Source organism: Lampris incognitus, chromosome 21 (assembly GCF_029633865.1).
Source record: "Lampris incognitus isolate fLamInc1 chromosome 21, fLamInc1.hap2, whole genome shotgun sequence".
Lineage (NCBI taxonomy): Eukaryota > Metazoa > Chordata > Actinopteri > Lampriformes > Lampridae > Lampris > Lampris incognitus.
In genome coordinates, this window is record NC_079231.1 from 27,670,312 (window position 1) to 27,731,940 (window position 61,629).

The window sequence follows — 61,629 nt, forward strand, 5'->3', positions numbered from 1 at the left end:
GAAAGGTTGACACAAAGTCCTCTAGGTGGCCAGGGTGTAAACGTGTGCGAACAGGTCACGGGGCGGCCTGAGGCTGGGCAGGCCAAGGTGGGGAGGGAGAAGGCAGGGGAAGCTGAGGCCCAGGAATGTCTGGGGCCCGTGTAGGAGCTGCATGAAGCCCCGGGGCGTCTCGCCATGCTGAGGGAATGGCTAAGGTTGTGTCACCAGCTGTGTGTGGCGGAGCTGACACCTTCCGTAGACGACTGGAGTGCCACCGAGTGCCATCGCTGAGGAGGTAAGTGACTGGGCCCAGCTGACGGGTGACTTGGAGAGGAGAGGACCAGTATGAAGCCATTTTATTGTCCCTGTGGGGCCTGCGGACCCTGACCCAGTCTGACACATTGATGTCTGGCACCCTGGTTCGTTTTGACTGGTCAAACCGTTGCTTCATCCGCATCTGCTGACGAGTGACTGAGGCTCTGACCCCAGAGGGAGGTGCCTGGGGTGTGGAGGGGCGGAGCCTGCCAAGGGGCATGCACAGTTCCCGGCCTAGCATGAGAGAGGCTGGGGAGACGCCTGTGGTCGAGTGCTGTGTGGCCCGATGGTGCAGCAGAGTGTGACGGATGGCCTGCGTGAAAGAGCACCCTTGGGCCATGTGTGCTCTGAGGCCGTTCTTCAGTGACTGGTGAAAACGTTCAACGCCGCCATTGGCCTGGGGGTGGTAGTACACAGTGTGTATATGACGGATGCCCTTGCTTTCGAGATAAGCAATGAACTCAGCAGAGACCAGCTGAGGGCCGTTGTCAGTGGTGATGGTCTTTGGGAGGCCCCAGCGAGAGAAAAGAGAGTCCAGGAAGTCGGTGCAAACAAACACTGAATAAACTCGTGAAACTTAATGCATCTGTTTCAGCTGCCCAATTAGCACACCTATGCCTTCTTCCAGGGAGTGTTTTCCAGTGCTCCCCAATGCAGTGGTCATGTGAGCTCCACTTCCGACACTGCCACCCCCAAAACCGCAGTGTGGTTTTGAGTCGTCTCAGTATCCTCTTCTAGTTGAGGTAAAGGCACAATGCGGGCAACTGGACAGAGACGTGTGTCTTCACTCTGACTTCCACAGTTCGGACACATCTGTTTAACCCTTGATGCACTTGTCCAACAGGCCAAAGAGAGTGAGGCAGTCAAGGATCCATTATCACGACCTGTCCACACTGAAGGTTAGTGGTGTCCTTCTGCCACTTAGGTCAAGGTTGCAGGTTTGGTAGATGTCAGATAAAACTTGCCCAGAGATGATCAGCCAGAGTTTCACTATGGCGCCATCTCCTCCTCCAAATCATGTTGATGTTGGCATACATCGCTTCAGGAAGGGTATTGTCTCGCCGCCCAATAAGCAGGATATTCGGAGTGACAGGATCAGAATCAGCCACGTTGGAGGATATGTATCCCAACAGCTTGGGGTTCAAGATTGCTTTTATCTCCACCAGTACAGTGTGGAGTACTGGCTCATGGATGGACTGACTTCCCAGAACCACACGAAGAGCATCCTTTACTGATCTTATTTCCTTTTCGCAAGTGCCACCAAACTGTGGGGCACTGGGGTATTGAAACGGAAGAAAATTCATTGATCCTGCTGTTGTTGCTGGAAATCAAGAGCAATGTTAGAGAAGGAATTATTACAATTGAAGTTAGTACCCTGGTCACAAAGGGTTTCAGAGGGATGTCCTCTTCTGGAGAGGAAACACTGGATAGCCACGAGGAAAGCATCGGTATCCAAATTCTCGATTAGGTCAAGATGTATGCTGCATGTGGTGAAACACTTGAAAAGGATACCCCAGATGGTGAAGGGTCTAAAACAATCGTGGACAAGTGCCCACATTGATTTTTCAATGCAGTTCTGGATCTCTGAATAGTGATGGTTGCTGGCATGACGTTGCAAGGCATAGATTGCACAGGAAGGTCAGCAAGTGGTCCCAAATGGCAGAACCTGCCATTCATATACCGATGGTTCCTCAGCCTGCTTCATGTTTCTCCAGAAAAACCTAAGCAGTGGTTTTTCAGCAGATAAGAGACACACCAGGTGGAACACTGCTTTTATGTCTCCAGTGTTTACAACCCACTGTTGCCTGAAGCGGAGGAGACCACCAAGCAAGGACAGCACACAAGTGGGTCCAGGTAAGAGGTGGTCATTCAGGGCTTGACCTTGGTGCTGGTATGAGCAGTTGAATACAAGTCCATGTTTACCACTTTGCTAACCAACAATATGATGGGGAAGAAACTAAGATTCAGAGCTGAGATGTTTAGAGCCTGGGTCCAATTTGCTAACATAGCCGGTTTTAACTAGCTTGTGAATCTCCTCATTATGGACCTCTACTAGGTTGTGGATCATGGACAACTGGCATTCTGTGCTGCGGAGCAGTGTAAGGATGTGGTATATTGACTACCTGTTCATATTATACTTACCTGCAGTACCACCCCACACCCTAAGGAGGTACAGTTGACTCCTAAGGTTATCAAGTTGATGAGTTGAGACATACAGAGTAAGTAGTGATAACTGAAATGACAACATGTGAATCTGTACGCTGTTCCGTGAGACTGAATAAAATCAGTAAACCCGAATCTGGTGAAACTGCATCTTTTCATAAAGAACACGTTATCACAAAGAGCAAATTATTTGGTGGCATACATGGTGGGGAAATTGGGATGCTGTAGCAGTGGCGTTGCATACCACAGTCCTCCTTGCACATCAACTCTGTCTGGGAGTCAAGAAGCTGGAAAGCATACTGAGCTTGCTTTGACCGGATGGCTTCTTTCTCATTCAGATGAGGGAAGGTGTTCACTTGCCAAAGCTTAGCAAAACTCCTCATCAGCTCAGTTGGATCTGAGGAAGAAGAAGAAGCTTTGAAGAGACATTGCTGGCCTGTGGCAGGGGAAAATAGGCCAGTAGGGCCCTGTACAGCCTATCCCAGGAAAGTGAAGATTGCGAGTGGGGCTCCCAGGGAACCAGTGCAAAGAGACTGGGATGGAACACTCAGGTGTGGATGATCAGAACCAATAAGAACCAGGGGCTGAACAGTATAAAGTGAAGGCAACGGTGAACCACCAAGGTATGGGTAATGCTGCTGTAACATTTGAAGAGAGCAGGAATGCTCCATAATGTTCAAATCTTCGACAGTAAATGCATTTAGCACCTGATATCTGGATGACGACTCACCAGCCAAGAGTCAAGAGCCAAGATCTAGAGTTTCAGGCTGTGCTGTCAGTCCAAGGAGTTCTGGTCCACGCAGAATAATTGACCGCGCTGGAGTGTCATCTAAAATGGCGTAGGTTTCCAGCTGCTGATCTCCATTTATGTAGAATGACTGAAATGACCTTCAAGATGACACAAGGGAACCGGTGAGGGTGGTTTAGGAATAGAACTGGGCATGATGCACTAACCATCAAGCAGACCCTCTCTGCTGTGAGAATAGTCCCATGAATAACACTCAGGTGATTTCCTTTACACACACTGCAGGATTTTTTTTAAGTGTGCAGGCATCAGGTGAATGGATCCGACAGTGCTTCCAACAGCGCTTAATCTCAGAAATCCACTGCTTTTTCTGAGAACCAGAGAGCTTGGTGAACTGTATGCAGCTATTGAGGAAATGGTCTTTCTTATTGCAGAATGGACAATATGGGAGGACATTTGATTTGGCCTTTTTAGGTATGCGAGGTGAGGACATGTTCCCAGCATTATCCGTTTCACATTCATTAGTGAGATACATGGTGACTGGGGGTTTTGATTTACCTCTGACAACCTCCGACCTCTCCCTTTCACCAGAAGTGTGGAGAGTTGCTCAACTGGCAATATGTCGGGCATTTGCTTTAGTTTGCAGGCATAGAGAAAAGTCCTGCAGCGTATAGGTTTGTCCACCTCCATCTTGTAGAATGCCTTAATGTAAGCATTGCTCAACAAAGGAATCACAATAGCTTGATGGCAACTTGACAATCTATCAACATGTGAGCCACACTTTAATTCATTGCCATTTTCCCCTTCCAACGATTTCAGCAGTCCAACCAAAGCTTGCTCAGACTGAGAAAATTCCTCAAAGGCATCGACATCTACACTGCTCAAAAAAATAAAGGGAACACCTAAAAACACAATATAGACCTCGATGAAGGAAATATTTCAGCTGAAAATCTTTATTTATTAGACAGAGGAATGTGTTTAGAGCAAAATAACCTAAGAATGATCAATGGAAATCAAAATCATTAGCCCATTAAGATCTGGATTCAGAATCATACTCAAAATCAAAGTGGAAAATGAGAACATAGGCTGATCCAACTTCTGTGGAAATTCTTCAAGACGATTCAAAATGAGGCTCAGTAGTGTGTGTGGCCTCCACCTGCCTGTATGCACTCCCTACAACGTCTGGGCATGCTCCTGATGAGACGACGGATGGTCTCCTGAGGGATCTCCTCCCAGACTTGGATCAGGGCATCGGTCAACTCCTGGACAGTCTGTGGTGCGACATCGCGTTGGCGGATGGTACGAGACATGATGTCCCAGAGGTGCTCGATTGGATTCAGGTCTGGGGAACGTGCAGGCCAGTCCATAGCATCGATGCCCTCGACATACAGGAACTGCTGACACACTCTGGCCACATGAGGACGAGCATTGTCATGCATGAGCAGGAACCCAGGGCCCACTGCACCAGCATATGGTCTGACAATGGGTCTGAGGATCTCATCCCGGTACCTAATGGCAGTCATGGTACCTCTGGCTAGCACGTAGAGGTCTGTGTGGCCCTCCAAGGATATGCCTCCCCAGACCATCACTGACCCACCGCCAAACCGGTCATGCTGGAGGATGTTGCAGGCAGCAGAACGTTCTCCACAGCGTCTCCAGACTCTCTCACTTCTGTCACATGTGTTCAGTGTGAACCTGCTCTCATCTGTGAAGAGCACAGGGCGCCAATGGCGAATCTGCCAACCAAGATGTTCTCTGGCAAAGGTCAATCGGGCTGCACGGTGTTGGGCTGTGAGCACAGGCCCCAATTGTGGACGTCGGGCCCTCATACCATCCTCATGCATTCTGTTTCTCACTGTTTGAGCAGAAACCTGCACATTAGTGGCCTGTTGAAGGTCGTTTTGTAGGGCTCCGGCAGTGCTCCTCCTGTTCCTCCTTGCACAAAGGACCAGATAGCGGTCCTGCTGTGGGGTTGTTGTCCTCCTGCGGCCCCCTCCACGTCTCCTGGTGTACTGGCCTGTCTCCTGGTACCTCCTCCATGCTCTGGACACTGTGCTGGGAGACACATCAAATCTTCTTGCCACAGCACGCATTGATGTGCCATCCTGGATGAGCTGCACTACCTGAGCAACTTCTGTAGGTTGCAGATACCGCCTCATGCCACCTCTAGTGGTGAGGGCACTAGCAAAATGAAAAACTAACCAAAGATCGGCCAGAAAAGATGAGGACAGGCAAATGGTCTTTGGCCACCACCTGCAAATCCATTCCTTTTATAGGGGTTGTCTTGCAAATTGTCTAATTTCCACCTGGTGGAAATTAGACAATTTACCAACAGGTGAAATTGATTCACAAATCAGTGTTGCTTCCTAACTGGACAGGTTGATATCTCAAAAGTGTGATTGACTTGGAGCTACATTGCATTGCTTATGTGTTCCCTTTATTTTTTTGAGCAGTGTATTTTAACACCAGGGGCAGCTAGGATATGACTGATTTCACTTTGTATTACCTGATGTGGCTGCTCATCTTGCGTCCAGCGCTGTCAAAGCTAAAGTGTAAGGATGAGTGTCAGTCACATATGACCATGCAAGTTTGTAAGCACTGGGATACTTAAGATGGCTGAGCAGGATCTGGTACTTGTATTGTTTTGACAGATGAACTTGACTACCAACAAGAGTATCCAGAGCACTCGAGGAGAAGGAAAACACTGCTTCAAAATAAAGCAGTTGGGGTTTAGGCAAGCCTTAATAGGAAACCAGCAGTTCTGTGAGATTTGGCTGAGAGGGCAACAGCTGCACTGGATTGGCCTTTGAGCGACGTGTGGCAGCTGTGATGACACAAGAGACCGTTGACCTTGGTTGACTGCCTGTCATTGTATTAAGGTAGGAACTGATTGGGTTAATGATGGCCCATAAGTTGTTGCTGTGGCAGAAGGATGCCCTGTGGGTTGAAGTTGGTATGAAGAAGCAGCTAATGATGCCTGAGATGGCCGAAAGCTGAGATGAGGAGCATGGAATGACAATGACTGAAGAGAAGAATTAGGTGGGCGTGGCTGAGCAAGGTCAGGTACCTGTGACTCCAGTGGCACTAGAAGTAACTTACTAAATCCCTACTCACTGATTAGTTTTCCAAGACAGGGTCACATGGTGCAGCTGCCATTTCAGATGAAGCAAAATGAAAATGATCAAGAGGTCATTGAGCTACTCCACCCACAGCACCACTCAAGAGAAGGCACAAAGGTAAAGGATGTGCGAAGTGCGATACCACCTGCTGTGTCTTGAGAAGGAGTAGGTCTGTAGGCATTTTTAGTATGTAAAAGGCTGGAAACTAATTTGTCCTCTTTAAGCTCTCTTTGCCCGTCTGAGCCTCCAGGCTCTAGAAATTTGATTAGTTAAGAGCACCTAATCACGTCTGGCCTCACGTGCTTGGTGATCTAGTTTCCTGTAGGACTTCTCAGCTTCCATTTCCTCTTCCTGTTGTTTCCAGATTTCTTACATCCCTTCAATTTGTTTCTCCTCCAACAGCTATGCAAACTGAACAGTTTTCTCCTCTGTCAGCAAGACCAAAGAAATGGTGATGGACTTCAGGAGACAGCAGGGGAAAGGATACGACCCACTAAAGATCAATGGGGAACCTGTGGAGAGGGTCTCCAGCTTTAGATACCTCGGCGTACACATCTCTGAGGACCTCACCTGGACTCTTCACACTCAGCACACTCTAAAGAAGTCCAGAGGCTCTACTTCCTCCGAAGGCCGAGGAAATTCAAGGTTTCACCCTCCATCCTGAAGACATTCTATTCCTCAGCTGTGGAGAGTGTCCTAACAGGTTGCATCACCGCCTGGTACGGAAACTGTTCTGCCCATGACCAAGTTGACTTGCAGAGAGTGGTGAACGCACCACCAAAACATACCTCCCCATCCTGCAGGACACTTACACCAGAAGGGTGAGGATGAGAGCCAAGAAGATCATGAGTGACACTTCTCACCCTAACAACGGACTGTTCAGGCTACTGGGGTCTGGCAGATGCCTCTGTAGTCTTAGGGCCAAAACAGAGAGACTAAAGAGAAGCTTCTATTCAGGCCATAAGAACTCTCAACATATACAACCTTTCACATACTTGGGATGGCTAGGTTTTTATTTATTGTTTATTTTGACTTAAAAAAATAGGGAAAAAAATGCACTGATCTTTTGTCTTTTATGTAGGTCTATGTCTTTTCACATAATGACAGACGGAGTACCCCTCTTCATTTCACTGCATGTTTTACTTTGTATTTCTGTGCCCGTGACAAATAAAGTACTTGAACTTGAACAAAGCTGACTGGAGGGGTCATGAGCTTCTCTACTAGCTTTAGAGGAAGCTCTGCTACCCTTCAAACAAGTGGTGTGGGTCCGGTGTCCAGAGCAAGTGGAATGAGAATGGCTGGATGAGCCACTTCCCTGGTTCTGTACAGCCTGGCGAGAAGTATGCTGTCCATGTTGAACACACACCAGTGAGGTGATGTAGTCTGCAATAAGCTGGAGGACACCTGTCTCACTCACCCCTCCTGTTTCCTGATGGCATTATTTTCGGCCTTGCTCCCAACTGTTCAGTTTGCGTAGCTGCCTGAACTCTAGACTTTTGGTGAGTCAGCCATGGACACACCAGGTTCAGGCATAGTGGCTTGGTCAAAGTTGTCCATGCTCATATCATTTAAGTCTCAATTGACCTTTCGCAAAGCCCGCCCCCTTAGTTACGGTTGCTATGCCCGTCAAGCATTTCAGAACTATCCAGGAAGTAGCCGGAAAACACCAAAACATGAAGTAAGAAATCAGCGCATTGTGTGGCTAAAAGTAACAGTAATAATACATTAGCTGTATTAGCTATCAATAGTAGCTAGTAGCAAGCTTAGCTTGGAGCAGACAGGTATTTTTGTTGATTTTGGATGGATTAAGCTGGCCATGGGGTCTGCTATACTGCCAAATCTATTGCCGACATTGCGCTTCTTGCGTTCTGTGTTTCGGGAAGGGAAAGAGAATTACACCCCCTCCAAACTTTTCACATATCTAGTATCCGGTCTGCAGATCCCATAGGCACACCGGTTCAGCATTTTGCTGTGTGTTTGAAAGCTTGACAGACAGTTGCTAAGGTAGGATTGGACAAGCACCGTTCTGGGGCGGTACTTTGCGAAAGGTCAATTGCTCCTGCGCGAAGGACCATTTGTTTTACAGAATTTGGACTTGACTGACATTAGAACAGAAGGAGAAGCAATCAGCAGGTTCTGTTTGACAACATTTAATCTGGCATTTCAGTCAGAGTAAGCTGCAGTTGAATGGCGTCATTTCTACAATCAACTTAAATTCTATCACATTATCTTCACATCAGTCAGTACAACAATACATCCCTCTTAAATCATAATAATGCCAGAATTGACTGGCGAGATTGGATGTGAGACTTGAAAATGACAAAGGTAACATGACCTGGAATAGCAGATGAAAAGGAATAAACTAATCAATACACTCAAGTACAAAGGAAACCTGCTCAACTGAAGCGCAAACGGTGAACGAACTCAGGAAACTTAATGCACCCGTGCCAGCTTCCAGGGCGCCTGCTCCCCAATCCAGCAGTCATGTGACCTCCACTTCCAACAATAACAATTGACAGGAATGATGAAAAACACCGAAAGACCCAAGTTGAAGAAAATCAATTTTCCTTTAATTGAAATCCTTTAACTACGATATGACAAATATCTGGTGAAGAGAGAAAAAACATAAATTCAACACTTTGTTATTCAAAAACAGTCCACGATGTTTCATCCACTTTATTTGATCCGACAAGTTGTGGATCCACTGCTCAGGCAGTTTAAACATCTCGTAGGATTGTTCTTATCCCTCCCTCCCTCTTCACGAGGTCAGTGGAAGCTCGGTTTCCCTGATTCCTAGAGAATCCTGCTGAAACAAAGTAAAATATTTTGCCCAACTTCTTTTTACCAAACTAACCGTACCACTTTCCCAATAACTCCGACAATCTTCCCCATAAAAGACACACAGTTCAAGAAATACACCATTCTGCAAACAAAGCAAGGATTTCTTTTAAAAAAGCCCAGACAACATTTGTGGCTTCTTCCCATTATCAAAAGTCAAGTGTTTGTTAAGGCATCGTGGTCATTAGGCGGTCAAGTAAGCACGTGTAAAAAGCAACAGATGTAAGAACAGTCAGAGGGACACAGACGCAGAGACAGAAATCACTTCTCGTGCCAGTTCCTGCACGCACATTAAAGTGCAATCTAATGATCAAGCAAGACAGCTTTGAAAAAGCAAACAAACAGTAAACTCACTGTCATCTCATACCCTGGCATTCAGGTGCAGTAAAGCACGGAGGAAAAACAACATTCTGATTCCATGTCTGATATGTTTCAGTCACCTTTTTTCAAGGTACAACTGCAATCAGGAAATCTGGTATTTGGATTATTCCTTCCAAACAAATGTACTCTTCCACCAGCAGAAGTTAACTTTAAATGACACATTCAGTTCACAGAAACTGTACTTTACTTCTACTGGATCTCAATGTTTAAATAAAAACCCAGGAAGAAAGGATTCCTGGTCCGAGTACTGGTCCCACCAATACTGACATCATGGCCTAATCCTCTGAACATACACTTTTTTCTAAAATCCTCTAATTTTCAAATCTTTCATCATCATCAGGTATAAATCCTTTTAAGACAAACTTGAGGTTCACAACAACAATCTTAATGGCAAATGAGGAGCATTTAGATCCTCACAGTGGGTCCATATATATATATAATTTAAAACTATCAAGAGGTTAGGCTTTGGGGTCAAAGTTTAGTCTGAAGGTTCAAAGGTCTTCATTGTCACTGCTGTCCCAGGAGGCGTGGCCAATAACTCTTTGTGGGAGGAGCTTGCATATCTGTCAGGAATCATTCTTCTCTCCTGCCTCCTGGCTGATCACATGATGGTATCCCCGACTGGTGACGGATTGTTTTTGCCGCCAGAGCAGGGTGAGGAGGAGGAGGAGGAGGAGGCAGAGGAGGCAGCCGCACACCGCAAGAACAACAATCACTTCTGAAGAGAGAAAGAGACCCAAGCATGGATAAATGGAAAGACAGAAATGCAAGTATGAGAAGAGGGGTAGAGGGTGGGTAGAGGATGGGTAAAGGAGGGGTAGAGGATGGGTAAAGGAGGGGTAGAGGATGGGTAAAGGAGGGGTAGAGGAGAGGTAAAGAAGGGGTAGAGGATGGGTAAAGGAGGGGTAGAGGAGAGGTAAAGAAGGGGTAGAGGATGGGTAAAGAAGGGGTAAAGAAGGGGTACAGGATGGGTAAAGAAGGGGTAGAGGAGAGGTAGAGGATGGGTAAAGGAGGGGTAGAGGAGAGGTAAAGAAGGGGTACAGGATGGGTAAAGAAGGGGTAGAGGAGAGGTAGAGGATGGGCAAAGGAGTGGGGAGATGATAGAAATGAAAGAAGGGAGAGGGTTTAGCACTTACTAAAACCTTATGTGTGTGTGTGTGTGTGTGTGTGTGTGTGTGTGTGTGTGTGTGTCCCACCTTTGTCATCACTATCCGAGGACACCTGGCACTCTCGTTCCCGGTCTTCCGGTATAGAGGCTTGTGTGAGTCTAACGAAGTCGTGCAAGGCGCAGTCAGCAGCACAGCCCGGTAGCGTCAGTGGGTACGGCGCCACTTTGCTGTCATTTCGGTAGAACATGGATACTGACGCAGAGCTGGGGAGACGGGGAGTTGGAAGGGGGGAAGAGAAAGAGGTTGAAAGATAAGGAGAGTGAAAAGCAGGGTAAGAGGAAGGGAAAAGAAATATACGTAACGATAGAAAAAGTGATGGAGAGAGAGGAAGAGGTCAGTGAGGGCGGGAGGAGAAAGGCAGGAGAAAAGGTGATGAGCACCTGTCACATGATGTTGTGTGTTTAAAAAAGGTCACACTTTTCAGATGTCCGTCTTCCAAATGCTGACAGGGAAAGGCTCGTTATGTGGCCAAGTTGTGTTCGTGTCAGTTCTTCTTACCCGTTGTCATCTCTGTACAGCTCAAATATCTGGCAAGAGGCGTAAGGCGGCTGTCTTCCATTGAACACATTCAGGCTGGCCTGAAGAGCTGCTACTGTGGTATCATGCTGCGCAACACAACACCAAAGACAACACTCAGCAACTGCCGACACACAAACACAAACACTTCAGTTAACGCTTGCAGGTGTAGATGATTTATTCTTGTATCATTTCCGTCTTACCGCAGACAGCATCATCAGCTTCAGTCGCTTTTTTGGGTCTGGGACGGCCATCTTGGAAAGGTTCTTCACTATTTCACCCAACAGCAGACCTGAGTTGGGGGGGGGGGGGGTCAGGGGAAGAGCTGGGCTTATTGTCACACAAGTAGGGTGCATACTGCTCCTGACTCAAAAGCCAGAGACCAGTCCTGCAGAAGTGGAATATTAATATGCATGACCTCCTTGTCCCCATGTTTCCACAACCACGGCCATCAAACATTCGAACGACCACGGCCGTCATCTTGACCGATGTGGGTTTTCAAAGTTTAACAAGTTGTGAAAAAAAGAAAGATACAGACCCGCCACCCCCTGAATGCTCCTAAAATCGCACAGATTTACATTAAAATTAGCTTCAGATGATCAGGTCTACCTGACACCACCACGAGCCGTCAACATGACCGTCTGTAATGTGTGCATGATGGTGTGCGTCATGTCAGTATTTATGAGGTGTGTTGGTCGCATCATTTCCTTCATGAAGTTCGTTGCTCTGTCCTAGAAACACAGTAGCGCCCTCCAGTGCAGACAAATAGTCCAAACTTGATGTGTGATTATTGCAACATGTCTGGTTACAGACGCCGTTACAGACGCACCATGACTACCATCAAGGCGCTGCAGTATATTTACAGGCGTTGGACAGCGGCCATTTTAACTTGTTTAAAAATAGTATTAAAGTTGTTAAATGTAAATGTTGGTGTCAGTTAGTTTAATAACAGATATACTGACATATATAATGCATTAATATCGCAACTGGGTATTTATCTTGACACAATCTTCTTCTTCTTCCGCCTCATTTCCCGTTTCCCAGGGGTCACCACAGCGGGTCTGATAGTCTCCATCGGTACCCTGTGAGGGCACCGCACAGCATCGATGGCGGTCTTGTCAACCCAGATGATGATTTGGCAGAGTTTTTTGTCGGTTGCCCTTCCTGACACAACCACTAACCTTATGACGGGGGCACAGGTAAGGTCCTGCAGAGTTTAAAAGCCGGCGGTCATTTTGACTGCCCATGGTCGTTTTAGGTAGGAGTGAAATCCCGGTCGTTCAGGTGGCCATGAGTCCCTTCAGAATGTGAACATGAATGTTTTGGTGCGCACACATACACGCAACCAACACTCATGGTAACCAGACCACAGAACGGCAGGTTTTCAACAGAACACTCTCCAGCTTCCTGATAGGTTGCTGCTAGACTGCATTGTCCGGATGGAGGTGGGAGGGAACACCGCTGCACGTCATCAAATGCTCACAGCGGAATCACGGCTTATGTTGCTAGCTAGCGTTGTTTAGTGCTCGCTTTATAGTTATTTAGCTGTGTGTTGTGTTCCTTACAATCCACATTGACACAGAGTTGCGTCTAAGCAGCGAGGCCGCAGGCTTGGGGGGAGTCCTGGATGAGCAAACGCATGCGAGGGCCGAAGGCTCGAGCTGCATTTAATGTCAATCTACTGTTTCCCACTGTTCCTAACCTGAACTAGCCACTACGCGAGCCCCTACCCGTCATAAGATTGGTCGATTCCGCTGTGAGCATTTGATGACGTGCAGCGGAGTTCCCTCCCACCTCCCTCTGGATGATGTATTCTAGCACCAACCTTCCTGATACCAGTCACATGTCAGTTGACTTCCTGCTTCTTGATACCAGTCACATGTCAGTTGACTTCCTGCTTCTTGATACCAGTCACATGTCAGTTGACTTCCTGCTTCTTGATACCAGTCACATGTCAGTTGACTTCCTGCTTCTTGATACCAGTCACATGTCAGTTGACTTCCTGCTTCTTGATACCAGTCACATGTCAGTTTACTTCTTGCTTTCTGATACCAGTCACATGTCAGTTTACTTCTTGCTTTCTGATACCAGTCACGTCAGTTGACTTCCTGATACCAATCACATGTCAGTTGACTTCCTGCTTCTGCATACCAGTCACGTCAGTTGACTTCCTGCTTCTTGATACCAGTCACATGTCAGTTGACTTCCTGCTTCTTGATACCAGTCACATGTCAGTTGACTTCCTGCTTCTCGATACCAGTCACATGTCAGTTGACTTCCTGCTTCTCGATACCAGTCACATGTCAGTTGACTTCCTGCTTCTCGATACCAGTCACATGTCAGTTGACTTCCTGCTTCTTGATACCAGTCACATGTCAGTTTACTTCTTGCTTTCTGATACCAGTCACGTCAGTTGACTTCCTGATACCAATCACATGTCAGTTGACTTCCTGCTTCTGCATACCAGTCACGTCAGTTGACTTCCTGCTTCTTGATACCAGTCACATGTCAGTTGACTTCCTGCTTCATGATACCAGTCACGTGTCAGTTGACTTCCTGATACCAGTCACATGTCAGTTGACTTCCTGCTTCCTGATACCAGCCACGTGTCAGTTGACTTCCTGACATGTGACTGGTATTTTCTGACACGCTTGCTTTTTTAAGGAACGCTGCTGTCTGGTGAAAACACATCTGCAAACTTGATCATTTACTTTTCATTCCACAAACCAAACGTGCGTACACTCTCGCTGGGTTTGTGAACACGTCACCGTCCTAAACAAATGAAACGTCTGTGAAAATGTAACGCTTGCTTACAAAATGGTGAAATAATAAAGAGTTTCTTTCCACTTCCTGTAATGGTAGCTCCTTCGCAGGTAGGCGGTGTTCACCTGACAATGACGGTATTCCCCACGGCGAGATGGAAACAACGTGGCGTAAAACAGGGAAGGAAGGCTTTGGAAAGTTTAATGGCAGTCTTGCTGACGACAAAACGGAGAAAAGGAAGTGAAACCAGCAAAAACCAAGACAAAAACACACACCCACCTCCTTGCAGCCTGCTTTTCTCTTGCTGTTTGTACACTCCAAAGATTACCTTAAAAAAACAAAAAAAACACACACACACATTAATGTTAAATAAGAAGGCACATCGTACCATGACCATGCTGGGAGAATTACTGCTCGCTCAAATCTGGTCCCTGTTAAAAGTGTTTTGGACACCATCCCTGTAGAAACCTGAACAAATTAAAATGTGTCCGGTCTCATGACAAACCAGCAAATACTAGAAACCCATGTGACCTACATTTGGAGCAGTACATCTTTGTCATAATGACACAAATTGTTACCAATTACCGAGAAAAGTTACTACAACTGACCACTGTGTCCACTTCCTGTTGAGTAGAAGGCAGCCTTTTTTAAATTAATTAATTTATTCTTAATTAATTTTTATTAATCAATTTTTAATTGAATTAATGAAAAAATATTTACCTCAATCGAAGACACAACTAGGCCTTTATTTGAGACAGGCTATTATCAGAGACACACCACTATTTCTGCGTTGTCCTTGCTCAGTCGTATATTCCATGATATTTTTGTACCATAATGCTTGATTTCTAATTCGGACAAGCAACAGACAAGCAGCAGTTTGGTCCTTTTGTGACCTTTTCTAGGACACAACAAATAACATTTCATTACTCATTACTTCCTTCTTCTAACAGCTACTATTTCAGTTTTCATCGTTCTACAGTCAGATTGATAAGTTAGAATTGTAATTATTTAAGTTGTTGTTGTTGTTGTTGTTCGTAATTGATACACTTTACAAGAACTTACAGAGTACCTGCAGTCAAAATCTTGACTTCCACAGCTTGCACGGTGTATTTCTTTTTCTTTTTTAAATTTATTTCTGATTTTTCTCCCAATTTAGTGGTCAATCGATCCCTTTTTTAAATTCAAACACCCACCCTCGTACTGCATGTGTTCGCCAACTGCATCTCTCCAGCCGGCAGTCTCGAAGGAGACGCCTCACCACTTTCTTGACAAGGCGACTCCAGGCCGAACCACCGCTTTTTCCCCACACACACCCAGAGACGCATTCATGTGACGAACACAAGCCGACTCCGCCCCCCTCCCGAAGACAGCGTTGCCAATTATTGCTGCTTCATCAAGTCCGGCCATAGTCGGATCTGACAAGACGGAGGCGCGAACCCCGGTCCCCAGTGGGCAACTGCATCGACACAAACCCGATGCTTAGACCGCTACACCACCGCGGAGTCACACGGTGTATTTCTGCAGTAATTTAGGTCAATATATGTGAAGTGTTACTTTGTAATGAATTTAGACTTCTGATTCCAAGTGAACATCAAAAAGTCTCACAGGTGTCTTTACTTCCGCCGTGTCGACGTCAGGGCCTACAGAACAATAACGTTCCCAACCGGACTTTTGCAGAATCTGTCCAACACCCATACAAAATGCTGGGCGGGTTGGAAGAGAGGATAAGCCAATATCACTTTGATGTTGGCTGGGTTGTGCAGTGCTTGCACTGCAGCCTCACAGCAAGAAGGTCCTGGGTTCGATTCCTGCCTGGGGTGGGGTTGGCACTAGTGGAGTTGCGTGTTCTCCCCAGGCCTGTCGGTGTGCAGCAGCTGTCTGTGTGTACTGTGCGTGTTCTCCCCGTGCTCAGGTGGGTCATCTCTCCACTAGGGTCCTCTCTATGGGGAGTCAGCGTGTTCTCCCTACGCTCACATGGCTTTCCTCCAGCATCAAAAAGAACCCTGGTGAAAAAAAACAACAAAAACGCTTTCCTGTCCTGGTCCTGACCACGACATGGATGTTTCCTGGAACCGGGTGCTGAAGGAAAAGGTACCGCACTGCTCCTGGCTGCCCCTGGAGGCAGGACAGCAGGATGGGGAAAAAAGCCTCTTATTTCACCTGTATAAGTCAATCCTTGTGTATACATCTGAAGGTTGTGGTGTTGTAGTGTTGTTATTCTGTGTTAAGTACACAGAGAGCCAGGGCGTCCGGGTAGCATAGCAGTCTACCATTGCCTACTAACACGGGGAATCGCCGATTTGAGTCCATGTGTTACCTCTGACAGAGCCTTTGCCATGGCTGCCCCTGATCTCTGGAACAATCCACCAGTACACACAACATCTGCCCAGACCCCAGAGACTTTTACATCTTTGTTGAATATCTACCTCTTCTCGCTGGCATTCAGTTCAAGTTGAGCTTGACACTGTGATTTTATTGTGCAAATATACTTTTACTCTTATGTTTTATTGTTTATATTTTGTATTCTTTATTTTATTCTTTTTTACATATTTATTTATATTCTCCACCAAACTAACCACCAAACTCCTCTCCCTTGGCCTCAACCCCTCCCTCTGTAACTAGACCCTTGACTTCCTGACCAACAGACCTCAGTCTGTTAGGTTAGGTGACCACTCCTCCTCCACCCTGACCCTCAGCACAGGTGCCCCTCAAGGCTGTGTTCTGAGCCCCCTCCTTTTCTCCCTTTTTACTCACGACTGCCTGCCAACTCACCCTTCAAATGTTAAAGTTAAGTTTGCAGATGACACCACAGTCATTGGCCGTATCACCAACAATGACGAGACGGCCTACAGGGAAGAGATTCAGCACCTCACATCATGGTGTACTACCAATAATCTTGTCTTCAACGAGCAGAAGACAAAGGAGAAGATTGTGGACTTCAGGAGGTCTACAAGCTGCAGCGACTCCCCCATACACATCAATGGGGTGGAAGTGGAGCGTGTTTCCAGCTTTAAATTCCTTGGAGTCCACATCAGCGAGGACCTTTCCTGGACATTAAACACCCAGGCCCTTGTGAAAAAGGCCCAACAAAGCCTGCATTTCCTGAGGAGGCAGAGGGGCGCCTGTCTATCCCCCAAAACTCTCACCAACTTCTACCATAGAGAGCATCCTGACCAGCAGCATCTCAGTGTGGTACAGCAACTGCACCTCAGTAGACCAGAAAGCTCTGCAGCAGGTTGTCAAGGCGGCCCAGCATATCACCGGTACCCAGCTCCCAGCCATAAAAGACATTTATCACAAACGCTGCCTTGGAAGGGGTCTGAGCATCAGCAGAGATCCCACCCACCCCAACCATGGACTGTTCTCCCCCCTGCGCTCTGGGAGGCGCTACAGGAGCCTCAGAGCCCACACTACCAGGCTCAAAAGCAGCTTCTTTCCACAAGCTGTTGCTCACCTGAACCTGGCTACCCACTGAATGTCTGTAGATATTTTTAAATATTTTGCACTCTTGCTCTTTTTTAAAAAAAATACATTTATTTCTGATTTTTCCCTTTTTTCTCCCGATTTACTGGCCAATCGATCCCTATTTTAATTCAAACACGCACCCTCGTACTGCATGCGTTCGCCAACTGCATCTCTCCGGCCGGCAGTCTCAAAGGAGACGCCTCCCCACTTTCGTGACAAGGCGACTCCAGGCCGAACCACTGTTTTTTCTGACACACACAGAGACGCATTCACGTGACGAACACAAGCCGACTCCGGCCCCTCCTGAAGACAGCGTTGCCAATGACTGCTGCTTCATCAAGTCCGGCCATAGTCGGATCTGACAAGACCGGGGTGCGAACCCCGGTCCCCAGTGGGCAACTGCAGCTCTTTTTTAACTTATTGTTGCCTTTTGGTCTTCATGTGTGTATATCTTATACTGTGTTTGCTGTGTTTGTCTGTGTCTGTCTTGCACTGTTTGGGAATCGCGTGATCCTCCCCACGCTACGTCCCCCTGGTGAAACTCCTTACTGTCAGGTTAAAAGAAGCGGCTCCATGTGTATGGGAGGAGGCATGTGGTAGTCTGCAGCCCTCCCCAGATTGGCAGAGAGGGTGGAGCAATGACCAGCACCACTCAGAAGAGTGAGGTAACTGGCCAAGTACAATTGGGGGGAAAAAGGGGGAAAAAATCCCCCCCCCAAAAAAGTACAGAGAGCCACGTAACCAGAGTTAAAGTCCATGAATGTGCAAACCTACATGGCCAATAAACATGATTTTGATTCTGAGAATATATCAGAGATATATTATAAATATAACTATTTAAATATAAATGTTAGCAGGCTACTTACATACATGCCTGATACCTCCTTTTACCAGAAATATCTGAAATCCAATGCTTAAAACACATCGACAAATACTGACGAGTTCGCCCTGAGAAATATTGAGAGATTAATCAAGGAAACCTTGTAAATGTCAGACCAACCACCCCGCAGGAGAACAAGGCAGATCATAACAGGTTCCGTTAATTTTAGAATGGACATTCGTGTTATGATATTTGAACAAACCATCCATCAACAGGGAAATAAAAACTTTCTGTCTATGAGACCGGTCTTTTGAGAGCCCCAGCCAGCTCACAGTGGGGTCTGTGAGCATGACTCGCCGACCGGTTGTCAGTTTGGAGAGGTTCTCAAGTCTGAAAACATTGGAGTGAATTTTCGATTTGCCATAAATTTTCGTAAATCTGCCAATATTCGAAATCTACACAGTTGATTTCTCACCTCAAAAATTCTCAGATGTGAATGTAATGATGAATGAGCATACGAAAACTGCAAAAAATACAAAACCTACACAGCTGATTTCTCGCCTCATCTTGCTGGGTAAGCGGAGTCGTATACAATACAGTGACGTCATGACGTGGCTGTCTAGCCAGCTCTAGCCCGTGAAAAAGCAAACCGGTTCTTAGAAGGTCTGCAAGTTGAACCAACTGCAAACCGGCGCTAGTACCAGCCAAGAGCTAGAACTAGTTTTGCGTTGGTGGAATGGGGGTATGAGAGGTTGACACTGGTTGGAAATAATCATTTAAAATATCTATGGATGCTTTTTGTGATATGAATGTCCTATATCATGATACGTATCGTTATTGTGATATGAATGACCTATATCATGATATGTATCGTTATTGTGATATGAACTACCTATATCGTGATACATATCGTTATCGTGATACGAACGACCTATATCGTGATATGCACCATCGTGATATAATTGACCTACATCATGATATGTATCATTATAAGAATAACCTATATCATGATATGTATCGCTATCATGATATGAATGACTCGTGATATGAGATTTTGGTCATATGGCACAGCCCTTCGCAGGTGCTCTTTAATGGGTTAAGGATGGGCTTTTAAATCACAATTTGGTTTGATTATTATCACGATTCCCATTTGCCCTTATCAAACAAGTCGCTGTCTAAAGTACGCTAAATGTTTTAAACGTAAGTGTAGTAAAACATTTAGCATGCTGAAGTTAACATCAGTAAACTTCCTCTGTTATTTCTTATTTTGTAATCATACTTTGGCTGTTGGATATTATGTCAAACCTATCACAGGAGGACAGAGGGATGAGAAGAAAAGTGCAGATTGATCAGGACCTCACGTCAGTCAGCAAAGTAATCATGCAGCTCAAATAAGAGAAGGAACAGTTTGGCATTTTACCCGAAATCCAAAGTCCTTAAGGTGCCGGAGCTTGTCCATAACATCGGTGGTCACCCAGTCAGGGGCAGTCAGGTTGTGAAGGGACTGGAAACACACATATGAAAGTAGGAATTCCATCATAATACTGGAACACATAACATTATATGCGGTACATGTTATACTCTTCACACTGAAAAATAAAGTACAATTCACATTCCAACATTCAGAGAGGAGTTCGATGAAGACACTGTTCCTATTATTGTTAAATCATTTTGCATATAGTCTTTATGAGACAAAAAAAATCCCTCTGGACATCTAAATATTACATTTTATCAAACACAAAAAGGATTTAATGCAAGTGCACTAGATAACTTCATCCAGTTGTTTTGTATAGCCCCAAATCAATTAGTTTCTGAAGAAACTAAAACAACAGTTGTTGGTCTTTCAACACATGAAGCATGTCCATCTCTTCCTCTTCTGCACCATGTTGTCCAGAATGTCCTGACCAACATTTCACTTGTCTTTGAAACGTCACACCATTTATTAGTTGTGTTGACAATACTTAGTCAGAACACAATGAGGGCTAACGCCAGGCTAACAACTAACTGCAGTGTGGAGTACATGACAATACATGGTCCAGTATGTAAAGATATTTCTATATTCATAACTTGTGTATTTTACTACTACTAAAACACTTACTTTGTGGGTGTGTGTGAGAGCTCATACTGCACCCGCCTGTGTTCTGCAACCGGCTGAGTTTTGCACCCAGCTGAGTTGTGCACCCAGCTGAGTTGTGCACCAAGGTGAGTTGTGCACCCAGATGAGTTGTGCACCCAGATGAGTTGTGCACCCAGCTGAGTTGTGCACCAAGGTGAGTTGTGCACCCAGCTGAGTTGTGCACCAAGGTGAGTTGTGCACCCAGATGAGTTTTGCACTCAAATGAGTTCTGCAGAGCCTGCACACGCCTGGTGTTGGTAAGTGTATGTGTTTATTTTTCACAGGACTACACCAAGTTCTTTGCATTATCCCTGTGTTAAGAAGCTTGCTAGATGACAAAAAGATAGCTTGTATTATCAGTTCACTGAACAGTGTGGTAAAGCATGCACCGCTGTGAAATGAAGAAATGCTACTGTGAAAATGTCACTCATCTTGCCATTGCTCAACATGTTCATTAAATATATGCATTGCCAGAAAGTGTGTTCATTTCAACTGGTGAGACAAGGGTGAGATCAGATTCTCACATTCCTCACCCACTGATAATTTGCTAAATCAAACTAAGCAGTTCTAGGTAAACAGAGCTCACACGTGGGTCTGTTCTGTAAAACATACTGTGACGGGTCACTCTGTGGTTCCACAGCTACCAGTAACAACATTAACGCCACACAGCTAAAACTCATACTTACTGCATGACCAAAGTTAACTTTATATAAATGTAGAATTATATGTTAAACATGCACCATGCACCATCCGTCTTCACTATATGTACTCTTGTCAATACAGTATATGTCATGAAACTGAAGTGGTATATATTTCACAGCAACAATGGCGTCAAAACATATTCCAGTACGTTTACTGCATTTGGGGACTTTTACCATTGCTAGAGAGCTGCACCCGCTGAGATATGATTTTTATCCAGCAGAGCCGAGACGTAAATGATTTTGCAATGATTTGGCAATATGTACATCATTACGTCATGGCAATACAGCCATCTGAATTTGATTTTATAGGACAGAACCCCCCCCCCCACACACACACACACACTTCAGCACATCATCATAATGTGCACCTATGTGATGAGCTCCTCCCACATCTCTTTCCTGGTAGCAGACTGCAGGGCCATGGCTACTTGCTGTAACCTGTGACCACTGTGTGTGTGTGTGCGTGTGTGTGTGTGTGTGTGTGTGTGTGTGTGTGTGTGTGCTTCCTCACCTCGCAGTAGAGTGTGTCATAAACACTCCAAACAGATTCCACATTGGCGTTCTTTAATCCTGTTTTATTCTTCACCAGCTCTATGAAGTCCTGAGAAGAAGAGGAGAACATGAGGTCTGTAGATAAACCATGTTCTGACCCAAACACACCACAGAGCCAGGACATCCATCCATCCATTATCTGAACCGCTTATCCCACTCTCAGGGTCGTGGGGACACAAGTCTGTTTTGTCCTTTTTTAAATCGTCTGTCATGAAATAGCCACCGCAATAAATGCTTTTGACGCGGAGCTTTGTTGACATGCTCAGGACCAGGTGGAGATCAGCTCTTGGTGTGACATGAATCTATAAGACATCTACAAGACATGTTTGTTTAGCTGGACAAAATAAAAACTGAGCCGGTCTCACACACACTGCATTAACAGTCATGTACTGTTGTCAAAAAATGGGCATCATACGCTAACATTCAATTAAATGTCTCTAAGATGTGTCCTCATGACAGACACGTGAGATACATCATCTGGTTCTGACTGTCATGTGCCAGAAACACAACCACCCTGCAGGAATGTGGTCAGCCGGTCAGCTGACACCGAGCTGAGACACGACGCCGTTATGAAAGATCTGCAGTGAACGACAACATGACAAGTCCAGAATCCACAGTGATACTGACAGAACTGACACAGCTAGAGAAATCCTGCTACTGTAGGTTCATCCGGACACAACGTTTACTGACAGACTTCTTGCAACGCTGTGACTCACTGGAAGGCAACATGTCAGGCATCGGGTGCCTTAACCCGGTGTTCGGTTCATCCCACAGCACCAGTTCTGCTTACCAACAGTGGCCCACTGGGCGCTCGCATTCCCCGCCCGGCTCCGAGCCGGCGAGCCGGGCTTCTTACCCATGTACAGTTTGAGAACAGATTGAGATGGTTTCGGCCCCGAGACCTCTAATCATTCGCTTTACCAGATCAGACTGCAGCTTCAGAGCACCAGCTATGTTGAGGGACACTTCAGAGGGAACCAGCTACTAGATGGTCCGACTAGTCTTTCACCTCTATACCCAGGTCGGACGACCGATTTTCACATCAGGACCGCTGCGGACCTCCACCAGAGTTTCCTCTGGCTTCACCCTGCCCAGGCACAGTTCTCCATCTTTCAGGCTATATTGCATGCACTCATGCGCCACTTTCCCAACGGTGCAGGCGAGACGGGTCGGTGGTGCACCCAGCGGGATCCCACCTGAGCCGGTGCATGCTGGGCCTCAATTTCCATGGGGTTTTCTTGAGCCCTCTGACTCGCGCATGCGTTAGACTCCTTGGTCCATGTTTCAAGATGGGTTGGGTGGGTAGCCGACATCGCCGCCGACCCACAGTTGTGGGCCGGTCCCCACAACTGTAAGAAGTCTGTCTATAAACACTGTATCCAGATGAACCGATTGAACCTCCTCTGACATGTGCATGTCCTCTCGCTCACGCACACATCTCGAGTATTTACATGTGTTCAGAAGCATGTCGACAATAAAAACCTGAAATGACTCGATGACAGTCATTCACCCCCGTGGTATTAACGGGAAACAACCACAGTTTTCAATCATCTATCTCTCCATCCATCCATTTTAGAGAGACAGAGACAGACAGAGATACAGACAGACAGAGAGAGACAGAAAGAGAGAGCGTCAGAGACAGAGAAAGACAGAGACAGCGAGAGAGCGAGAGACAGAGACAGCGACAGAGCGAGAGACAGAGAGAGACAGAGACAGACAGAGAGAGACAGATAGAGACAGAGAGAGAGCAAGAGCGAGAGACAGAGACAGCGACAGAGCGAGAGACAGAGAGAGACAGAGACAGACAGAGAGACAGAGAGAGACAGAGACAGAGACAGACAGAGAGAGACAGAGACAGAGAGAGACAGAGACAGAGACAGACAGAGAGACAGACAGCGACAGAGACAGAGAGACAGAGACGGACAGAGAGAGACAGAGACAGAGAGAGAGACAGAGACAGACAGAGAGAGACAGAGAGAGACAGACAAAGAGAGACACAGAGAGAGAGAGAGAGCAACAGAGAGAGACATTAGAAGCCATAACAGCGAGCAGTCCTCTGTGTTTCTGTGAAACGTCAGTGAAGTTGACTGGATGAGCAGATGCAAGTCACGTCCCTGACAGACGATCCATAAGTCATGGTCTTTACATGGTGCAGCGACTTCAGGGGACGAAGGAGAGTCTGACTCCTCCTTTGTTCCAGACTGAGAGTCTGAGGTCGGGCCTGTTACTCGTGTGGCGCGCTTGAACAAAAAATTCACTGAGATCCTAAAAAACAAGTTTAACTTGCTATTAACGAAAAAGAGGATCAGCTCATGATAACGCACACAAACCCATAACCAAAGCAATCACAGCGATCAAAGAACCTACGGCGACCCAGCTCCCCGTCTCTCCGTCTTACTGACCCAGAGTCGGGGCGACCTGGGGGGACTATATCTGCTGGGCAGCCATCAGGGAAATGGGGCGCAGGCGAGCAGGGCAGGCCAGGAACGCCAGTCGAGGAACGGGGAACATCCTCGCCCATATCCATGTGGCCCGCTATCTCCCCACTCAATACGACCACACAATAAATGACATCATAAACAAAAACAAACAACTAAAATATAAACCATCACACACCTTCACCTTCATATTACCACAAAATTACCTCTCTGTCGAGTCACTCATGCTCCTACACATGGCATGTGCAACAGCAGCTGCTGCATGTAGGACTGTTACCTGGACTTTCTCCTTCACGGTAGCTCACTGAAGGTAGTACGGGTTGTGGTCTTCACATTCCCGGATCGTCTACCAGCTAGTGTGTCAGTGTGTTGCAGACAGAATGATGAAGAACACCGACGATGTTGTGATTTATGTAATACAGCCATAACGAGGAGAGGACAGGCTGCTGGTCAGATAGACGCCCACCTGGTATTGACGGGTGACATTGAGAAACTCCTCTGTGTGTTCGGTTTCATTCATCAGCTGCTTGTACTGAGGACAGTCTCCGAGCGGGAACGACAGGAGCTGCAGACGCACGCAAAGGCAGAGACACAAGGGGAAGAAAATGGTGAGAGAAAGAACAAATTAAAGCTAATGTTAAAAGAAGAATAACAACAAGGTTGTTACACAAATCAAAAGCCCTACCCTTTCTTGGTCTTGTGGAACTGTGTGTACAGGTATCGGCTGCCACTCCAAGTCCGGTGTGAAGATCTGCCTACCACTGGGTGGGTAGAGACCTGCAAGACAATGAATCCCGTTCACCAGTCATTTGTACGCACACATTTGTTCTTACACACCCATGGAATTTCTTTTTTAGCCTTCAAGATGGCCTGACAGTCAGAAGCAAAGCCTGATGGGTATTTATAGTTCCTTCCCCCTAACATCTGCTGTCTGCAACGAGCCATCAGCCAGGCCTGCAAAGACATCGGTGCTCGACTGGGGTCTACATTCAGGGGCTAGCCAGGTTCTACACTGGTCTCTGAGACTAACGCCAGGGCTATAACAGTCCATGGGTGTGTAAGAACAGTTTGTACTTACGAGAGACTCATGAGGCCCAGTAAGAGCAAAGACGATAAAAAGACACTGAAGCCAAAGGAGGAAGACCACTAGGAACAGGTAGAATACGAGAAAGAAAAAGATGGCAATGTGGAAGAAGCAGAGCAGTGAGTAGCAGTAGAAGAAGAAGGAAGTAGTGGTAGTGGTGGTAGAACTGGTGTTCAGACCTGCCAGGTTGGCCTCGGCACTCATGAGAGTCCGATCATAGTCCGTACTGCGAACCGAAATCTGAAGAGAAGAGGAAAGAGGAGCTGATATTAATCACAGTCAAACAAACTATATTATCAATATTCTGTATTGGCAAATAAGATTTCATAAAAACAAAACGAACAAAAAAATAAAATAACGATGTTACAGGGTAACAAATTAAGATGTAAATGTCTTGATGCATGCTCAATACTCCAGGTAAGAAAACCACAGAAGGCTGAACCAGTTCATCTGGACACCACGTGTACTGACAAAAAGCTTTCACCATCATGTAAGTGACCTCTTCAGCCTCACCCGACTGCAGGTGTCCCCACCCTTATAAACAATATGGTGACTGCAGGTGTCCCCACCCTTATGAACAATACAGTGACTGCAGGTGTCCCCACCCTTATAAACAATATGGTGACTGCAGGTGTCCCCACCCTTATGAACAATACAGTGACTGCAGGTGTCCCCACCCTTATAAAAAATACAGTGACTACAGGTGTCCCCACTCTTATAAACAATACAGTGACTACAGGTGTCCCCACCCTTATAAACAATACAGTGACTACAGGTGTCCCCACTCTTATAAAAAATACAGTGACTGCAGGTGTCCCCACCCTTATAAACAATACAGTGACTACAGGTGTCCCCACCCTTATAAACAACACAGTGACTACAGCTGTCCCCACCCTTATAAACAATACAGTGACTACAGGTGTCCCCACTCTTATAAACAATACAGTGACTGCAGGTGTCCCCACCCTTATAAACAATATGGTGACTGCAGGTGTCCCCACCCTTATGAACAATACAGTGACTGCAGGTGTCCCCACCCTTATAAAAAATACAGTGACTACAGGTGTCCCCACTCTTATAAACAATACAGTGACTACAGGTGTCCCCACCCTTATAAACAACACAGTGACTACAGCTGTCCCCACCCTTATAAACAATACAGTGACTACAGGTATCCCCACCCTTATAAACAATACAGTGACTGCAGGTGTCCCCACTCTTATAAACAATACAGTGACTACAGGTGTCCCCACCCTTATAAACAATACAGTGACTGCAGGTGTCCCCACTCTTATAAACAATACAGTGACTGCAGGTGTCCCCACCCTTATGAACAATACAGTGACTGCAGGTGTCCCCACCCTTATAAAAAATACAGTGACTACAGGTGTCCCCACCCTTATAAACAACACAGTGACTACAGCTGTCCCCACCCTTATAAACAATACAGTGACTGCAGGTGTCCCCACCCTTATAAAAAATACAGTGACTACAGGTGTCCCCACTCTTATAAACAATACAGTGACTACAGGTGTCCCCACCCTTATAAACAACACAGTGACTACAGGTGTCCCCACCCTTATAAACAATACAGTGACTGCAGGTGTCCCCACCCTTATAAACAACACAGTGACTACAGGTGTCCCCACCCTTATAAACAATACAGTGACTGCAGGTGTCCCCACCCTTATAAACAACACAGTGACTGCAGGTGTCCCCACCCTTATAAACAACACAGTGACTGCAGGTGTCCCCACCCTTATAAACAATACAGTGACTACAGGTGTCCCCACCCTTATAAACAATACAGTGACTGCAGGTGTCCCCACCCTTATAAACAATACAGTGACTGCAGGTGTCCCCACCCTTATAAACAATACAGTGACTGCAGGTGTCCCCACCCTTATAAACAATACAGTGACTGCAAGTGTCCCCACCCTTATAAACAATACAGTGACTGCAGGTGTCCCCACCCTTATAAACAATACAGTGACTGCAGGTACCCCACCCTTGTAAACAATACAGTGACTGCACGTGTCCCCACCCTTATAAACAATACAGTGACTGCAGGTACCCCACCCTTGTAAACAATACAGTGACTGCAGGTGTCCCCACCCTTGTAAACAATACAGTGACTGCACGTGTCCCCACCCTTATAAACAATACAGTGACTGCAGGTACCCCACCCTTGTAAACAATACAGTGACTGCAGGTGTCCCCACCCTTATAAACAATACAGTGACTGCAGGTGTCCCCACCCTTATAAACAATACAGTGACTGCAGGTGTCCCCACCCTTATAAACAATACAGTGACTGCAGGTACCCCACCCTTATAAACAATACAGTGACTGCAGGTGTCCCCACCCTTATAAACAATACAGTGACTGCAGGTGTACCCACCCTTATAAACAATACAGTGACTGCAGGTGTCCCCACCCTTATAAACAATACAGTGACTGCAGGTGTCCCCACCCTTATAAACAATACAGTGACTGCAGGTATCCCCACCCTTATAAACAATACAGTGACTGCAGGTGTCCCCACCCTTATAAACAATACAGTGGCATAACGACCTAAACCAGTGATTGGTTTCATATGCAAATTACCATGAATTTTTAATGGTCATGTGTACTAGTTACAGAGGGTTGGGGAATAGTCAGGGGCGTGGCCAAGTGGGGGTCAGGGGGGGCTACGGCCCCGATTGGTCAGCGCACGGCCCCCCCGCTGGCCCCCCTTCCCCTGTCCTGAGTGGGTAAAAAAAAAACGCCTGCACAGAAACAATCAAACGGAAGCATTATTACTATTAGTCTATTATTATTAAGTCTTGTCCTTTGCCACTAAAGTTATGAGCCCGATGGGCTCATATTTGTGTAAATCCAAGTGTAAAAGCAAGAGTGTGTAAATGCAGCATGGCAAGTCCAAGTGATGTAGTTTATTTAGTTGTGTGTGTTCGGGATATGGACATGTCGGCTTCATTGTGTACATTTTCCCTTCATGCAATTGAGATTGCAATTAAAATACTAAATGACAATTCTGTCTTCGGCCTTTACACTTTACAACACTTAAACCATACCCCTTGCATTAACACCCGTGCATGGGACATGTAGATTAGATGGATGACACCTTCCCACACACTTTAGCTATACACAATCCATGGCATTGTTAAAAGGGCTATCATAATCTTCAAAAGTAGTTTTAAAATAGTTGTTTTGACAAGTGCCACCTTAATTAAATGGCTGGCCCCAGCTGCCCCCCCCCCCCAGTAAAAAAGTCCTGGCTACGTCCCTGGGAATAGTTGCAATCACAGCATTGTAAGATGGTGACAGATGTACTCTTACCCCCCCCCCCCCTCCCGGTTCAGGGATGGTCGTTCCCTCTTCACATAGATGGGAACATACTCTTGGTGTAGACTGTGTAGATGGTGTAGAATGTGTAGACGGATGTAGACTGTGTAGTTGGATGGTGTAGACTGTGTAGATGGTGTAGAATGTGTAGACGGGTGTAGACTGTGTAGTTGGTGTAGACTGTGTAGATGGTGTAGAATGTGTAGATGGGTATGGACTGTGTAGATGGGTGTAGACCGGGGGTCTCCAACACGTCATCCGCGAGCTACCAGTAGCTCGCGGCCCCTTTTCAAGTAGCTCGCCAAAAGGTTAATGAATCTTTCATAAATTTGAAAAAACTTTTTTTTTTAACATTTATTTCTGATTTTCCCCTTTTTCGCCCAATTTAGTGGCCAATCGTCCCTATTTTAGTTCCAACACCCACCCTCGTACTGCGTGCGTTCACCAACTGCATCTCTCCGGCCGGCAGTCTTGAAGGAGACACCTCGCCACTTCCGTGACAAGGCGACTCCAGGCCGAACCACTGTTTTTTGCGACACACCCAGAGACACTTTCATATGACAAACACAAGCCGACTCCGCCCCCCTCCCCAAGACAGCGCTGCCAATTATTGCTGCTTCATCGAGCCCGGCCATAGTCGGATCTGACGAGACCGAGGCGCGAACCCCGGTCCCCAGCGGGCAACTGCGTCGACACAAAGCCGACCGACGCTTAGACCGCTACACCACCGCGGACTATAAATTTGAAAACTTGATGAGTCAAATTTGTTTGGTCACTTGGAAAACCTGCTTACATTTATATCCTGTCAAATTCACAGGTGTCCCGCCCCCTCCTTACACAAAATGATTATTTGCCAATTAGTTGTCAATCAAACAGTTGCGCTGCTGTCAAGCTTGATGAGTCAGTGGTGATGTGAGACGGACAGCAGCCATGACCGCGGCAGCTGCCCATACCAGTAAGAGGCTAAAACATACTATTTTCACAAAGAGTGGGAAACAGAGTTTTGTTTCACGAATGTAAACGATAAGTGTGTGTGTCTGATCTGCGGAGCTAGCGTGTCAGTGGGTAAAAGACGTAACGTGGAGCGCCATTTCACCAAAGTCCACAGCAAGTTTTCACGGGACTTTGCTGCAGGTAGCAGTGTACGAAAAGAGAAGATAAAGGAGCTGAAAACTACGCTTCAAAGACAACAGTCTCTGTTCACAAGACCAACGAAGAAGAAGGCCAGAGCAGCAACGGAGGCTTCGTTTAAAGTGGCGCACGTCTTAAGCAAGCACAAAAAGCCCTTCACCGATGGCGGGATTGTAAAGGAGGCTATGCCTGCGGTGGCTGACACGTTATTCAGGGACCATAAAAGTAAGACAGAAATGTTGTCTGCTACTTGGTGCTAATACTGTGGCAAGGAGAGCGTCTGCGCTGTCTGTGGATGCGGTAAAACAGCTGGACTCGGACACGAACAGGTGCAAATGGTTTTCAAGTCTGTATGATGAGTCTGTCGACTCCAGCGATGCAGCCCAGCTAGCTGTTTTCATTCGGATGGTGTTTGATGACTTTTCCACCAAAGAAGAGTTTTTGACCTTACTTCCACTGAAAACCACAACCAGGGGAGTTGATATTTACAATGCAGTGAAGGACTACTTTGCAGAACAAAAGATCCCCATTGAAAAGCTGGTGTCTTTAACAACTGATGGAGCCCCTGCTATGACAGGTCGTCACTCAGGATTTATTGCGCACTGCAAAGCGGACCCGGACTTTCCAAAGTTTCTGAACTATCACTGCATCATGCACCAACAGGCTATATGCGCAAAACTTACGGAATTTGACCATGTGATGGCGCCTGTTGTTAAGATCATCAACTCCATTTGAGCAAAGGCTAAGCAACACCGGAGCTTCAAGCTGCTGCTGGAGGAATGCTCTGCGGAGTATAGGGATCTCCTCCTCCACACTGAAGTCAGATGGCTAAGTCGGGGTAAGATACTACAGCGCTTTCTTTCCTTGCTGGGTGAAATCAAGGCACTTATGGAAACGAGGGAGGAGGACACCACCCTATTATCTGATGCAGAGTGGCTACTTGATCTTGCTTTCCTGACAGATGTAACTGAGAAAATGAATGACCTGAACCTACAGTTACAAGGCAAAGATAAAAACATATCTGATATGATCAGTGCTGTCAATGCGTTCAGTGCAAAACTGTCATTGTACATTCAGCAAGTGAAAAACAAAAGGTTTCAGCACTTCCCCTGTGTCTCAGAGATGTTAGAAAGTCACACCGGTGCAGCCAGCGTTTTAAATGTTTCCAGGTATTGTGACCTCTTGTCGAGGCTTGGACAGGAGTTTGCAGACAGATTCAGTGACTTTGAGAAACTTGAGCCCTGTGTGACATTTACGGCCAACCCCTTCATGGATGTGGACATAATTGAAATTTCAGGACGGATCGCTGAACTGTTCTGTGTTGATCCTGTAGAAATGGAAACTGAGGTAATGAACCTTCAAAATAATGTGCAGTTAAAGGCTCAACAGCATTCTCAGCATTTCTGGAGCTTAGTAGAGCCAGATAACTATAAGAATCTTCACCAAGCAGCTCTGAAAATGTCTGCTTTGTTTGGGTCTACATACCTCTGTGAGTCGGCCTTTTCTGAAATGAACGTCATGAAATCAAAATTCAGAACAAGACTGGCAGATGAACATTTAAATGACTCCATAAGAGTGAACCTGAGTGGATATATCCAGCATACATACGCCTCTCTTGTTGACTCCATCCAGTGCCAGTCATCTCACTAACTACAAGACTGAATACACATCACACATACAACTGTACATGTGCATACTCTTGTGAAGTGATACAGTGACATGTGGACAGATATAACAAAATGACAAGTAAGTAAGTAATAATATCTGTGTATTTGTAATTGCATTTTGTTTTGACAGCATTCATATTCTAATTTAATAGTGTGAGACAGACTAGAAAGAAATGCACGAAGAAATACAGAACGCACATGCAGGTGAATTAAATACTTTTTGTGATGTCTTAATACAAAATGCGAGTTGTGGAAACCGACATTTTGTGAATGTTCAGGCAAAACAAGCTTATTTGTTTTGTTTGGGTTGAAATAAGCTATGAGAATAAATGTTACAAAACACGAGTAGCTCTCGGCCATTTTCATTTTGTAAAAGTAGCTCTCAGAGGAAAAAAGGTTGGAGACCCCTGGTGTAGACTGTGTAGATGGTGTAGAATGTGTAGACGGGTGTAGACTGTGTAGTTGGTGTAGACTGTGTAGATGGTGTAGAATGTGTAGATGGGTATGGACTGTGTAGATGGGTGTAGACTGTGTAGATGGTGTAGAATGTGTAGACGGGTGTAGACTGTGTAGATGGTGTAGAATGTGTAGATGGCTATGGACTGTGTAGATGGGTGTAGACTGTGTAGATGGTGTAGAATGTGTAGATGGCTATGGACTGTGTAGATGGGTGTAGACTGTGTAGATGGTGTAGAATGTGTAGACTGTGTAGTTGGATGGTGTAGACTGTGTAGATGGTGTAGAATGTGTAGACGGGTGTGTAGTTGGTGTAGACTGTGTAGATGGTGTAGAGTGTGTAGATGGGTATGGACTGTGTAGATGGGTGTAGACTGTGTAGATGGTGTAGAATGTGTAGATGGGTATGGACTGTGTAGATGGGTGTAGATGGTGTAGAATGTGTAGATGGGTATAGACTGTGTAAATGGGTGTAGACTGTGTAGATGGTGTAGAATGTGTAGATGGGTATGGACTGTGTAGATGGGTGTAGACTGTGTAGATGGTGTAGAATGTGTAGACGGGTGTAGACTGTGTAGATGGTGTAGAATGTGTAGATGGCTATGGACTGTGTAGATGGGTGTAGACTGTGTAGATGGTGTAGAATGTGTAGATGGCTATGGACTGTGTAGATGGGTGTAGACTGTGTAGATGGTGTAGAATGTGTAGACTGTGTAGTTGGATGGTGTAGACTGTGTAGATGGTGTAGAATGTGTAGACGGGTGTGTAGTTGGTGTAGACTGTGTAGATGGTGTAGAGTGTGTAGATGGGTATGGACTGTGTAGATGGGTGTAGACTGTGTAGATGGTGTAGAATGTGTAGATGGGTATGGACTGTGTAGATGGGTGTAGATGGTGTAGAATGTGTAGATGGGTATAGACTGTGTAAATGGGTGTAGACTGTGTAGATGGTGTAGACTGTGTAGATGGTGTAGACTGTGTAGATGGTGTAGACTGTGGAGTCCTGGCCTGACATGTTAGCTCTCCTGTGTTGTGCCATCCTCTTGACCAGTGTCTGTTTAGTTTCCCCAATGTACAAGTCACAGCAATCCCCCTGGCCCTTAACAGCTATACTATATTTCTCTGTTTGTGCCGGGGTACCTGATCCTTGGGGTGCACCAACTTCTGGTGCAGCATGTTCTGGGGTTTGAAAGCAACTGAGTCATCTTACAATGTCGTGATTTCAAACATTCCCAAATCCTCTGTGAATAGTACACATGGTCATTGAAAAGTCACAGCAATTTGATCGTTGGTTTGGGTGGTTATGCCACTGTATTGCTTATAAGGGTGGGGACACCTGCAGTCACTGTATTGTTTATAAGGGTGGGGGTACCTGCAGTCACTGTATTGTTTATAAGGGTGGGGGTACCTGCAGTCACTGTATTGTTTATAAGGGTGGGGTACCTGCAGTCAGGTGAGACTGAAGAGGTCACTTAGACGATGATGAAACGTTTCTCTCAGTAAGTGTTGTGTCCAGATGAACTGGTTCAACCTTCTGTGATTAAAATGTAAATGTTATATTGTGTGTTTCTTGTACACAGCTGTGTGTGTTTCTTGTACACAGTTGTGTTTTGGTGACTTCACTCTTTAGTGTTCACAACACACTAAACAAGTCTGACTGACTTCTTTTAATTTTTGCAATAATTTAACTGATAAATCATTCAAAAGTCAACGCATATTTTAGTCTGTGTCTGCCTACTGACCTATCCTTTAGCACAAGGATAAAGGGGTGTAGACGTGGAGGACAGTGGTGTGGGTCAGAGTTCTGGTGGAGAGTTCAGTTGACTAATGGGACGTCAGGTCGAACAGAGCTACAACACACTGCTTTCCAGGTGCCAAGGTAAATGACATTCTGGTAGAACTTCCTAGTCTGCTATCCCAATATACCTCTGTTGAGAACGTTGTTGTTCACGCTGGCACAAATGATATTCCACGGCAGCAGTCACAGCTTTAAAAATCGGTTTTCATGCATCTTTTTAATCTTCTAAAACTTAGTAAAAAGGAAGTTTTTATCTCTGGCCCACTTCCCACTTTCGGCCGTGGCATTGGTCATTTTAGCAGACTTCTGCAGCTTCACACCTGGCTTCAGTCGCAATGCTCTTGTTTACAATCTGGTTTTATTGACAATTTTAATCTATTCTGGGAGCGCTCTTCTATTTTTAAACGTGATGGACTCCATCCAAATCCAGCAGGCTCACAAATGCTGGCTACAACCATGTTTTATTCCATTGTCTCCAACTCTCGTGTTTGTGCTATCTACAATAACGTCTGGTGCCCGCACACAGGTGGGGACAGTTCCGTCACTAATTGACATCCACAGGAGCAAAGTGGTTTCAATTATGGTTCTGTTGTAAACCAAACTTATTCAGGTCCTTTGGTGAGTCTGATCCATCATACCAATGGCTGTCACTCTGCCATACTAATTCCTGTAATAATAAACCATAGACACAGACCCCGTAATCTCCCTGTAACATACAGGGAGCTAAACAATTTCTTGCCAGTTCGGACTTTAGTTATCAGTCCCCCACAAAGCCAGGCACCTCAGACAATAACAATTGCTTTATTAAACGTCAGGTCACTAACTAATCAAGTCATTTTTAGTTAATGATCTTATAAGTACGTATAACCTGGACTTCACCCTACTGACTGAGACCTGGGTGGATAGAAATGGCGCAGTCGTGTTTATTGAGACTGCGCCTTCTGGCTTCAAATTCATCCAGATCACCAGATCTGATAAGAGAGGCGGTGGAATAGCTGCTGTCTTCTCTGATTCTTATAGCTGCAAGGAAATCCCCCTTGGGAAACTCACGTCTTTTGAACACCTTGCTCTTACCATACATTGTACTGCTACGATTTTAATAATTACTGTCTATCGGCCACCAAAATCTAAACATGGCTTTCTTCACGAATTTTCGGAGCTACTGTCTATGGTTTCCACTGACTAGGATTATTTCATCATCCTGGGTGATTTTAATGTTAATGTTGACAATCAGACAGACCCCGATGCTAGAAACCTAATTGGCTTACTGGAGGCATTTGCTCTCACTCAGCATGTTTCCGGACCCACCCACAATAAGGGGCATACTCTAGACTTAGTAGTCATATCAAAAGGACTTAATATTACTGTACCCCGTGTCATTGATGTTGCTATCTCTGATCACTGTTGTATATTTTTTGATGTGTCTGCTCTTCCTGTACAACAGAAGAGCACTCGCATCCTCAAAAAACGCTTCATTGATAATAACACAATTGAAACATTTCAGAAAACTGTAAATGAGTTGTCGCCGTTCATGTCATCACAAACTGAGGAACTTGTGAACGACTTCAACTCAAAAATACGGAATATCTTTGACAACATTGCACCTGTTAAAACTAAAAACATAGAAAAACAAAAAGACCTCTGGAGAAATGGAGTGGTTATTAGGCAGCTTAAGAGAGACTGTCGCCAAGCAGAACGACAGTGGAGAAAGACTAAACTTCAGGTTCACCATGAAATTTACAAGGATAGACTGAACACGTACAGCAAAAAAATTAAACAGGCCAGACAGTCTTTTTTCTCTAAAATCATTAATGAAAATATTAACAATAGTAACGTGCTTTTCTCCACTATTGACCGACTTATTAATCCACCATCTCCAAACCCATCAGAGATGCTGTCCACTCAAATATGTGAGCAATTTGCTACATTCTTCAATAACACAATTATTGCCATTAGACAGAACATTAGTGCCTCAAGATCCAGTAATGAACCTGCCCTCCAGTTCTCCAGAAATATCACTGGCGCCATGTCTCGCTTTGACACTCTAGACCTTAAAAGTCTAGACAATATTGTTAGGCAGCTCAGGTTGTCCACCTGCTGCTTGGATCCTCTCCCTACCAAAATTTTTTAAATGTTTTTAATTGCTTAACACATGACGTTTTAGAAATGATTAACTACTCTCTTCAGGCAGGTATAGTATTTCCTGCAGCACTTAAGACAGCTGTCGTCAAACCACTACTGAAGAAGAGTAATCTTGATGCGACAGTTATTGTCAACTACAGGCCCATCTCCAATTTACCATTCCTCAGCAAAATCCTTGAAAAACCAGTTTATTCTCAAGTGAATAACTATTTAAAATCTAACAACCTTCTAGGCATTTATCAGTGGGGTTGTCGATCTCACCATAGCACAGAAACAGCACTTGTCAAAGTTGTGTATGATCTGCATATGAACACAGATTCTAATAAATTGTCTGTTCTTGTGCTCCTGGATCTCAGTGCTGCTTTCAACACTGTTGATCATGATATTTTGCTAGGGAGATTAGAAAAATGGGTCGGCCTTTCTGGCCCGGTTCTCAACTGGTTTAGAACAAACCTTCAGGACAGGCAGTTCTTTGTGTCTATTGGAGACTTTTCCTCGGACAAAGTGGGTATAATGTGTGGGCTACCCCAAGGTTCGATTCTTGGACCACTACTATTCAATCTCTATAAGCTCCCACTTGCACATGTTATACAGAAACACAAAATAAATTACCATAATTATGCAGATGATTCACAACTGTACATATCCCTATCTTCTGATGACCTAGCTCCCATACGTTCCCTAATTCAGTGTATTGACGATATTACTTTATGGATGTCAGATGACTTTTTACAACTGAACAAAGACAAGACAAAAATACTTATTTTTGGTGCAAAGACTCAGAGACAGAGAATTGAAGCTCATCTCAGCTCTCGGTCTCTGGAGTGCAAAGGTGAAGCTAGAAATCTTGGTGTAATCATAGACAGTGATCTAAATTTTAAGAGCCACAACAATCAACTCACAAGATCAGCCTTCTACCATCTTAAAAACGTTTCAAAACTAAGGGGCTTTCTATCAATATCAGACTGTGAGAAATTATTCCATGCTTTTATAACAAGTAGACTAGACTACTGCAATGGACTATTCACCGGCCTCCCAAAATCAGTTGTGCACCAATTACAATTAATTCAAAATGCGGCAGCACGTGTTGTCACCAGAACTAAAAAGTATGAGCACATTACACCTGTTCTTAGATCGCTACATTGGCTCCCCGTTAAAACTAGAATTGATTTTAAAATTATTTTAATTATATACAAAGCGCTAAATGGCCTTGCACCACGCTATATATAAAAGATATGTTAATTCCCTATAAACCAGCAAAAACTTTCATGTCCAATGGCAGTGGTCTTTTAACCATCCCTCGTGCTAGATCTAGAGCAGGGGAAGCTGCATTTTCTATTTATGCCCTCAAGTAGATGGAACACCCTGCCTGAGGACCTGAGAGAGGCCCCCACACTGGACACATTTAAAAGCAGGTTAAAAACCTTACTTTTCAAAACAGCCTACAGCTAAATTCAGAGTGTGTGTGTGTGTTTTATATATTTTGCTATTTTTATATATTCTGCTCAGTTGTTACTTTTAATTAATCAGTGTTTATGGCACTTTTACTTATTTATTTCACTAACTCAGTTTTAAACTTGTTTGTACTTTTCTAGAATTTGCCTGTACTTTTATTTATTTATTTTTTGTGGGGGGGGGTTTATTGATTTCATTGTTTTATTGTATGAAGCACTTTGTGTTACATTTGTTTGTATGAAAAGTGCTATACAATTGAAATCTGATTGATTGATTGATTCATAATGGAAAGGGGTGTAGACGTGGAAGACAGTGGTGTTTGTCAGAGTTCTGTTGGAGACTTCAGTTGGCTAAAGTAAAGGGATGTGTGGAGGACAGTGGTGTGGGTCAGAGTTCTGGTGGAGAGTTCAGTTAGCTAGTGTAAAGGGTGTAGACATGGAGGACAGTGGTGTGGGTCAGAGTTCTTGCGGAGAGTTCAGCTGGCTATGTAAAGGGGTGTAGACGTGGAGGACAGTGGTGTGGGTCAGAGTTCTGGTGGAGAGTTCCGTTGGCTAATGTAAAGGGGTGTAGATGTAGAAGACAGTGGTGTGGGTCAGAGTTCTGGTGGAGACTTCAGTTGGCTAATGGAAAGGGGTCTAGACGTGGGGGACGGTGGTGTGAGTCACCGCTCTGGTGCAGAGTTTAGTTGGCTATTTTAAAGGGGTGTAGACATGAAGGACAGTGATGTGGGTCAGAGCTTTGGTGGAGAGTAACGTTGGCTAATGTAAAGGAGTGTAGACATGGAGGACAGTGGTGTGGGTCAGCTTTCTGGTGGAGACTTCAGTTGGCTAATGGAAAGGGGTGTAGACGTGGAGGTCAGTGGTGTGGGTCAGCGTTCTGGTGGAGACTTCAGTTGGCTAATGGAAAGGGGTGTAGACGTGGAGGTCAGTGGTGTGGATCAGAGTTCTGTTGGAGAGTTCAGTTGGCTAATGTAAAGGGGTGTAGATGTGGAAGACAGTGGTGTGGGTCAGAGTTCTGGTGGAGAGTTCAGTTGGCTAATGTAAAGGGATGTAGACGTGGAGGACAGCAGTGTGGGTCAGAGTTCTGGTGGAGAGTTCCGCTGGCTAATGTAAAGGGGCGTAGACGTGGAGGACAGTGGTGTGGGTCACAGTTGGGTTGGAGAGTTCAGTTGGCTAATGGAAAGGGATGTACACATGGAGGACAGTGGTGTGGGTCAGAGTTTTGTTGGAGAGTTCAGTTGGCTAATTTAAAGGGGTGTAGATGTGGAAGACAGTGGTGTGGGTCAGAGTTCTGGTGGAGAGTTCAGTTGGCTAATGTAAAGGGATGTAGACGTGGAGGACAGCAGTGTGGGTCAGAGTTCTGGTGGAGAGTTCCGCTGGCTAATGTAAAGGGGCGTAGACGTGGAGGACAGTGGTGTGGGTCACAGTTGGGTTGGAGAGTTCAGTTGGCTAATGGAAAGGGATGTACACATGGGGGACAGTGGTGTGGGTCACAGTTGGGGTGGAGAGTTCCGTTGATTAATGTAAAGGGCTGTAGACATGGAGGACAGTGGTGTAGGTCAGAGCTCTGGTGGAGAGCGCAGTTGGCAAATGTAAAGGGGTATAGATGTGGAGGACAGTGGTGTGGGTCAGAACTGTGATGGATAGCTCAGTTGGCTAATGTAAAGGGGTGTAGATGTGGAGGACAGTGGTGTGGGTCAGAGTTCTGGTGGAGAGTTCCATTGGCTAATGGAAAGGGGTGCAGACGTGGAAGACAGTGGTGTGGGTCAGAGTTCTGGTGGAGAGTTCAGCTGGCTAATGTAAAGGGGTGAAGACGTGGAAGACAGTGGTGTGGGTCAGAGTTCTGGTGCAGAGTTCAGTTGGCTAATGGAAAGGGGTGTAGAAGTGGAGGTCAGTGGTGTGGGTCAGAGTTCTGGTGGAGAGTTCAGTTGGCTAATGTAAAGGGGTGTAGACATGGAGGACAGTGGTGTGGGTCACATTTGGGGTGGAGAGTTCAGTTGACTAATGTAAAGGGCTGTAGACATGGAGGACAGTGGTGTAGGTCACAGCTCTGGTGGAGAGCTCAGTTGGCTAATGTAAAGGGGTGTAGACGTGGAGGACAGTGGTGTGGGTCAGAGTTCTGGTGGAGAGTTCAGTTGGCTAATGTAAAGGTGTAGACGTGGAGCACAGCGGTGTGGGTCAGAGTTCTGGTGCAGAGTTCAGTTGGCTATTGTAAAGGGGTGTAGACATGGAGCACAGTGGTGTGGGTCAGTTCTGGTGGAGAGCTCAGTTGGCTAATGTAAAGGGGTGTAGACGTGGAGGACAGTGGTGTGGGTCAGAGTTCTGGTGGAGAGTTCCATTCGCTAATGTAAAGGGGTGTAGACATGGAGGACAGTGGTGTGGGTCACAGTTGGGGTGGAGAGTTCAGTTGACTAATGTAAAGGGCTTTAGACATGGAGGACAGTGGTGTAGCACAGCTCTGGTGGAGAGCTCAGTTGGCTAATGTAAAGGGGTGTAGACGTGGAGGACAGTGGTGTGGGCCAGAGTTCTGGTGGAGAGTTCAGTTGGCTAATGTAAAGGGGTGTAGACGTGGAGCACAGTGGTGTGGGTCAGAGTTCTGGTGGAGAGTTCAGTTGGCTATTGTAAAGGGGTGTAGACATGGAGCACAGTGGTGTGGGTCAGAGTTCTGGTGGAGAGTTCAGTTGGCTATTGTAAAGGGGTGTAGACGTGGAGCACAGTGGTGTGGGTAAGAGTTCTGGTGGAGAGTTCAGTTGGCTAATGTAAAGGGGTGTAGACCTGGAGCACAGTGGTGTGGGTCAGAGTTCTGGTGGAGAGTTCAGTTGGCTAGTGTCAGCGTGCTGCCTTTCTGCTCACATCATATTTTCTTGGTCTAACATGTTTGACCCCACGTGCCAGCAACATTACCCATATTAATCAGAATCGGGATCCTTTATTCACCCCCGAGGGGAAACTGGGTCCTATTACAGACACTCATGCTCCAGTAAAGAAAAAACTAACTAATGAATTAACAACCTAATTAACAAATTAAGTCAGCAATTCGGAGGGGGTGGAGCTTACTATTGATTTTCAGCCATTAGAAAGAAAGAGCACAGCTGTGCTCCCCTAAGAACAAGTGTTTGACGAGATCTCGTAAAGTCGTCATCAGGGCAATCAGTTCTACCACCGAGACCCACATCAACATTCCTCAGCTACCTCTAACAGTTCACATGCTGGAAGTTAAAGTAAATATATGAAAGAAAGTGAATGCAGAAAGGACAGAGAAATATAGACTTCCCTTCTCTAGATCTACTGAGCCCTGACTTCTACAGCATAACAACGTCCTCCATAAGCCTCCAGGGTCATTTCCCTCATGAAGATGCTCTCTCTTCTGACGATCACATGACACAGAATCTAAGGTTACTTGTCAACCATGAAGGAAGTGCAGCTAAAAACTGTGATGGCCAAAGTCTGGTCTGGTCACAGGGCTGCGAGTTGGTTACGCGTCATGTGATGCTGGAACCAAGACTTGGGTCTACCTCATGTCTGTCATAGCTGTCGTTGAGGAAATCACTGTATCGCTTCCGCAGAAACTTGCCCAGCTCCAAGTGCTGTCTCATCCCCTCCTGTAGACCAGACAGACCAAGAAGCAGAGAGAAAGAGAAGAGACGAGAGCGTGTGAAGGAAATTACACAACACAAAAGGCAATGCAACACATACCCAAACAGACATTTACACATACAGGAGCTACAGAAACTTTTCGCCCCCCCCCCCACCACTGACTTTTTCTTTTGCTCTGCTGCAATTACAAATTAAAATACATTTAAATGTGTTTTTTTTTCAATTACTAACGTATTTAGTATTAACATATTTAGATGTCATCTGGATTAAATTAAAAATAAAATCTAAATACTGATCCACCACTTTTCTATTAAACTTCATCACCAGTTCCGTAACCTATGGAGGACGTAGGAGCACAGTTGATGCCTCTTTGGTTGGGTCATCATTGTGTTCCAGTAGGAGGAATACCTGGTGGTCCCTATCCCCTCTCCAGGTATGGATGGCCGTTGGTTCACAGAGGAACTCATCGGCCCTTTGACAGGTTTTGTTTTTAGTCCTTTTGGGTGTCCACACACCCTCCTCACAACAACCCAAGGGTTGAAGTTGGGGTGCCGGTTTAGTCGCCGACGACCCGACGGTTGCAGTTTAACGTCGTACCCAGGACTTCTATTAAAAACTGACCCCATACTGGGTCAGAACAATTTTTGCACAGTTGCTCAAAAAAATATGACTAATTGTGTAAGGTCTCACAACTGAAGTAGACCAGTCCTGGTGTCATGAAGGCCACGGGAGTTCAAGATGAAGTGCTTGGGTTTTAAAAAAGCTGGAGAAGGTTGTAAAGAGCTCGGCAAAGTTCTGAAGCTTCCTACAATCGATTTTGGCAGGATTGAATGTACAAGTCATGTCAATCCTCCCAAAATCCTCCCCTTGTACTTGTTCAGGAAATGGAAATGGATGATTCGCTGTGGCGACACCTAACGGGAGCAGTCGAAAGTAGTAGTAGTGGTGGTGGCAGTAGTAGTAAGTAGTAGTTGTAGTAGACGTGACTTGTACATCAGGGAAACCAAACAGATGCTGGCCAAGAGGATGGCACAACACAGAAGAGCTAACATGTCAGGCCAGGACTCCACAGTCTACACTCATCTACAGTCTACACTCATCTACACAATCTACACTCATCTACACAGTCTACACTCATCTACAGTCTACACCATCTACACAGTCTACACCATCTACAGGCCAGTGGCCACTCTTTCAGGGATGAGGATGTGCACATCCTTGATAGGGAGGAATGATGACTTTTTCTTCTTCACTGGCTCAGTCAGTCTCTCCCTGCCAGTAGTGCATCTCAGTCGGAACCTCTCTTTAGCTCTCCCTCCCCACCAGCCTCCCACTCTCTCTCCTCATTTTGCTTTTTAAAGTAATTAGCTATAGACCGCTTAATTTTTGGAACACGGTAACAGCTAAATGGATTGTTGCCAGATTTGGTGGATTTGAGAGGTCTCCCAGTGTAATTCATGCCACATGAACGTTTACCTTTAGAGCTGTCATGGACCAGTAACATCAGTCCGATATCCGGTGAGTGAATTATGTCAGTATCTACAGCTGATACTGATATTGGATCAGACAAAACTCTGATTGAAATTACGGTGTCAAACTACCAAATGTATATGGGAAAAACATAAAAGCATCATTCCATTACACTGTTGAATCCATTACCTGGGAGAGTTGTCCAAATCCTTGTGGCCATGCGCTCTCTTGATACGGATCAGTGGGGTAGGCCTTGACCGGCGATCTGTCCCCATGACGGAACAACTGAGGGGTGGAAGGTAAAGGGAGATAAAGTTAAAGATGAAATGCACGTACTGTTGTCACTAAATCAAGTCAGCGGCGGTGTCCTACCACAGCAAGAATTCTATCATTGCTGCCAGAGAGAATGCCAAAGCCCTACGATTTTCTCCACCAAGCCAAACTACGTGCGCTGGTTTTCATGTGAGCGCACATCAAAAGTTCAGTTACCTGCAAAAGAAGGTAAAAATACTTTGTTTTCATAAGATATTTCTCCTTTACATGGTCCTTTAACAGCCATTGTTAGTGAGATTTGTTGAATGAGGACATGTTGTTGTGCCTAGCTTCACTTTAACCTGTCAGTAAAGTGCCTTGCTTGCTTCATTTCTTTAATATGTCAATATACATACACACAAACAAACAAATAAGATATGGAAAATTAATTCTGATGGAATACAATAAATAAAATGATTATAAAATGCAGTGACTACTGAATACATGCAACTCAATCTATTTACATGAAAACATGTACAACAAAATAAATTATTTGATATCTACACAAACAAAGCAACAATATTATTTCGATAGTTAAATAGTGAAATACAAGCATAAATAATCTCATGTAATAATTACACAATTGTTCATCTGTTGGTATATTTATCTATTTAATTATTCACTTCCACATTCATTCATTTCAGGACCAGTAAGTGTACTGTGGATTAATTAAAACTGTCCATTGGCCAATAGAAGTGCCAGTGAGGAGTCCCTACATTTGATTAGTTGGACAACTGCCTTTGCCCCCGAGCTAGGATTGAGTAGTGTTATAAAAAACAACAACAAAAAACAAACAAAAAACTAGTTTAGCTAGCTAGCTATGCCCCTTTACCACTGCATGGTACCGGCTCGACTCAACTCAACTCTACTCGCTTTTTTTGGTTTTCCATTGGGGCAGAAGTTCGGGATAGCACCTGGTACCAGGTATGTTTTTTGGTACCACCTCCATCGAGGTTCCAAGTGAGCTGAGCCGATACTAAAGGTGACATGAAAATACCACTATAAATAAATAAAATATAAATATAAATAAATAAATGCATATTTATTTATATTTAAATAAAATCTTACAAAATAAAAAAATAAAAAATATTTAAACATAAATAAGATATAAATAAAATAAAATACAAACAAAATATAAATAAAATGTATTTAAATGTATCTAAATATAAATAAAGTCTGACCACTGATTGGTCAGAGAGAAATTGAACAGCTGTGTTTATAACAGGAAATGTCAAAGCAAGTCTTATGAAACTTGTATTATAGTTGATTATCTATGTAAAAAGTATTTGTTGTCAGTATATCTCTTAGTTACATGAATATTGTTCATGTGAAGCACACATTTAGAGCTGGTCTTGTTGATTTGTTTGAAAATAAAACACTGGCGTAGGGCGCTAGTAGACAAGAGAGGAAAACTAGTCAACACGCCCACAAATGACCAGTGGGGCCTCGCTGTGAGGGGAGACTATCTGCAGTGGAAAACCAAATCCCAACAAGTAAAGCGAGTAGAGTCGAGCTGAGCCAGTACCATGCAGTGGAATGGGGCATATCAAACCACTTACATGGTATTCTTAACCCTACCACACACACTGAACGTTGCTTGAACACTTTGCACCCTCTCTTCAGCCCAGCTGCCACCAGGCGGTGTAATCGTGTTCATGTACTGCCAGTATGGCAGGAAGATATATTTTGCCTTTGTTATCTGCTCCACAATTCAGCTGGAGTGATAGAATATGGAGGAGCATACAGCTGCAAGAAAGCAAAGCCGTCATCTTTGCATCAGTGTACACAATGCGGATACATCTTCCGTTAGCTGCATGTTTAGCATACTTTGTCAAACACAACGCATTTAACATGCAAACGCTGGGATGTTGTCAGACTTGTTCACACCGAGACAACACCAGGAAAGTACTGCTTCAATACCTAGAAAAACTGCGGTGCCCAGAGCTAACTTCCTAGGATTCTGACCCACGTTTTACAGACAGATGCAGGGAAGGGCACTGTGAACGTCAGTGATCAAGTTTGTTTGTGTAGTTCTAAATCACAGTCCCACAGCGAGAACAGGCAAAGTAGAAACAGGTAGGAACTTTCTTTAAAGTCCCAGTCATTTGCAATTTCGGTGGCTAAGAGTACCTGCAGTTTGACAAATTACCCATCAATCTTTTGCATTTAGTGATGCCAGCCTGTAAACAGTAACAGCATGTGAAAAAAGATCAGCTCAGACCAACGCGTTACCCTTTTCTCCCCCAATTTATTTCTTTTTTACATTTCTAGTTTATATCGTAGTGGGTGTACTGGGAGAAGGATGCTGAATATGGAGCTGCCAGGGAAGAGGAGAAGAGGAAGGCCAAAGAGGAGGTTTATGGATGTGGTGAGGGAGGACATGCAGGTGGCTGGTGTGACAGAGGAAGATGCAGAGGACAGGAAGAGATGGAAATGGATGATCCGCTGTGGCGCCTCCTAACGGGAGCAGCTGTAAGTAGTAGTAGTAGTAGTAGCAGATTCTATATCCCAGTTGTATTCAACTATGTGCTGTGGAGGTCCGTGTGTAGCAGGTATTCTTTCCAACCCAACACTACACCTGCTGACTTGAGTGTAAGTAGACAAAATGTCGGCGCACACGGAAGAAGTGTTGATTGAGATACAGCAAAACATTTTTGGACTGACCATGGAAGAGCTGCACCGTGTGTGTGAGTACTGCAGTATTATGGGTAAAAACTATGTGAACGTATGAGATAAAAGCCGTCGAGCATTAGTGAAAAATGTGGGAGTGCCAAGTGGAAACAGACAAATGGAGAACAATTTTAATGGAACGTTCCAAGTACAGGTTACCCAAAAGCCTCCGGAGAAGTTTGTAAAGTAAAAATGTGGGAGTGCCAAGTGGAAACAGACAAATTGAGAACAATTTTAATGGAACGTTCCAAGTACATGTTACCCAAAAGCCTCCGGAGAAGTTTGTAAAGTAATGGAACGCACTTTGAGTGGCTGTTGCAGCTAGAAAAGCGCTATATAAAAATGCAACTTGATTGATTGATTGATTGATTGGACTTCACTGATTAGTCCTACTGTCCGATTGTTATGTCATCAGTGAAATCAGCTGGTGTAGTGTTGGGTTGAAAATTAAACCCACATACACACAGACCTCCATGGCACATAACTGAATACCACTGCTACTATATCCTATATTGCTGCAACATCCAACATGTCCAAGGGTAAAGCAGGATACCAGTGCAAATTAAAGCAAAGAAAACAATTATCAGCATACACACCGATGAGCCAAATATTAAAACCAACTGCCCAATACTGTGTAGGTCCCCCTCGTGCTTCCAAAACAGTTCTGACCCGTCAAGGCAAGGACTCCACAAGACCTCTGAAGGTGTCTGCTATCTGAAACCAAAATGTTAGCAGCAGATCCTTTAAGTCCTGTAAGCTGTGAGGTGGGGCCTCCATGCATCGAACTTGTTTTTCTGACACAACCCACAGACACTCAATCGGATTGAGATCTGGGGAATTTGGAAGCTGTGGCAACACCTTGAACTATTGTTCCTCAACCCTTCCTAAACCATTTTTGCAGTATGGCAGGGGGCAGTATCCTCCTGAAAGAAGCCCCTGCCATTAGGGGATACCGCTGCCATGACGAGGTGTACTTGGTCTGTAACAATGTTGAGGTAGGTGGCATGTGTCAAATTTAAGTCCACATGAATGCCAGGATGTAGGGTTTCCCGGCAGAACATTGCGCAGAGCATCACACTGCCTCTACCGGCTTGCCTTCTTCCCATAGTGCATCCTGGTGCCATCTCTCCCCCAGGTAAACGACGCACATGCACCCGGCCGTCCACATAACGTAAAAGAAAATGCGATTCATCAGACCAGGCCATCTTCTTCCATTGCTCCATGTTCCAGTTCTGATGCTCATGTGCCCTTTTGACAGTGGACTTGGGTCAGCATGGGCATTCTGATTGGTCTGCAGCTACACAGCTATGCAGCAGGCTGCAATGCACTGTGTGTTCTGACACCTGTCTATCATAGCCACTTTTTTTTTTTTTTTTTTGGATTTTCCTCCCCAGTTGTATCCAGCCAATTACCCCACTCTTCCAAGCCATCCCGGTCGCTGCTCCACCCCCCCTGCCGATCTGAGGGCTGCAGACTACCACGTCTCCTCCGATACACGTGAAGTTGCCAGCCACTTCTTTTCACTTGACAGTGAGGCGTGTCGCTAGGGAGACATAGTGCATGGGAGGATCACGTTAATGCCCCCAGTCCCCCCCCCCCCGAACAGGCACCCTGACTGACCAAAGAAGGCGCTAGTGCAGCGACCAGGACACATACCCACATCCAGCTTCCCGCCCGCAGACATGGCTAATTGTGTCTGTAGGGACGCCCAACCAAGCCAGAGGTAACACGGGGATTCGAACCGGTGATCCCCGTGTTGGTAGGCAATGGAATAGACCGCCATGCCACCCGGATGCCCAGCATGAACTTTTTCAACAATTTGAACTACAGTAGCTCCTCTGTGGGATGTAAAGAGATAATCACTGTTATTCACTTCACCTGTCAGTGGTTTTAATGTTTTGGCTGATCATAGGTTATATGACCTATGATCATACCTAATCATAAATATCACGGGACTCGAGCCACTGACCTAAGGGGAGGTTTAGACTCCTGCTTCCTAGTCTTTTATCACTGCACTGCCACTAGCCTCTTACCAATGATCTCAGCTTGTTACTGATAATGATCCGAAAGTAATGTTGTGGACTAAACATCAGTTGCTTCCACAGTCAAACAAGGTTTGCTTCAGTGTCCATTGGCATGAACCCCCCAAAAAAGTGAAATCACCCCAGGTATTGTTGCTGAGGCTTCTGGGTCAGAATATGATTCCTCACCAACAAAACGGGTTAAGATTTGGCTCCAATATTAGGAGAGTTGGTGTTTGTGGAGTTTTCAGTGTTTACACAATGATTGAACTGTTTAAGATAACTGGTATGTTTGAATTCTGTTTCAGGATGGATTGTCCTTTTAAAGCATCTAACTTTATCTGCCCCATATATTCATGTCATGCTGAGAGGAAGCTTGGCCTAATAGCCTGAAGGTCTACTAGGTCACGGTTTCTAGGAAACACTATAACAACAGCATCGGTTCCTGGAGTTAGCGGCCAACTGACACAACAGAAGAGGCAGTCCTCTTGAAAAGAACTTCAATAAGAGAATAGACGTTTCAATACCTGTACCAAGTGCTCAGCTACATCCATCAACACACCATCTGTTTAACCACACTCACAGCTTGCCCATTTATGCTCGTACCTCAACAACTTCAAAATGTTGTAAAGTTAATGCCAACAGATAATTTCAATGTTACATTGTGTTCTAGGTGCCTTTCTAAGACGAAAAAAAAAAACAGGTTCTGCACCACCCAGTGATTCAATATTCCTTTTAGTAGCCGTTGTGAGACCACTAACAGTCAAGGGCCCCTCTCAGTGTCGTGAGAAACATTAGCTGAATTTCACATCTAGTCTCCAAATTCTTTAAAGGACAAAACAAAAGGCTGTACCCTGGGGTGGACTCTTTGTGTGAAGGTCTAACCTAGATAAATTCTTTTCCGCCGTTGGGGAATTCATTTCATCAGTGTGCTGCAGAAACCTTGTACCCGTTACTTCATCGTTCTTTAAATTTCCTCTTGCACTTTGTATATGTTTTTGGGTTATTTTAAGTTCCCTTTTGAGCTAAGGAATTTGGATTTTGCATTACTAAATGGACCCAACTTAAAACCTTGCAAATTTTGAAAATACCTGTTTTTCCATTGCAATAGAAGGATATTTACCAAAACAGCAATAAGCAGATCCACATTGTACTCTATCATACTACATTCTCTGACATATTAAATAGATATGGACAGCTGTTTCAGGCTTCTGGCTTCGTGAGATCGATAACTGCTGTTTATTCTCTTACTCTCTCTTCTCTTTATTTTGCTCTAACCTCTTCATTTGTCCTACTGATTTCGCCATTTTCTGTGCTTAGTTCACTTTTCACTAGAGTCGTTAGTTTTCTTTCTCAAAAGACTCATATTTAGTAGGCAGCCTTTCATTCCTAGTCTGTTCATTAGCTTCAAGCTTAGCCTAGCTTAGCAGTTAGCTTTACTGCATTTACAATCAAAGCAGCCTCATTAAAACGATGGTGTGTGGTGACTTTTCCACAGTTAAAGATAGATTGTCTCTACTAGACACTTGGGGGAAGCCCCACCCATATCCCTGACAGAGGTCTCTGAGGTAGTTAAGAAGCTCATCGGTGCCAAGACGCCGGGTGTGGATGAGATTCACCCTGAGATGCTGAAGGCTCTGGACTGTTGGGCTGACACGCCTCTTCAGTATTGCGTGGAGGTCAGGGACAGTACCTGTGGAGTGGCAAACTGGGGTGGTGGTTTCCATATTTAAAATAAAAAAAAGGGACCAGAGGGTGTGCTCCAATTATCGGGGCATCACATTGCTCAACCTCCCTGGGAAAGTCTACTCTAGATACTGGAAAGGAGGCCTCGATCGATTGTCGAACCTCGGATCCAGGAGGAACAATGCGGATACTGTCCTGGCCATGGAACAATGGATCAACTCTTTACCCTTGTGGAAGTGCTGAGGGGGGCATGGGAGTTTGACCAGCCAGTCTACATGTGTTTTGTGGACTTGAAGAAGGCTTACAACTGTGTACCTCAGGGCACTCTGTGAGGGGTACAGCGGGAGTATGGGGTACCGCGGCAGTTGCTACAAGCCATCCGGTCCTTGTATAACCAAAGTGAGAGCGGTGTCCGCATTCTTGGCACAAAGTCAAACATGTTTTCAGTGGGTGTCGGATTCCGCCAAGGTTGTCCCTTGTCTCCGATTCTGTTTGTGATATTCATGGACAGGATCTCAAGGCACAGCCAAGGTGAGGAGTGTGTCTGTTTTGGGAACCTCAGAAATGCATCTCTGCTCTTCGCAGGTGATGTGGTTTTGTTGGCTTCACCAGAACATGACCTCCAGCGCGCACTGGGGCGGTTTGTAGCGGAGTGTGAAATGGCCAGGATGAGAGTCAGCACCTCCAAGTCTGAGGCCATGTTCTCTGCAGGAAAATGGTGGATTGCTTCCTCCGGGTTCAGCATGAGTTGTTGCCTCATGTGAAGGAGTTCAAGAATCTCGGGGTCTTGTTCATGAGTGACGGTAGGATGGAGCGGAACATTGACAGGCGGATTGGTGCAGCATCAGCAGTAATGCGGACATGGTACTGGACCATTGTGGAGAGGGAGCTGAGCTGGAAGGCAAAGCTCTCAATTTACCAGTCAATCTTCATTCCAACCCTCACCTATGGTCATGAGCTTTGGGTAGTGACCGAAAGGGTGAGATCGCGGATACAAGTGGCTGAAATTAATTTCCTCTGTAGGGTGTCTGGGCTCAGCCTTAGAGATAGGGTGAGGAGCTCGGACATCCAGAGGGAGCTCGGAGTAGAGCCGCTGCTCCTTCGTGTTGAAAGGAGCCAGGTACGGTGGTTCAGGGGGATCTGATTAGGATGTCTCCTAGCACCTTTCTTTGGAGGTTTTCCGGGCAAAGCCAACTGGGAAGAGACCCCGGGGTAGACCCAAAACTCGCCGGAGGGACTACATGTCCAATCTGGCCTGAGAAGCCTTGAGATCCCCTGAGAGCAGCTGGAGGGCTTTGCTGGGGAGAGGGACATCTGGTGTGCCCTACTTAGCTTGCTGCCACCATGACCCGACCCCGGAGAAGTGGCTGAAGATGAATGAATGAATGCATGAACAATTACAATCAACAACTCTGTGATTTCACAAGCACATTAACGAAATTAAGGTCAGTATGATCACTCGGCGGAGGGCATAAGGAGCCAACGATAGAGCTTACATTCTGCCATCAAGATGGGGAAAGATCCAAGCAAGCCAAGGGGGAAATGACCTGCTATGCCTATTTTGTCCAGACCTGTCGGGAGGAGCATAAGAAAAGACATCCATATGCGTCCGTCAACTTTGTGGAGTTCTCCAAGAAGTGCTCAGAGCAGTGGAAGATCATATCTGCCAAGGAGAAGGGTAAGTTTGAGGACTTGGCCAAGCAGGACCAGGCAAGATATGAGAGGGAAATGAGGAACTATGTTCCACTCAGGGGAGAGAAAAAGAAGCGGTTTAAGGACCCCAGGGCCCCAAAGAGACCTCCGCCTGCCTTCTTCATTTTCTGTGCTGAGTTTTGCCCCAAGGTCAAAGGTGAGAGCCCTGGCCTGTCTATTGCTAAAAAGCTGGGTGAGATGTGGAACAGAACCGCAGCAGAGGACAAGCAGCCCTATGAAAACAAGGCTGCTAAACTGAAGGAGAAATACAAAAAGGACATCGCAGCATATCGCTCCAAGGGCAAAGTGGGCGGCGGGTGGGCCACCTGCAAAAGGAGCCTCCGGCCAAAGCAGAGAAGAAAGGATGACGATGATGACGACGACGACGACGATGATGAAGATGACGATAACCAGTAGATAAGAAGTTATATTTAGCGCTCATTTTCTTATTTATAACGCATTTAATCCCCTTGTACACTTCACATACTGACAGAAATTTTGTTGGTATTTGGAAAAATGTTCAAAAAAAGGTTGTGTATATCGGTTTTCACGCTGTACAGTTTTTTGTTTTCTTTTTTGTATAGTTAGCACAACTAAAGTTATCGTGTGTGTACCTTCTGTCAGTCTTATTTTTCAGTGATAGTTCCCAGACCACTGGGTGGGTGTACAGCGTTTACCGTAGCTAGGAGTGCAGAGCCCATCAAATCTTCTTGATAGATTTGAGTGTTTTTTTTACTCCTTTTGTGTGTCTTTTATTATATGTTATCGAATTGATGTATCAAAGTTGTTTAACTGTTCTTTGGGTACAACTGTAACTGCAAAAATAAGAAAAAGCCTTGTTTATTGTTGAAACTTCAAATCCTTCTGATGTCAATAAAAAATTTTATTTAAAAAAAAGGAAAAAAATGCGTTAGTCAGTACATGGATCCATTCGCATGTACACACAAGGACTGATGAATCAGGGTCGTAAGTTGTTGTATTTCATTATTTACATGTTAAAGTTCATATATTAAGGGCCATTTGATGAAAAAGTGTTTAATACGTTGATTTAAAAACGTTTTCTTTACAAGGTAGTTCATGCCTTTGTAATACTAATTTCAGTACAATTATACGTTTGTAAAAAAAACAACAAAAAAACACAAGGCTTAGATTTGACCAGAAATGTAAAGCACTTTGAGTGGCTGTTGCAGCTAGAAAAGCGCTATATGAAATGCAACTTGATTGACTGAAATCACCAAGACTGCCTTTTTTCATTTGCGTAACAGTTAAAATTCGGTCTTTCCTGTCCATGGCTGATGCAGAGACTCTAATACATGTGTTTGTTTTATACAGACCTGAATACTGTAATGTTCTGTTTTCATATCACATGCTAGTATTAAGTCTTCGGATGGTTCAAAATGCTGCAGGTAGAATCCGAACTAAACCTAGAATATTTGACTATATTACACCAAGTCTTGCCTTCCTTCATTAGCTTCCTATCCATGTTAGACCAGACTTCAAGGTGCTTCTGCTGACTTATAAAATCCTAAATGCCCTATCATCCCTGACTGATCTCCCTAAACCTTAAAATACAGGGCTCCTGTGTATACCCAAAGTTAAAAAGAAGTCAGCTTGTAGCAGGGCCTTTTCCTATTGGGCCCCCTTCTTGTAGAATAACCTGTCTGCTGCCATCAGACAAACAGTCTGTTGAATCGTTTAAATTAAACTTAAAACTCATCTGTTTGCCTTAGCTTGCAATTAGTTGTTTTAACCTGAGTGCTTCACAACCTGTACTGCATGGCGGGCCGGTGAGATTAATAGACTGACTACTGCAAACTGTTCTTTTCTCTCACGTCTTTTCTCTCTCTCTCTGAATGAGGTCTTCTCCTTTCTCTTCTCCTGTGTATGTGAATGGTGTGAAGTGAGTGTCCCCCATGGGCACATGTAGTCTGTCCTCCTCCCAGGTCTCCATGGTGACAGTGGTTGCCACTTGGACACTGCTTGGGATCCTCCTCATCACATTTTTTATATCTTATAAATCCATATAGTCATTTTGTAATCCTGTTTCAGTGTTATATCCTTCTCTCACTCCGGTGTGACTAATGTTTTTTTCTGGCCTCTTCTCCTGTGTATGTGAATGGCATGATGTGAGTCTCCCCTGTGCGCATGTGTAGTCTGTCCTCCTCCCAGGTCTACATGGTGATGGTAGTCGAGTGGCTCAGGACCTAGGCTGTTCCGGCGGCATTTGAACACTACTTGGCATCCTCCTCATCATATTCTTCATATATCTTATAATTCCATTATAATTCTGTTATCCTCTTTCATTGTTGTATTGCACGCCTGTCAGTTTTGGGAGCGCGATACCTCTTCTGTTGCTCTTCTTGAGGTGTCTTCCTATTTTTTTTTTCTCCATTCCATTTTCCGAACTGCTTATCCTGCTCTCTGGGTCACAAGGATGCTGGAGCCTATCCCAGCAGTCATTGAGCGGCAGGCAGGGGGACACCCAGGGAGACACCCTGGCCAGACTATCACACAGGGCTGACACACACCCACACATTCATACCTAGGGACAATTTAATACGGCCAATTCACCTGACCTACTACATGTCTTTGGACTGTGGGAGGAAACCGGAGCCCCCGGAGGAAACCCACACAGACATGAGGAGAACATGCAAACTCCACACAGAGGACGATCCAGGACGACCCCCAAGGTTGGCCTACCCCGGGGCTCGAACCCAGAACCTTCTTGCTGTGAGGCGACCGTGCTAACCACTGCACCACTGTGATGAACTCTTCCTATTTTTTCTCCCGTTAATGTTTTTTTTTTTTAAGGGAATTGTTCCTTATTCGATGTGAGAGTCTAAGGACAGGATGTTGTGTTGCTGTAAAGCCCACTGATGCAAATTCGTAATTTGTGATATTGGGCTATACAAATAAAGTTGATTTGACTTGGATCGAGGGTGAATGAAAAATTAATCCATTCAATGAGTCCAATTGCATTACTGCAAAACCAACACGTCAATGTCCCACAGCTCCATCTCGGGAGGTCGTCCATGGTACACTATTGATTAAGTCCCTGACCTTAACGAAGAACAATCTAGTGTTAATCAAATTAGTTAGTGATTAAATCAGTGATTCTGGAACTAACATTCTAACTTTTTAGACTGATTTTATTGGATTTCGCTTTTACTACATCCTGTACTGCTGCAACTACAAACTCTACCCCCAAGGATAAGGAAGGCCACTCGCACAAAAAGTAAATAACTATCGGCATATATAAATATCATGCATCATCATACACCCTGCCACACAACTACATTTCACATCAAGTGTTGCATGAAATGTGCATCAGCAAGTAGCTAGTCCACATAAGGTACATTTAGCAGCATATGATTACATATGAAATGGGCCCGTTACTTCGGACTGTTGTCTTCTCTGCTCACAGAGTACTAGCCTTCTTTTTCGGGATCAAACTTAAAACAGTACAGTGAATTCAAAGCCATAGCTCACTTGCGTGCTGAGCTTGATGACTAGTGCAGCACAAGCGGCCCGTTAAGGAGTCCCTGCTTGGTGAAGGGCTGGGCTGGCTCTGTGACCTTTACACACCGCCTTCGAAACTGTGAACAAAGGCCTTGGACAGGTCGGACGAGAATGTTGCACAAAGCTTCTGCATTACTCTCCGTTACAGCTCACTTCGCCTGCAGTCAAGCAACAACCCGTGAACACTGGCGACGGCTTGGTTTGAGTCAAGTTGGCCAAATGCTCCTGTGAGCGTGCGGCGGACCCGCTTTCATTAGCAGTCCAGCAACACCAACGCCGCACACTCGCGTTTGGTGCGTGTCGCAAGTGTCTGAGTCGCGGAAATCAACGTTGACGCAGCGCAAACGAGCCATTTCCATAAGTCGTGGTTTTCTTCTTGCTTTGTGCATACATGAAACTATACAACATGCTTCCTGGCAAGCCCATACACTTGTACCAAGTCAACATGCTTCCCGGCAAGCCCATACACTTGTACCAAGTCAACATGCTTCCCGGCAAGCCCATACACTTGTAGCAAGTCAACATGCTTCCCGGCAAGCCCATACACTTGTAGCAAGTCAACATGCTTCCCGGCAAGCCCATACACTTGTACCAAGTCAACATGCTTCCCGGCAAGCCCATACACTTGTACCAAGTCAACATGCTTCCTGGCAAGCCCATACACTTGTACCAAGTCAACATGCTTCCCGGCAAGCCCATACACTTGTAGCAAGTCAACATGCTTCCCGGCAAGCCCATACACTTGTACCAAGTCAACATGCTTCCCGGCAAGCCCATACACTTGTACCAAGTCAACATGCTTCCCGGCAAGCCCATACACTTGTACCAAGTCAACATGCTTCCCGGCAAGCCCATACACTTGTAGCAAGTCAACATGCTTCCCGGCAAGCCCATACACTTGTAGCAAGTCAACATGCTTCCCGGCAAGCCCATACACTTGTAGCAAGTCAACATGCTTCCCGGCAAGCCCATACACTTGTACCAAGTCAACATGCTTCCCGGCAAGCCCATACACTTGTAGCAAGTCAACATGCTTCCCGGCAAGCCCATACACTTGTACCAAGTCAACATGCTTCCCGGCAAGCCCATACACTTGTAGCAAGTCAACATGCTTCCCGGCAAGCCCATACACTTGTACCAAGTCAACATGCTTCCCGGCAAGCCCATACACTTGTACCAAGTCAACATGCTTCCCGGCAAGCCCATACACTTGTAGCAAGTCAACATGCTTCCCGGCAAGCCCATACACTTGTACCAAGTCAACATGCTTCCCGGCAAGCCCATACACTTGTAGCAAGTCAACATGCTTCCCGGCAAGCCCATACACTTGTAGCAAGTCAACATGCTTCCCGGCAAGCCCATACACTTGTAGCAAGTCAACATGCTTCCCGGCAAGCCCATACACTTGTAGCAAGTCAACATGCTTCCCGGCAAGCCCATACACTTGTACCAAGTCAACATGCTTCCCGGCAAGCCCATACACTTGTAGCAAGTCAACATGCTTCCCGGCAAGCCCATACACTTGTAGCAAGTAGTTTTGAGGGAAACGCCAACCGCACACCAACACGTAGCGCCCGTCCGCAGTAGCTAGTTACCCTACTCACTGCTCCACTGACTCCAGTCCGGCTCAGTCAGCTTCCGTACTGGAGTAGCCTCACTTGCTAGCTAGCTGACAGAGCGCATCTCTGCCTAGTTCCCCGGGAAAATGTCCATCGTGAGACCCCCCCCCCCCAAAAGGACTCCTATAAGTGAAAACAAATAACGCAAATAACAAACATGCGTCCTTATCTGCGTTTCGTGTAGGGGCTTACGGTACCTGGAAGGGCAGGCTGGATGTGTGCGTAACGTTACTCACCACTGTCACGTACACTAGTTGTCTCTCTGCGGCAACTTGGCTCCAAACCGAGCCCGAAACCACCAGCAAGAGCAGCACTTCAGAGGCCATCGCTTGCGTTTAGCTAACGAGACTAGCCAGCTAGAGATGGCCAGCAACCGTCTCCCCACCTGCGCTTCCGATTACACGGCCTGACTGACCGACTGACTGACTGCCTGCCTCAGCCCGCTGTTGTGCGACATCTGCCAGCGCGACTACGGCAAGCGAGGAGGGTCAAACAAGCGAGGAGGAGAAAACAAGCGAGGAGGAGGAGGAAACAAGAGAGGAGGAGGAGAAAACAAGCGAGGAGGAGGAGAAAACAAGCGAGGAGGAGAAAACAACCGAGGAGGAGAAAACAAGCGAGGAGGAGCAGAAAACAAGCGAGGAGGAGGAGGAAACAAGCGAGGAGGAGGAGGAAACAAGCGAGGAGGAGAAAACAAGCGAGGAGGAGGAAACAAGCAAGGAGGAGGAAACAAGCGAGGAGGAGGAGAAAACAACGGAGGAGGGGGAAACAAGCGAGGAGGAGGAAACAAGCGAGGAGGAGAAAACAAGCGAAGAGGAGGAGAAAACAAGCGAGGAGGCAAAGAAAACAAGCGAGGAGGAGGAAACAAGAGAGGAGGAGGAGGAAACAAGCGAGGAGGAGGAAACAAGCAAGGAGGAGAAAACAAGCGAAGAGGAGGAGAAAACAAGCGAGGAGGAGAAAACAAGCGAGGAAGAGGAAACAAGCGAGGAGGAGGAGAAAACAAGCGAGGAGGAGGAGAAAACAAGCGAGGAGGAGGAAACAAGCGAGGAGGAGGAGGAAACAAGCGAGGAGGAGGAGAAAACAAGGTGGCGACCAATCCCATGCTGCGTTATGGACGACGTGCGTGTTTGTTACCACAGCACAAGCCAAGCAAAAAAATAATTCTTACATTTATTTATATTTATAACTTACTGATATATCTGGGTGTGTGTGTGTGTGTGTGTGTGTGTGTGTGTGTGCAAATGTGCCTCTATGGTGCCTCCATTTTCCCCCCAAAACTAGCTAATAGAAAGTACACTCACACAAACATGGATGTCGTTTTTCCTTTATCTTGCTGCCGTTCCAAACCATTAGTGCGGTGTGTGAGAAGTGTCAGATGAGTGTATCGCTGGTCTGACAGATGTGACTCGAATACAGAAGATTTACCCCCCCCCCCCCAAAGAAACAAAAACAATTAAACCTGGATTCTCTTTTTACTGGTACTCCGGCTCAACAGGCAGACTCGTCCACTACACGGAGAATGGACTGAAATATCAGAAGAAAACTGGGCAACCTGTGAAGAAAATGGTTGCCACTGCATTGCTCGTCTCTATTCATGTATTTCTTTCGTAGTCACGTGTGTAAGAACCACAGAACCGCTGAAGCACGGCTGGATAAATGGCTAGTGTTTCAGCTAGAAAGTGGAATTAAAGATGGTGTAGGCCAGAACCTTTGGAGGTAAACAGAACCTCCCATGCTGACTGTGCAGTTGGCATAGATGCCAAATTTCAGCAGTAGCTGTGAAAAGAAAGCTTTGCACATTCCTTGTCACGCTTTACTTTTCCTACTTGTGTTCAGCTTGTTGTGGTTGGCTGCCTTCCATCACAACATACTAGGTATATGTTTCTGCAGAGACATCTGCATCCACAAGATTGTGTGTTATTATTATTATTTCATATACCAGTCATTGGGTTGTTTGGGACATGTTGCCAATATAATCATGTGATTAACTCAGGTCGATGATCTCACACTATTATCTAATTCATTGTGGTTTGATTACCTCCACACACAACAAGAGTGATCTCACAGCTAAAAAGTGTAACTGCCGCTTGTTGAAATCACCAGAAAAGCACAGAATCAGGGTAAATAATGCTCCAACACTGCAGGCTAACTGGTGCATGAAGTTAAACTGCTGCTGAAGGCTGTAGACTTGTGAGTAGGGCTGGTTCTGAAGAGCTGGACATGTGGACGCTCATTCGACAAGCTGGTTAACACACATGACTTGCGGGTTTTTATCCTCTATGTTTCTCCTGCACAGCCACGTCTGGAGGTTTGATGTTGGGCATCTTGAGCAGCTCTCCTGTAGTGTAGCCCATTACACCTCCTTGAAGACTGGAGAGTCGTGAACGTGGATCACATGTATGCTGGCGTTGTGCAGCAATTTAACTCCCCACAAGGACTCAACTCCTGTTCTTTCCAAACACACATGAAGACTTTCTGTAGCTGTGTGGGCCACGGTAGCCTCATGTTCTTCACGTCAGGACACCGCTCTTCTCAGGAGGCCTCGGCTCATTGTGGTGTTGTGTGTAATAGGCTCACTAGCACGATGACCTGATGACAAATAAGCTGCATTAACAAGAGAATGGCTTTATTTTTGAGCAAGCGCTCAGTGAGCTGAAATAAAAAACCAAAAGGAAACCCCTGTTAAGCACCATATTGCTTCCCCTTTGGCTCTGAGCTGCCACGCATCATGGCAGTGACTCGGTAAGGGTCCAGTAAAGCTGACCATGCAGAACAGTGCTCCCAACAACTGCCCAAGGGTTGTTTTTTTGTAGATACTTTATTGATCCCTGTATGGCAATTACTCTCTGCATTTGACACCTTCCAGATCCTTTGAGATAGCTGCCCCCAAAAAGCCCTGCAGCTCCACGGTCTTGACGATGCTCCGACCAGCCCGCTCGGTACCCACAACCATACCTTTATTAAAGTCCACTAGATAACGCGTCAAGCCCATTCTTGGTGATCACATGCAAAGCAAGTGTGGAAACGGAGCTGCAGTTGCATGCACCGGTTTCTGTAGTGACTTACAGCAAGGGAGGGCCCATTTCTCCCACAGGGACGGGTTTCTGTTTCCCTGGTCACTGAGTGGAATTACGACATCTGTCCAGGCGACTTGGACATCTAATGACACCTGCTGAGCTCTGCTGTGTATTCTCAGAAGTACTTGACTCTAATGGCAGTAGTGATGGGGGTGTTGAAACTGGAGCAAAGTGTTTTCTTTTTTCCTATGGCAGAATTACGCCTCCCCACAAACACATGGCTAACACTGTTGCATTCCTGTGTTCATTTGATTATCAAAAGTGGCAAAAATATATGTTGTGTTGTTGTCACTTTGTTAGAATGTTGTCTGGGGCGCAGCCTGCCGACCGGGAAGGAAGCGAGCAGGATCATGTGATCATCCGATGCATGAAGTCAGCAGGTTCCTAGGCTCACATGTTAGCGAACAGGGAAATGGTGAAGTAAACCCGGGGTGAGATTCTGTATGTAGCAGTTTCCCAGAGGCAGAGTCTGACAGCTGCCTCAACATGCCCTGTGGAAACTGCAAAACCGTCTCTTGCTGTGAGGAGGTACCACCAGGTGGCGCTCCCTCACCACTTCAGCGCCCTCATCAACAACTCTCAGTGAACCGCCCGTCACACTGAAAGATCCAGAGATCTTCCTGTTTGACCCTCATACAGGGAAGACTTAACTGTCATGTTTATATTTCTAACTGTCATGTTTATATTTTAACTGTCATGTTTATATTTCTAACTGTCATGTTTATATTTTAACTGTCATATTGATATTTTAACTGTCATGTTTATATTTCTAACTGTCATGTTTATATTTTAACTGTCATGTTTATATTTCTAACTGTCATGTTTATATTTTAACTGTCATATTGATATTTTAACTGTCATGTTTATATTTCTAACTGTCATGTTTATATTTTAACTGTCATATTTACATTTTTAACTGTTATATTGATATTTTATATTGATATTCTAACTGTAATATTGATATTTTAACTGTCATATTGATATTTTAACTGTCATATTTATATTCTAACTGTCATATTGGTATTTTGACTGTCACATTTATATTTCAACTGTCATATTTATATTCTAACTGTCATATTGGTATTTAACTGTCATATTTATATTCTAATTGTCATAATGATATTTTAACTGTCATATTTATCTTTTAACTGTCATATTGATATTTTTCATATGCAACACTTCTACTGTCACTCATACTGTTATAATTTAATTTAAGGCTGGCCCATATTACTTAATTATGTGCACGACATGTCTGCTGGCTTGATGTTATGTGCAGTATACAATAACCGTGCAATAACTGAAGATGGGAACATTCTGCTGCGTCTTCTTCTCAGTGTAACGTCTATACTTCTATCTTTATTATTTTATTTTATACCCGTGCTCTTGATCCACCCTGCTTTTAATGCGTTTTCTAATTTGTAGGCACCAACTACTTCAGTTTAGTTTACTTCTATATATTTTGTATATTTAGTTTAGTTTACTTCTATATGTTTTGTATATTCAGTTTAATTTACTTTTATATATTTTGTATATTCAGGTTCCCGGGCTGCCCCCGAATTCGCTACATTGGTGTCAGAAGTGGGATGGAGCGACCGTAAGGCCATCGGAAGCGTAGGCGCCCAGAGGCGTGAAGGAGCTGATATGCTTAAACGCGGGGACGCGCTTCCCGAAGGAGGGGGGGGGGTGGTGTAACGTGCATGGATAAGAAGACACGTTGGCCGCTATCCGACGAACACGACTCTTTAGTCGAGCGGTGAGCGATGTCTCCCGCGGTGCGGGGGATACGGGTTCGCGTCCAGGCCGCGGTAGTTTCTGTGGTTGCCTCCCAAATTCGCTACGATCTTTTGTATATTCCGTTTAGTTTACTTCTATATATTTTGTATAATCCCAGATGATAAGATTTTCACTGGGAGTGATGAAGAAGGACAGCATTAGGAACGAGTATATTAGAGGGACAGCTCAGCTTGGACACAATACAAGAGAGACAGGGGGGCAGTCGTGTTTTTACCGACATGCAGCGCCGAAGAAGAGCTGGCAGCATCTGATAATGTGTGTGATCTTCAAACAGATGATTGTACTATTTGATAAATGTAACTGAGCCATGTTATGTGGCGATCAGGTCACAAGAACTCCTGGTCATCACTTAAAAGCAGCAGTCCTAAAGGGTTCAATGCAAACCATTTAGCTTCCTGTTGCTGGTGTATCAAGACAGTGTCGTATACACACACATCCACAGCATACATGCTTGTGTAGGGGCTCATTTTTAAGGTGTGATGTGGGAAGACTGTCCTCAGAGTCACACGCAACAGCTGCATGCTGCAGAATGAAGGAGGAGCCACAGGCCTGAAGCGGCTGCAGGTGCTGGAGGCTAGAAAACACATGTAGGAGACCAGGCTCTCAGACAGACTGATCCAACACACACCGGACTGTTCTGAGCAGACCTCTGGGATCTGGCGGCTCAAGCACTCATGCAACTATCACCATCACATGCTGATCAATGTGCTGAACACTGGTTACCGGGTTGTGTTGTGAATAAACATGTTGTCTTGTGTAGTGAGTACAGTACAACCCATTTTGACTCTTTCCTGGGCACAAATCCTTATTTTTGTCCTTCTTTCTCCTTTTATTTCTTTTATTTTTCGTCTTTTCATCGATAAACTTGTCTACTTCTGCAACTGGTCGCCTTTAAGATGATGGATATGAAAAATTAATCCCATTTTTGTATTTATTACAAAACCTTGCAAAAATAAGCTGCATATGAATGCACAACATATAAAGTGTACACAAAGCTCAGCTGCATGAACATGTGTAGC

The 61,629-nt window shown here is 45.3% G+C and overlaps 1 protein-coding gene and 1 pseudogene across 1 annotated transcript; one reads left to right on the plus strand and one right to left on the minus strand.

Annotated features, from left to right (window-relative positions):
* Window positions 1–8,455: 8,455 nt before the first annotated feature.
* Window positions 8,456–56,530, minus strand: acp2 (acid phosphatase 2, lysosomal). Its single transcript, XM_056300961.1, has 13 exons — window positions 55,979–56,530; window positions 42,413–42,508; window positions 40,672–40,758; window positions 25,344–25,404; window positions 24,766–24,857; window positions 24,547–24,645; window positions 21,602–21,691; window positions 19,694–19,777; window positions 14,268–14,316; window positions 11,429–11,517; window positions 11,208–11,314; window positions 10,737–10,912; window positions 8,456–10,258 (listed from the first exon to the last, which is right to left on the minus strand). The coding sequence occupies exons 1-13, from the start codon at window positions 56,066–56,068 to the stop codon at window positions 10,107–10,109; spliced, it is 1,272 nt and encodes a 423-aa protein (XP_056156936.1). The 5' UTR covers window positions 56,069–56,530; the 3' UTR covers window positions 8,456–10,106.
* On the plus strand, window positions 50,423–51,021 carry LOC130131316 (high mobility group protein B1-like; annotated as a pseudogene).
* Window positions 56,531–61,629: the final 5,099 nt, after the last annotated feature.

Excerpts from the sequence above, each read along its gene's own strand:
- acp2 (XM_056300961.1), bottom strand. The coding sequence starts at position 56,068 with ATGGCCTCTGAAGTGCTGCTCTTGCTGGTGGTTTCGGGCTCGGTTTGG. Across the intron at positions 25,405-40,671 it reads ACAGCTATGACAGACATGAG|ATTTCGGTTCGCAGTACGGA; the intron begins GTAGACCCAAGT and ends TCTTCTCTTCAG. Across the intron at positions 10,913-11,207 it reads CTGTACAGAGATGACAACGG|CTCTGCGTCAGTATCCATGT; the intron begins GTAAGAAGAACT and ends CCGTCTCCCCAG.